Source organism: Arachis hypogaea, chromosome 12 (assembly GCF_003086295.3).
Source record: "Arachis hypogaea cultivar Tifrunner chromosome 12, arahy.Tifrunner.gnm2.J5K5, whole genome shotgun sequence".
NCBI classification, from domain to species: domain Eukaryota; kingdom Viridiplantae; phylum Streptophyta; class Magnoliopsida; order Fabales; family Fabaceae; genus Arachis; species Arachis hypogaea.
This window is the reverse complement of record NC_092047.1, coordinates 119,211,282-119,283,370: the sequence shown is the minus strand read 5'-3', so window position 1 is coordinate 119,283,370 and position 72,089 is coordinate 119,211,282. Positions and strand designations below refer to the sequence as shown.

At 27.5% G+C, this 72,089-nt stretch overlaps 9 protein-coding genes across 15 annotated transcripts in view; 2 read left to right on the top strand and 7 right to left on the bottom strand.

Annotated features, from left to right (window-relative positions):
- The window catches only part of LOC112728869 (metacaspase-1-like), a 3,682-nt gene extending 3,267 nt beyond the window's left edge, over positions 1–415 (top strand). For both annotated transcript variants that reach the window (XR_011869057.1, XM_025779189.3), the window contains exon 5: positions 101–415. Coding sequence is in view for 1 of the 2 variants with exons in the window: in XM_025779189.3 (XP_025634974.1) it covers positions 101–160 (60 nt within the window). In the remaining variant the exon portion in view is untranslated. The remainder of the gene's footprint in view (positions 1–100) is intronic.
- A 6,667-nt stretch (positions 416–7,082) lies between these two features.
- On the bottom strand, positions 7,083–10,269 carry LOC112728868 (trihelix transcription factor PTL-like). The gene is made up of 2 exons (XM_025779188.3): positions 9,757–10,269; positions 7,083–7,984 (listed from the first exon to the last, which is right to left on the bottom strand). Exons 1-2 carry the CDS (start codon positions 10,179–10,181, stop codon positions 7,120–7,122), a joined length of 1,290 nt encoding a protein of 429 aa, XP_025634973.1. The 5' UTR covers positions 10,182–10,269; the 3' UTR covers positions 7,083–7,119.
- Positions 10,270–21,027: 10,758 nt separating this feature from the next.
- Positions 21,028–21,613, top strand: LOC112728867 (ethylene-responsive transcription factor ERF024-like). The gene has a single exon (XM_025779186.3). The coding sequence runs from the start codon at positions 21,044–21,046 to the stop codon at positions 21,608–21,610; it is 567 nt and encodes a 188-aa protein (XP_025634971.1). The 5' UTR covers positions 21,028–21,043; the 3' UTR covers positions 21,611–21,613.
- A 3,373-nt stretch (positions 21,614–24,986) lies between these two features.
- Positions 24,987–26,142, bottom strand: LOC112728866 (dehydration-responsive element-binding protein 1B-like). The gene has a single exon (XM_025779185.3). It carries the CDS (start codon positions 26,122–26,124, stop codon positions 25,555–25,557), a length of 570 nt encoding a protein of 189 aa, XP_025634970.1. The 5' UTR covers positions 26,125–26,142; the 3' UTR covers positions 24,987–25,554.
- A 6,079-nt stretch (positions 26,143–32,221) lies between these two features.
- LOC112728865 (uncharacterized) lies at positions 32,222–36,419 on the bottom strand. The gene is made up of 3 exons (XM_025779184.3): positions 35,454–36,419; positions 33,911–34,121; positions 32,222–32,907 (listed from the first exon to the last, which is right to left on the bottom strand). The coding sequence occupies exons 1-3, from the start codon at positions 36,267–36,269 to the stop codon at positions 32,381–32,383; spliced, it is 1,554 nt and encodes a 517-aa protein (XP_025634969.1). The 5' UTR covers positions 36,270–36,419; the 3' UTR covers positions 32,222–32,380.
- Positions 36,420–49,925: 13,506 nt separating this feature from the next.
- On the bottom strand, positions 49,926–55,931 carry LOC112728863 (1,4-alpha-glucan-branching enzyme 1, chloroplastic/amyloplastic). Of its 6 annotated transcripts, none has more exons than XM_025779181.3 (21): positions 55,793–55,931; positions 55,053–55,332; positions 54,866–54,964; positions 54,732–54,774; positions 54,461–54,567; positions 54,292–54,372; positions 54,067–54,183; positions 53,815–53,898; positions 53,395–53,516; positions 52,810–52,929; positions 52,551–52,680; positions 52,343–52,453; positions 52,119–52,247; positions 51,941–52,044; positions 51,705–51,849; positions 51,461–51,608; positions 51,258–51,358; positions 51,094–51,171; positions 50,820–50,975; positions 50,657–50,731; positions 49,926–50,230 (listed from the first exon to the last, which is right to left on the bottom strand). In XM_025779181.3, exons 5-21 carry the CDS (start codon positions 54,551–54,553, stop codon positions 50,144–50,146), a joined length of 1,881 nt encoding a protein of 626 aa, XP_025634966.1. In that variant the 5' UTR covers positions 54,554–54,567; positions 54,732–54,774; positions 54,866–54,964; positions 55,053–55,332; positions 55,793–55,931; the 3' UTR covers positions 49,926–50,143. The 6 variants fall into 6 exon arrangements, with proteins under 6 accessions (XP_025634966.1, XP_072066085.1, XP_025634967.1 ...); XM_072209984.1 differs by having other exon boundaries at positions 54,278–54,372; positions 55,793–55,925; XM_025779182.3 differs by having other exon boundaries at positions 54,278–54,372; positions 54,461–54,520; positions 55,793–55,925.
- A 4,553-nt stretch (positions 55,932–60,484) lies between these two features.
- Positions 60,485–62,823, bottom strand: LOC112729490 (uncharacterized). The gene is made up of 2 exons (XM_025779667.3): positions 61,297–62,823; positions 60,485–61,084 (listed from the first exon to the last, which is right to left on the bottom strand). Exons 1-2 carry the CDS (start codon positions 62,075–62,077, stop codon positions 60,570–60,572), a joined length of 1,296 nt encoding a protein of 431 aa, XP_025635452.1. The 5' UTR covers positions 62,078–62,823; the 3' UTR covers positions 60,485–60,569.
- A 342-nt stretch (positions 62,824–63,165) lies between these two features.
- On the bottom strand, positions 63,166–66,437 carry LOC112728862 (tyrosine-protein phosphatase RLPH2-like). The gene is made up of 4 exons (XM_025779178.3): positions 65,464–66,437; positions 64,273–64,340; positions 63,976–64,155; positions 63,166–63,434 (listed from the first exon to the last, which is right to left on the bottom strand). Exons 1-4 carry the CDS (start codon positions 66,023–66,025, stop codon positions 63,267–63,269), a joined length of 978 nt encoding a protein of 325 aa, XP_025634963.1. The 5' UTR covers positions 66,026–66,437; the 3' UTR covers positions 63,166–63,266.
- A 579-nt stretch (positions 66,438–67,016) lies between these two features.
- On the bottom strand, positions 67,017–71,887 carry LOC112728861 (serine/threonine-protein kinase KIPK2-like). The gene is made up of 3 exons (XM_025779177.2): positions 71,603–71,887; positions 68,477–70,412; positions 67,017–68,049 (listed from the first exon to the last, which is right to left on the bottom strand). The coding sequence occupies exons 2-3, from the start codon at positions 70,207–70,209 to the stop codon at positions 67,197–67,199; spliced, it is 2,586 nt and encodes an 861-aa protein (XP_025634962.1). The 5' UTR covers positions 70,210–70,412; positions 71,603–71,887; the 3' UTR covers positions 67,017–67,196.
- Between the last annotated feature and the right edge of the window lie 202 nt (positions 71,888–72,089).

Sequence of the window (72,089 nt, the reverse complement as noted above, 5' to 3'; positions counted from 1 at the left end):
ACCAAAGGTTGTAGTTGAAGTAACATATTAAAGTTTTATATTATTTGTGTATTACATTATTCTTTCTTGTAAGTTTAATTTGGAATTTGATTATTGGTAGGTGCCGCAATTATCCTCTTCGGAGATGTTTGACATCTATGCAAAGCAATTTGTGATATGATATCGATATATGGAAATTAAAGATGGAAAATGCTACTCAAAATTTATTCATTTCATAAAATATATATTTAAAAATGTACACTTCTTCGATCATAATGTTAATTTGTTTCTTTATATGAACTACTTCACCTCCTTCCTTTTGTAATGCTCTTATCTTCTTATGGGATATCATATTATAATGACTAGGAGTTGTGTATATATATAATTTTCAAATATGTAGTATTGTTCATTGTATGTAATATTTTGTTTCTTCACTTTTTTTTTAATCAATTGTTCGTTTATTGGAAACTCATTTGTTATATGTAGATTACTAGTAGCTTATTAGAAGAAAATATATCATACAAACCAACAAAAAAAAAATTGAAGAGAATTGATAATTTTTTTTGTTTTGGTTCTCCACGGTATTCCTAACCCGACAGATCAAAGACTAATCCGTTGCGAATCGGAGCTCTATTTAAAGGTTTGCTACTGGCCGATGGATTGTTGCATGTACAAAGCGAGATTCGAACACCCACACTTGCTTAATTTTGTTCCAAAATAAATACTTTTATTGGGCTTTGACTAAACCTACCTAAACTGCAATAAGTCCTTATCATTTTTCAGAAAACCCAATCCCTTTTGTCCTAAAAGGTTTTAACACTCTTTTAAGAATAATGGGCTCTTGACAAAAAATAAAAGTATAATGGGCTTATCCTGGCCAAAAATGTGTAATGGGCCTACCCATTTTCTTCCTTTTTAACAAAATTAAAACATTAGTCTTCACTTTTCAACAAAAACAATTTCAACTCTTTTGTTACGGCCAATAACTGATTTACTCATTTACCACATATTAAAAAAATTGATAAAAAAAAATACCCCAAAAAAATTGGTAAAAAATACATGTTATTAACTTATTATATAGCATATTCAATAGTGCTTCAAAAAAAAAATATGCAAATTATAATATCGTTTTTCTTTTAACAATTTTTTTATAATTTTTTTAATATACACTATAAAAAATATGAAGTGATACAAACTGCCAAATTTAAAAGGAAAAAAAAAAGGAGTGAAATGATGAAAGTATCTGAGTCACATGTATGTGATGCCTCGGTTAACAAGTCTACAGCATGTTAATAAATTAGACTGTCATACCACACAATGAAACGTCCCTCTCAAATGTTTATATCTTCCACTGCCATTCAGAACCTGATTGCAGGCATTTTTCATTTTTTTCTATTTTTATTTTTGGGTTGTCAATTATTTTGTGAATTGTGATTAACAATGGTCCCCTTTTAGGGCCACATGCACATCATACATACTTATAAAGTATATGAATTATACACATATAATATATACTCTCTCTATATATTAAGATTTGTTATAGGTTGTTCCGGAATAATTTACATAGATAAATTTACATAAATATCTTAAATTAAATTTAGTTATATGCATGTTTTGTTTGATTCTTTATGTTAATCAATTTAAATAAATTTAATTTATACTTTTTTTTAATGTAAATCGAATAAGTTGATTTAATTTACTATGTATTTACTATATCAATAAAAATTAAATTAACTTAATTCAATTTATCATGTAAATATATGCTGTAAAAAACATAATAAATCCAATTAACTTGATTCGATTTACATAAAAAATCAAACGAGACATGTATATAATTAAATTTAGTTTAAAATATCTGTGTTTTTTTTTCTTCATTTAATTTATCTATATAAATTATCCTTGTTCTAGATGAAAAAGGAGAAAAATTCCTTTTTAATAAGATTAAAATTACATATCATTTTAGAGTCGTTGATTTTCATTTATTTATATTGATCATCACCTTAAGAGACATTATATTTTTTACATTGCTAAATCTTAGCCAAGTTGGCTCACTTCTAATTTAAAAAAAGATGTTGAACTCCTTCATTAATTTTATAAATGTTTGAAAAGATGAGTGATATAGGAGGTAGTTTATATACATAGATTGAGAAAATCTTATATATCTAGTTTTTTATTTATATATTTTTTAGTGTTAAAATTGAAGTATATATATTTACATATTTTGTATAATAATTTAAATTTGTTGTTGTAATTTGTAAAAGCTATGAAACAAACAAGCAAGTAAGTAAGGGAAGGGGCCCTTTGTATGAAAAATTGATAATGACTGCTAAATGAATATGTCTTCCAAACACAACAATGGGTTCACTTTATTCTTTATTTTATATTTTTATTATTTATTATTAATTTATTATTTGCAGGAAGCTTCTTTACTCTTTCTCAGGTACGGACATTATTGTCTGTCCACAAGCCTAAAGCATCAAGAGACATAAATAATGTGTGTGTGTATATATATGTATGTATTGCATGGTGTGGTACTTGTCTACTTAAATTGATCACCATATAATATATAAGCCTTATATATATAATGCAAGAAAAATATATTAGATGGAAGAAGAAAAAACAATCCCTCCTTTATTTTTCTTATAATAATGTCGGTATATTTTTTATTCTTAATTATGATCGAGTTGTCTCATCTAAAAATTATTAGTAGTAAATATATTAAATAGTTATATTTTAAGAAAATTATCAAGTATTTTAAGAAAATTGATTTTTCGGTAGTTTTAATTGATCATCTTAATCATATATATTTTATAATAAAGATTAACGACTATAATATCACCTTTTTTTAAAAAAATTAAATTAGTAGGAGGAGATCTATAAATAATTATTGTATTTTTAATACTTCTGTTTAAATAAGAGTATTTTTTGGATTTTATTTGAATTTTTGCATAAATTTTTCTTTTATTTTTTGCTTTATACTAAAATTCTTTTTTTTTTTGTTCAACAAACAGCAGGATCGAACTCTAAATTCTTCTATCATAAAAATTTTGATACCATATTATAATATGATTTTTTTCAAAAATTTAAACTGATAAAAATATATATAAATAATTATATCTATAACAATCACTAAACCATTAATATTCTTAAATCATCTAAAAACCTTCCTATATTCTATATAACTAATATTGTTTTCTTATTCAAGAATATTTTTACTAAGCTTAAAAGTAAGACGTATAATTTTATTTATTATAAAAGAATATAATCCAGATAATATATATAAATGGAATTTCAGATCTTTATTCATTGTACATAAATATTATGATAGCATGTTATTTCACTATGTAATAGAGACATATCTACTCTTTAGATTTTAAACTCACATGAAAATTAAGTGTTATAATATAGCAGAGTATTTTTCTCTTCTTTTTGAACAAATCTGAATTCGTCATTATTGATCTGAAAGTTCTTCCATGAATGGTCACATATATATAAAGTTCTCCAAGATCTCAAAGAAGATCTAGAAAATAAAAAAATAACCAAAATTATCTACTCTTTATTTATTATTAATTATTTTTAAATAAAAAAGTTGTTTTGTATACATATATAAATATATAAACATCTTTAATATGAGAATTTTTTAGATTTTCTTAAATTTAATATGAACATGATGTTCAAATTAAAGAAAAGCTTATTGAATGGTGAAAATTCAGGTGCAGTCGACTTCACGTAAAGTTGATAGTTGAGAGCCGTTAGTATTTAATAAGGTGGAAACTCATATGCAGTCGACTTCATATGAGTTTCCACCTTATTAAATACTTACAACTCATCATCACCCACTATTTTTTTTTCCTTCATACTATACATACATATATACATTGAACCTTATTATGTTGATCATGTTTTCATATAGTAAAGCTTGCATCAAGAAACACATATATAGAGTAAAAGGAAAGCATGGTTTTGAAATTTGGAAGTGGCATGTTAGTCTAAATTAAATGGTAGTCAAAGTAAGTAGCTAGAAATACATAAAGGACCACATACATAAATAACTGTCCAGTGTATCCCTGGAGAATTCCAATGCTGCATTGTATCCCTATTTTGGGTACATGCTATGCTATGCAATATATATGTTGCTGTTTCATGTTCATGGATCCTTGTGCACAACACTGCTAACATAGTATTCTCATTTATTTAGACACCTATCATCTATTCTACTACTCAATCACTACAATAGAATTCAATTTTAACCACAAATTTTTAGTAACTATAACATAGTAACTACTATTTGTTGTTATTACTTTACGTTATAATAGTATTTATATGTTTTTTGTGACTATTTAAAAAGTTTTTACCAATACTAAGACTTTTTAACGATAAAATATATGATGATTAATTTTTAATTATCGATAAATGTATTAATAGTTATTTTTATTATTACTAAAAATAAAATAAATAATAACTACTAAAAGTGATTTTTTTTTTTTAAAATTGTGTATCTATGTTTAGTAGCCTCAGTCAAGGAATGAAGATGATTTAAAAATTGAAATAAAATGATTGTGTAATTTTTAGCTAGTTAGTTTCTATCATACCAATTTCAAGTTAATTATTAAGTAATGGAAATAAATGTTTTTTTTGTAGTTCTCAATTTAAATTCAAAAATTGGTTAAGAACAAAAAATTTTAATAAGTTTTCTTTGAAGTAGTTGAACTTTTAATGATAATATTATTTGAATATTGATATTTAAAAATGAAAAACCTTCTTGGTTATTCCTCATCTTTAATCAACAAAAGATCGATGATATATTAAATATGATATATAAAATTAAGTTAGGTTAGTCTAGTGGTTAACATTAATTCGTTTAAACAAATGTCAGAAGTTCGAATTCTGTCTTCTGTATAGAGCAACTTTCAGCGATAAATCCTTAAATAGACTTCAATTCACAACAGATTAATTTTTAACATGTCAGACCGAGGGATATATATACAGTGAAAAACCAAAAATCTAGCTATATATCTAACATGAGTTATATATATATAGTAGTGTAGGGCTATGAATTTGATAAACCTCAGCTGGCTATATAGATTCGTCCCAATAATAATATAGCAAACTTTAATTTGCCATTTTAACTATTATGTATGATTATTTGGTGGAGCACACTCATTTCATTATGTATACTTCATTATTCAGCTTCATATGTATGTTGGTGGTTATACTTATATATACAACTCCAATTAAGGGTATAGTAGTGTTACACTCATTATTATTCTCACCATTCATATTTCCAGGTATCTATAGAAAAATTTAAGCTTACTATATATATAGCTCTAATCAAAAGTAGTGTTAGACACATTAAAACTAAAAGGACAGAAATTAGAGAAAAAGTTGGATCCATAATAATATACTTCTCCACTAATTATGTATTATTATATGAAATCATCAACTAACTCATGGTGTCTTCACAAAAAAATGTCTCAAATTTATGTATAAATTAAATAACATCATTTGTTTTTTTTTTAAGGGTAAAGTATTAATTATTTTAGTCTCTAATATTTGAACGCTCTATTTTTATCTTAAACATTTTGTTTCGTCCTATTTTAATTTTTATTTAAAATTAAAAAAAACTTTTATTATTATTATTTTATTTTTTCTTCTTATTCTGTAATTTTACTATCAAATTACTACAATCACCAACATGGCCACTATAATTATGATATTTGCAGTTATTTAAAAGAAAATTACAAGGGAGAAAATATATTTTTGGAAATAAAATCCAAACTACAGTAATAGAATAGTAAATTATTCAAAATAGAAATGAGTCCAAAAAAATATTACTCTTAAGTAAGATGAAGAAATGTAACACAATTCATCATACAGTAACATCAGCAATCCCTATACATATATAACCCCCAGCAGTTAGATAACTTGTGCTTACATAATGTGAGACCATCTCAGATGAAAAAGCCTGCCAAATTTTATTCTTAGCTTCTACTACTTCTCATGAGTCAATCACCATTCATTATTTCACTCATATATTGGTTTTATTGGCTTTACTTTATTCAGTTCCAAAGGTCAAAGCAATATTTATTTCCATTTTACCAAATAAATTCCTGCCTAATCTTTACCAATGACTATATAAAAAAATTTCAAATATGTCAATAAGTTTAGTCATTAATTTTAACCATGTATAAATTTTAGGTTTAATTATATTTGGAGGTACTATAATTTTACCGATTTTTCACAAACGATTTTGTGACGATAAAGACTAAATTAAAAAAAAAAAACAATGTCTAGAGACTCAATTAGGTTTAATTATATTTGCAGGTCCTATAATTTTACTGATTTTTCACAAACGATTTTGTGACGATAAGGACTAGATTAAAAAAAATTAATATCTAAAGACTCAAATGAAAAAAAAAAAAGTATAGAGCCTAATTAAAAATTGTATAAAATTACAAGACCTATAGAATAATTAAACCTAAACTTTATGATTGAATCAACGATTAAAATTATCAAAATATCTAAAATATCAAAATACGTAGATATATCTCACTTGGATCATATAATATATACAAGGAACATATATGTTATTGATCATTGTTCTCAAAATTAAACAAGAATAAACTTTTCTTGGATTTTCCTTTTGCTTCTCATTTTTTTCACTTGAATAGTTGCCACCCATTGCTGACCTACCATTTCTCCTTCCACTATGCAAATCAGTCCTTTCATGCCCAAAAGAACCCATGCTTCTGCATTGTCACTTCAATTTCTCCCAACTTGTAACTAACCTCTCTTCTTTCTGAACAACAACCACTTTTTGTAAACCTATTTATTGGTCACTCAATTTGTTTGTAAACCCTCCAATAACAAATTTATATTTATATATTTATGTAGATGAATATTCAATAATTTTAGAATATATATGATTTCGACTCCAATAAAAATGCTAAAAATATATTTTATATAAAAATTTGTTTAAAAATAGGATTTATTTGTTTAGTCGCATTTTAAATAAAAATAATATTTTTATAATATATCAAAATCAAATCCTACGACTCATCATTATTCAATAATAAAAATAAAACATCTTTATACAAAGACAATTATAAAATCTTCATTTATTTAAATATCAACCTGTATTTACAACTGAAAATGAGTAGCTGTAGATGTTTCTGGTGCATGTATTAAATGTGCTTCCGAAAGATACATGTATTTTTCTCTAATATCTTCGTTGTTATCCTCGTTATGATTTTTGATAATTTCTTCGTCTCCCATCATCATCATCATCATCATCACACCATCGTCTTGATGATGATGAGGAGCTTCTTGATCATGTTCTTGTTCTTCAGCCTTGATGATTTCCCTTCTCCTTGTTAACTTGTTAAAAGAATCCATTAATGCAGCATCCCTTGCTTCAATCCATGCTCTTTCTTTGGCCCAAAACATGTGCTCCTTCTCCAACCTAGTTGCCTCTTCTCTTCTCCATTCTTCTTCTCTCACCACTCTTTCCTTCTCTTTCTCTTCCATTGTCTTCACTAACTTCTCAAGCCATTCCTCTTGCTTCTTCACAAGCTTGCTCATTTGTGAGTCAATGAACTCCTTCATCTTCATCTTCATCTTCCACCTCCTCCTCTTCTTCTTCCTCGATTCATCATCATCATCGGTCTCTGATGATGATGATGTGTCAAACTCACTAGTGGAGTTTGTGATGAGGCTAACACTATTATTATTATTGTTATTGTGATGGTGATGAGAATAATGATGATTATGAAACTTGTCTTGATTTGTTTGTAAATTAATAAGGTTGTTGTTGGTAACAAAGTTGTTGGAATTGTTGTTGTTGTCTCCAAACAAGGCTTCAAGTTGGCGAAAGAACCTATAATGCTTCCCATCTTGTCTTGCTGCTTTTCCTTCCTTTGTCTTCTTATAATATTTGTACAGATTCTCAAACTTCTCCCTGCATTTCTTTCCACTCCTTTGGTATCCATGTTCTTCTAACATTATCCTAATTATTCACAATTAACTACCATCATCAACACAAATTAACTTCACTATTTAACATCATTTCATCGGTTAGAATTCATGATAATTAATGACTTAAGAATAAATTTGATATCTATGACATCCTACCACACAGAACTTTACGCTTAAGTCGTAAAACAAAAATAGTGTGATAAGGTGTTATAATATCTGATGTTGTTGTATTATATCAAAATTAGAAATGTTTTTGAGATAATAAAAATGAGTTCAAATCAGTTTAAAATTGTTTTATTTTATATTTATTAATTATTTTTAAAATAAATATTTAATATCAAATATAATAAATATATAATTTTAAATGTTATATCTATAAAATTATAGACGTTATATTAAATAAAATAATCTAAATTGGTGTTTTTCTAGTATTACTGTATTAAATTAATTAAATATGAAATTAATTTAAAAGATAGTTAAATAATATATTGATATATAATATTTTAAATATATTCTAATAGCTTATTGAGTTACAACTTGAATCATAATTAAGGGTATTACTATATTGACCTATAACATCTTCTAAAATAAGATATATAACATGAAACACAACATTTTTATTAACAAAAGTCTGTCCTAATAAGTAATTATTTTTGGAATTTAAATTAGAATTTAATTTTAATACACTATTAGTATAAAGTAGTTTTATACGTACATCTAATTACATAACGCTATATTAGTAAAAATAATTATCTTTTACATTAATAGCGTGAATGATCATTCAAAAAACAGATGTGATTGCACGACTATGTAAAACACTTTATACCTATTAGTGTATCAAAATTAAACTCTTCAAACTATATACTATGCCTAATATTATATATTATAAAATAATTAATGGGTACCATTTGTAATCATCAATTGGACAACACTATTTAGTACTTACATAATTAATGGTATTGGAACCCTAGTTTATGTGAACATTTTTGGTAATTAATAATTCTATTGAATGTGCATGCATAGTGACGTCTTGGTGTTCTTGTATTACTCCAATTGCCATAGAAAAGTGAATGTCTCGGAAGGAAGAGCCTCAATTAGTTTATGTCATTTTATACTATAAATGTGTAGAAGACATACATGCAAGGTTCAAACTTCAAATCAAAGGGGGCAAAAAATAATAAAGGGAACAATTAATTAAACTTAAACCTAAAAAGAGGGTCCAAATTTTGAAATTTCCAAAATGGAGAACGAGAACCGTACTAATAGATTTGATATGCAAAGGTTCCCCTTTAATTATACAGTAATTAGTACAGGATTATCAATCATAGAAAATTTTAATAATAAATATATATATTCCACCTTCCAAGAAACAACAAAATTAATAATGCATAATGATGCTTAATTTTTTCCATTAAAAAAAGGCATAAAAAATCAATTAAACTAATTAATGAGGATGATCACAGTTAATTCACACTCAATTTTATTCACATTCTTTCCTTACACACAAAAACAAAAAAAAAACATATATAAACACAAAATTAGCATATTAAAACTTGAAGCTAGAATAATAATAATAAGATTCTAGCTAATATATGTCTTAAGTGCACATGATAAGCTTAGTATTAATGAAAAATTTTAAAAAAATTTTATTTAATAAATATAAAATAAATGTATTAAAAATTTAAATTTTTTGTATTTCAAATATAAATTTTTTTAATTTGTAATATTAAGGGCACAAGATATATAAATAATAATTAGTAATAATTAATTAGTAGGATTAGTAATTAAAATTGAGAATAGTACCTGGAGACTTGTTCCCACAAGGGACCTTTGTGATTAGCATCTTTGAATTTAGGGTGAAGCTTAGATCTGATCTCAAGAAGAGTGAGAGTCTCTTGTCTTGGCCATCTTCCGTTGTTTGAGGATGCATCCCCACCCATGCACCCTCCCACACCTGATCCTCTCGTTGTTGATGCCAACTCGCTATTCATAACCACCCCACGTGGCGCTCCCATCATCTCAAACATCGTCATCGTTGTCTCCGGCAACGGTGGCAGGTTGCGGTGGTGGTGCTGCTGGTGGTGGCTGGTGGCTCCGCCTAGTGTTATTGGTGGTTGCGGTGGTTGGGATTGGTGCATAGGAGCGTTGTTCATTAACAGATCGGTTAAACAACCGTAGTGGTGGTTCTGCTGATGATGAAGTTGGTGATGATGATCTTCCATTTCCATTATTAGAATCTCTGTGTAGGGTAGAAGGAAGAAGACCAAAGATAGAGTGAGAGAGAGAGAGTGAGAGTGAGAGTGAGAGAGGAACTTCTTCTCTATTTCAACCTTTTTGGCTTTTTATAAATTAAATATGCGGCCCAGTCCACCTCACATAAAGTTGATAGTTGAGAGTCGTTAAATAATTTGACTAAATTTTTATATAACGACTCTTTATTATCAACTTTTATGTGAAATCGACTGCACTTGAGTTTTCACTTAAATATGTATAATAATAATAAGAAGAAGAAATAAAAAGTTAGTTAAAATTTTAAATTTCTACAAAAAGAAAAGTATAGGAAATTAATTTTTAATTAATTAATATTAACTAATTTTAGTGTTTAAATTTATAATTTAAAATTTAAAGTTAAAGAGTTATTATTTAAAAAAATTATATTTTAAAATAAATAAAATAATTTTAAAAAAATTAGCTGATATATTAACTAAAAAATTGGTTATCTATTATTATTATTATTCGATCTAATATTCTAATTAAGAGATGTATTAAAATTTACACATAAAAATTCAAAAGAAAAAAAGTTTTATTATATGCAGAGATGTATTAAAAATATAATAATTTATATATTTTTACCTATCAGTTTTTAGAATAACTAGTTTTATGATAATAACTAAACTAAAAAAAAAATTAGTCTTAGTATTATCCTAATTTTCTAAATAAAACAGATTTGTATATTGTTACATATAAAACGATCTACATGCTTCTGTTTAACTATTTAAAAATTAGTCTTAGTATTATCCTAATTTTATAAATTTGTTTTAGTAGCTGGCTAGTAGCCACTATTGAATCTACTAGAAAAATTAAAAAAATCAGCTAATTAAATTAGATAATTTAAAAAAAATTTATATAAAAGTTATGTTGGTTGATTATTAGTTGATTTTCATTGTTCTCCAAATTAAATTTATGCACTTTTATTGCTAAAAAATTCTTGATTAAATATAGTTTTTACCATAATAAAAGTAAAGAAAAAAGAAAATGGGTGCATATCTAAAAATATTTTATAGGTTCAGAAATTTAGGGTTTATTTGAAATTTAAATCATAATTTGGACAAAAGATTTTATATATAAGAAGTATTACATGAGAGGAGTACTTTATAATAGTAAAAGTTAAAAAATAGGTTGCATAACTTTACATAAATAATGATGAAGATAACTAATAATCTAATTGTAACATTATTAATTAGTATATATATAAACCCATAAACAAATATTATTCATTCGTATATCTTGAAATCACTTATCTTAAAATTAAAACTTTAAGTCAATAAGAATTACTTTCTTTTAATATACGAATAATTATACTGAATTACTTTCTTTTAGGATAATAAAAATTGAATTCTAACTTTTTTTTATCATTTATTATTATAATATCATGTTATAAAATTATTTATTTAAAAATTTAAGTAATAAATAAAAACACATAAATTATTATATTTCTAATAATATGATTTTATATTTAATAATCTTACTTATTATTCAATTTACATTTACTTTCACATAATTATTAATCTTTCTTTTTTACTTAGTTCTTGTATAGCACCAATGATTTGAGAATAGTGGAGAGAAAAAAAAAACGCTATATATTAATGTAGTTGGTATATATTAAGAGTGTATTATCTATCAAGTTATTATTTTGGCTTTTTGAAGAACATCAAAATAACGTTGCTTCGTTGTGTGTCATTGTTCAGGTACAGTAAAGACTGAAAGAGTAAGTAAGGCCCTAAAATGCATAATAATAATAATAATAATAATAATAATAATAATAATAATAATAATAATAATAATAATAATAATAATAATAAAGATAAAATATAATTTTATTTTTAACGTATTTTAAAAATACTCTTAACATTTAATTTTATTTAATTTTATCTTTAATCAATTCATTTTATTTTATTTTTAATATTTTTAATTTGTGTCCAAATTATTTTTAAAATTTTTTAATTTTATTCCCAATATTTTACTTAAAATTAAGTTTAGAAAATTTTGATACAAATAAAAAATATTAAAAATAAAATTAAATATAATTAAACGTTATTAGAAATACTAAATAAAAAATATATATATATTAAATACAAAAAATATATATTATCCTAATAATTAATTTACTAGTATATTACTGTGAAATATATTAATAAAATTATTAGGGTTAATGGAAGCATGTGTTAATATGAATGGAAGACAGCAAGTTTGCAATGCTGACGCGTGTATAGTGAGTGCCATTGGATGCTGCACCTTTTAACTTTTCATAATGTTCCAAATTTAATTTCTACCCAAGTTTTTTAGAATATTGAAACTATATAACTGGAAATACTATGACGAGAAATCTTTTTGTTATGCCTTTTCTCTCTCTCACACACAATTAATTCTTAAAAATATTAAGTGTAATTATTTAATTAGAATTTCTCCTAACTATAAAAAACACAGAAAACTATTACAAAACGTGTGCAATTTATAAAATATAGATACTTCCCTAAATTATTATATTCGTGTGTCAGATATATTTTAAATTTTAGGTATGATATATATTTAATATGCATGTTTGTTATATTTAATTGTATCTTAATAAAAAATAATTTTTTTTAAATATGTTTAGAAATATTTAAATATTATCACGTGTCAATGTATCAATTTTTATTTTGAACATATATTCTCAAAAAAATTTAAAAATAATATATATTATTATTTATTAAAATAAAAAATATTTTAAATATTTTATATAATTAAAATAAAATATTATTAAAAATTAATTTAAATTTTAATATTAATAAAATATTAAAATATTATTATAATTTATTTAAAAAAATTATATATATATATATCTCCATATCTTATAAAATTTTAAAATTTGTATATCAATATATCTTATATCATCTCATATCATATATTCATATCAGTATTCGTATATCATAGAGTACAACAGATGAATAATACAAAACCTACTTGCTACTCGAGTCATTCATGATACTTTTCTTTATCTCCTGTTTTTTTTTTTTTTTTGTAAAATAAGCTTAATTAACAACATATTTAATGTGAGAAAAATCAAGGGTTGTTAGGAAAATTAACATTAGTTTATAATATGACACCTTCAGCGTATCAAAAGGCTATGATATGATACTGTGTAGGATGATGGAAGGCAGAACTTTCACTGTATCACATTTCAAGTTTTTTTTTTTTAGAGTTATATATATAATGATTTATATATTTTCTCTTATCCATTTAAATCTTTTGGATAAATAATTTAGTTACATGCTAAGTAATTTAGATATTTATTTAGACCTCCAAGATAAAGATAATGAAATGATTATTTCTTTAGAAGGATCTGATGAGAATTGATAGGGTTTAAAATTGTATAAATGATATTTTGACCAAATCATGATGAGTTTACATTTAATTTTTTTTTAAGTTATGATTTGAGTAAAAGTGAAAAAAAGATAATTATACTATTAAAACATCTCATTTATTTAAAATTTTTAAAAGGAATAAAATGTATAAATAAACGGTTAGAGATATAATTATTTAATTTATGTTCTTCTTTTATTGGTTTAAATTAAAAAAAAATATAGTTTCATGACATACTTATTTATTCTCCTTATTATCCCATTCATGTGTCTATAATTTGTGATTATTAGTGTTTCTAGGTTTAAGTCCTTAGATTTGAAATAATTATTGAAACACCAAAAATAAAAAATTGAGTTCATGAAAATAATCCTATATTATACTCCAGAATTTATCTATACTTGATGATAATAATAGTATTAAGATTTTTTACTAATTTAGATAGTTAGCTGAAAATTTCAGCTAAGAATATTTTGGCAAGTTGATTATTTCAAATAATAAATTATTATCAGTTAAGCGAATATAATTAATGTAAGCTACTGCATACAAGTAGACAACAATAATTTTTCTGTTTTTTCGTCACTTTTTCTCAATCTGTTGAGCCTTTAATTATTATGGTAGCGTATTAACTTGCCTCTTCTTTATAATTATTTAATTGATAAATGATGTTTGAAATAAATATTCTTTCTTTTCATTACTTTTATGTTTTAAATATTATTTAATTGGTTAGATATATAATTATTTACGTCTTTACTTATTAATATCTACGGCAGCAAATTATGAGTCGTAAGGATTATTTAGCGGCGGTTAGATCACTAGTAATTGTTGGATATTGTCAGTTTTCAACATCTTAAAAAAGAAGAGTGAATATTTCACTCGACTCCTCACAATTATTTTAAAAGGATAACGAAGCCCTAAAAAAAAATACCAAATCCCATCTCTGATCTTTTTTTTTTTTGGGATTGATTAACTCTTGTACCCAAAAAAATAACATTAACTTTTTTTTCACACAGAGATTAATCAGTTCCATAAAAATAAAGCTTAGGAATTGGGTTGAGTATTTTTTTTGTCAAGAACTTCATTGTCTTTTGAAGTAATTGTCAGGAGCTATTTTGAGTTTTTTTTCTAAAAAAATGTGCGCCATTAAATAAGCGCCATAGAACCATTTAATGACGTTTTATAACCGCTACAAAATTCTTATAAATTAAAACTACCACTATTTGAAGACCGATTGTTGTGAATTCAATCTTTTGAGTTAAATAAAATTGATATAAAAAAAGGACTCTTACATAAAAAAAAATTAATATAAATATTTATATATTTTTATTTATTAATTTAGTATTTAAAATAAATAATTTTATTAGATAATGTATTATTAATGGATTAATTTTTTTTGTTTATTGAATGTGTGTATACATATAAAGATATAATTAGTTGAAATGACAAGTATTTATAGTTTAATTAAAAAAAAATTGGATTTAAGCTTTTTAAATAATAATAATAATAATAATAATAATAATAATAATAATAATAATAATAATAAATAAATAAATAAATAATAAATAAAAAGAAGAAGAGTTAAAATCTCTGGGAATTTAAAGAAGGAAATAATGGAAGAGCAGACAGGGGCACGTAATGGTGCAAAGAATCTCAAGTACTATCTACTCTCAGTTTGGCAGAATTGATGCGTTACTTTTCAAGAGTGTGTATATATATACATAATATAGCAGAAGTTGCAGTAGAACGTTAAATCCATGCATAAATAATTGAAACTTACACCAATAATCACGAGGAGTAGTAAGTAACTCACATGCGTGCATATATATAATTCACGTTTTAAGAAAATGATATATTCACTTTAGAATTTAGTTATAGTCTTAATAGTCAAATTCAAAATGACTAAAAAAGGAGTCCAAATTTCTTTATTAATATAACCATTTAGAGATAGAGAGCAAGGGTGTTGACATACAAATTTCTAACAATAATATACAATCCAATGGACAGTGTTGAAAATAAATATATTATTAGGTTACAATAGGGATACTTTTGGTATGATTTAGTGACGCTTTTAAACTGACGATAAATTTCACTTAAACCGTCGCCGAAAAAATTGTATTCCATATTCATATATAGAGATAGTGCTTCATTGAAATCAATGTTGAAGCCTTTGTCACATGATGCCTTCGGGACCCAAGATCCATGAAAATGAAATCCCTTAGTTTGTTCAAATTATAACTTCAATTTGGCCATCACGAATTCACATATAAGTTTCTCTTGGTATGTGAGATTAGTGGGAAGAATAGAAAATGGGTTTAGTGGCTCATTTGGATATTTAATTTGAATAAATTTTTTTGTTAAAGAAACTTTACTTGTAGTCATATGATATATATTGGACAATATTATCCTTGCACCATTAGATGAGAAATTATATTTTTAATGTTAGTATATTTTTTGGTATAATTTTACCACAATCTTAACTATATATACGTAAATATCACTTGCTTAAGTTGTCATTATCTTTGTTTGATTTAACATCATTTGATTTTTTTCCTACATATGATTAGGTTTGTGTTTTTTTTTAAATAATAAAAAAAAGTTAGATAAGTTTGCCATTGGCTAAAATGAAGAGATCATCACATGCAGTAAAAAATGGCTCTAAATCTTTTTTTTTTGGGCCCAGTGGGAAGGGGATTATCTTTGAGGTTAACTTGAGTGTTTTTGAGATTGGGCCATGGTCCAATAACCTCACGAAAGAAACGACAACATGGAACCTATAATTAATATATGGGCCCTAACAAAAAAAGACATGGCCCATTCATGACCAAAATCATACAGCCAATTGAAATGGTAAATTTTCTCTTATTATTTAAAAAGGATTTCACCTGACCAAAAAAAAAAAAAGGATTTCATACCTTACCAAAAAAAAAAAGATTTCATAAACCCCCATGCATACTACCTAAACATAATTAGATACTAACTTTTTCTTTTGGCAAGTATTTCAATAAAAATATCAAAAATATCTTTTTAATAAAATATTTATTTACAAAAATAACGTTTTTAGTAAAAAAAATATTTTTATAACATATTAAAATTAAACTCTATAGTTCATTATTTTTTTTAAGGATAAATGTTATTTTATTAATATAAAATAAAGGTGTTTCCATAAAGAAGTACAAAAGAATTGGATAATCCCATTTATCATCAACTGTGACTGAAATATTAAGAAGTTAAAAAAGAGTAAAGTAAGAGTAAAGAGAATTAGCAGCATCTATCATGTATGGTTCACGATTTCACGCACTAAACTGTTGGCTTCTTTCACTATCTCTGGTGCCGAACTTATTACCTTCTCAAAAACATACTGATTCCTCACTTTTCAAGTGCTCCAACACTGCGCCGCTATGAAGAGGGTCTTTTGTCTACCGTCGAATTGAGCCGCTGCCCAAGATAAGACTCGTTGCCACCAATTGAAAAAGATATCTTCTTCTCTCATCCATAGGTCAGGGATTATTAAGTTTAGACTCCAGATTATTGAAGACAAAGGACATTTAAACAAAGCATGAGAAATTGATTCAGTCTTTAACATGCATCTTGGACAAGTGGTAGGGGTGAATGCAAACTGACTGTAAACTTGTTGTAACATCGAAAATTTTTCATAAAGACTCTTCCATAAAAAAATCTTAATTTTATGAGTTAATTTCAATTTTCAAATACTATTCTATACTCTGTTCACTATTCAATAATAAAAAGAAAAACATCTTTATGAATAAAATAATTGTATGTAAAAGTGATTTATACGAGAATTAGTAGAACAGAGATAATAATGAGCGAAGAAAAAAGGGCCAATAATAATTAAAATGATTAATAAAACACCCCATCATCTCACCTCAAATTTTATAAGCCCATAATAGAAACAAGGTAATTAACCCAATAAATATTCAATATAAGAATTTAGTTCAGAGTTTTTAATGTTCTGTAATCCACTGAATCAGTGTCTTGTCTATTCAAGGCTTTTCACAAAAATTCAGTGCATCAACCCACAGAAATAAAAGGCCTTTTCAGTGTTTATGCAGAAACGCGTAATAATAATGTACTTGTTTTTTTTATGAACTTCTTTAGCAAATTGAATAAACTGTTTTAATAAAGTTGCAATTTTGTGAGTGTACATTTTGAAATTTGTATGTAGGAAAACAAAAAAAGGCTTGTCGACTGATAAATTAAAACATCTAATAATAAATTAATAATAATAATAGTTAGTGTAGTATATATTTGCACTAATTATAACAGCAATGTGTGGAATAAAAATCCCGTAGGTGGGTAGATATTTTCAAATTAAAATCATATAAGTAGGTCCAGATAAAAAAAAAAGAAGAAAATAATCATATAGCTGATTTAATATTGAAAATTTGAAATTCAAATATGAGGCTAAGTGGGTAGTAGTTAACAAGATTATGACCCGATCGGGTTTGAAATTAATTAAAAATTTAAGATCTGATTTGATATTTCCAAATAAAGTATTTTGTTTGACTACTATTTCTTTTTAATAAAAATAATAGGTTGAACATAATGATTAATTAATAAACTACAGGAGGACAAAAAAAATATTTCATTCAAAGGAATTAATAATAGCACATAGCTACATATATGTATAAAGAAGTGTAATAATGAAATAACTCAAAAAGTTTAATTTTGATATATTAATAATATAAAATATTTTATATTTTTGTCTATATTTATTTTTTTAAATAATTATTTATAAAATCAATATAAAAGTAGATTATTATTTTTAATGATATAATATTATATAATTAAATAAATATATAAAATTATTTTATACTGATAATATCTTAAAATTAAATTATAACATAAAAGTGAAAGAAGCAAAGAATTGAATAAACAATTAATAGTAATACCACAATAAATTATTGGTTACCTAACATTATTCTAAGTTAATTACTGCTTCAAAAGTTTGGCTAATTAGAAATAAAATCTTCTAATTTCTTCAATTCTTTCCCTTAATTTCAACATCAGATCAGTGTGGCTATGAATTTAGCAAAATTGGTTGGGCTGGTGGGGTGTCTCATTAATAAGCCCTATAAAAATTGCTATATCTTCTATACTTATTATTATATGAGAAACTTTTGTATCTTCTTACAACACATTTAATAATGAGTGCATGTTATGGTTCCTACAGTTATAATAATCATATGGTAATTATATAATACGGTAATATTAGGTAGACCAAAATAATAGTTTAAATTTATTTTATTTAATATTTATTTATTATAAAATATATTAAATAAAACTAAAAGTAATAAATTTTAGTAATTTTTAATTAATATTTTTTTTACTACATATTTCTGTAATTTTCACTACACTTAAAAGTTATATATGGTAAAAAAGAAGAGCTACTTAATTAACTACACATCATATCTATTGAAAATTTACCTGCCAACAATCTCGCACTCTCTTTCCAAAATTAGAAAGCCTAATAATTAAAGTCATTATTCCTTAATTATTCTATTCCACATTCCCAAATATCCAAATGATTATAATATCATATATATTGAAAGTGAATTAAACGTTCACTATGGTTAAATTAAAGTAATTATTTTGAATATATACAACTGTTTAATTCGTTGCAAGTTGGTACTTTCGTTCCCCCATATATGATTAGTCAAGAAGTCATGATACAAACCATTTCAATTGTTTTTTAAGTGCATGCACATCAGTCTCAGCCAAATGAATTACAATATATATATATATATATATATATATATATATAATAAGGTAATGTCACAGTAAAGAATATAATTTTCGTAAAAGATAAAAATTATTTTTTTAGTAAAAAAATTTTCACAAAAAAAATTATATTATGTACCATGTATATATATATATTTTTTATAAATTTAGTAAAATCTTTTCTCTTTACTCAATTTTATTTTTTACTAAAGAAATTTTGATATAATAATATGACCTAAATCCAAAACAGAGACTGTAATGAATTGATTTATTAGAGTTGAAAAGAGAATATTCTTACAAAACTTAGATAATGTAAATAATTGAATAAATAAAGAAGCTTATATTGTTAGGCTGGGTTCCATTTTTTTATTGGTGTTAGATATACAATTATTTATATTAATTTTTTTTATTAATTTAATCTTTTAGAAAAAGTAATTTTATTTTATGATATCAAAGCTAAGTGTCTATAAGATTTAGAGTTCAAGCAAACACAAAATAAGAATCTGGCATATTTGAGAAAGAGTATTATAAATGTAAATATAATATTTATATTATCTTCTCCTATCAACTTAAATTTTAAACAAAAAATAATTTCATGATAATTAAAAATATTAAAAAATTTGATGTTTTAAGATTCTAAAGTTAGTTTAATCACGGAATAAGGTATAAATAGTTAAAAAATCACTAAATAAAATTGTAATGCAACTCTGAAAATGAAACATATTGTATATTTACTATTTTAAATAAGAGTTTAACTAAAGAGTTAATTTTAATTTTTTTCAGCCAACATCAACTCATTTTTATTATTTTATATTTTAAATTTTAAATTCTAAATTCTAAACATAAACTCTAAGATTCTAAGCCTTCTAAAAAATAATTTTACAACAAAATTATTAATTTAACTAATTAACCCCTATATTTATTCCTTAAATAGTTAAATTATTTGGTATTTTTCACTCTATAGACACATATATATGACACTAGCTAATGGAATAATGGGTAGCACCCCCAAAAAAAAAAGGTGGCTTGTAAGGATTTTGTTTGCATATTTCCAAACTGTAATATGAACAAAAAGCCTTTGACGATGAACTATATCAAGGAACTTATTACTTTTTTTTTTCCATGGTATCTCCTAACTCGACAAATTAAGAACTAATCGATTACGAATGGGAGTTCCATTTAAGGGTCTGCCACTGAACAATGAATTGCTGCATGCACAAGGCGGAATTCGAACCCCCGACACTTACTTAAGCGGACGAGTGAGCTGTCCACTCGACCAACCTAAGTTGGTTTCAAGGAACTTATTACTAAGATAACACTACTGCTGCTTTCCACTTCTACCTCCATATAACAATCAAATCTATATATATAGTGATGTGAATTGACAAAGTGTAATAATATCACTACTAGCTACTACTATTCACAAATTTGACTTTGTTTAAATGGAAACGATTTACCTTCTTTTCTAAAAGAAGAATATTCATTTAATTTTTTTTTAAAAACCAAATTAAAACACGCCCTCCAACCCAGATATCTTCATGCAAGTAGCTGGAAACCCTTAATACGCCGCAAGATTCATTCATCAACAACTGGTTTGCACTAATCTAATTCATATCCCTTAATCTTCTTCTCCAACCTCCAATTTTCCCTTCAATTCTCAACCCACCATAAATTAAATGGATCCCTTCACCAATTTCCAACCCTCATCAAATAACAACAAACACGAATCGTCATGCATTCTACTTCTGGTTCTACTTCTACTGGCCGTCACCCCGTGTATCGCGGGGTGAGGCGTAGAAGTAGTGGCAAATGGGTGTCGGAAATTCGGGAGCCGAAGAAGCCTAATAGAATTTGGTTAGGGACATATCCTACTCCAGAAATGGCTGCAGTTGCATATGATGTCGCCGTCCTTGCCCTAAAAGGCAAAGACGCCGAGTTAAACTTCCCTAACTTGGCTTCTTCGCTCCCGGTTCCGGCTACCTTATCCCCACGTGACATTCAAATGGCTGCGGCTAGTGCTGCCGCGGCGGCCGGAGCAGCAAAAGATGCCCTAAATGCTGAAGGATCAAGTTCAAGCCAAGGGAATATTAATAAAAGCAATGAAAATAATAATAATAATGTTCCTTCATCATCAATGGCACATGATTTTGTGGATGAGGATTTGATCTTTGACATGCCTAATGTTCTTGTGAACATGGCAGAAGGAATGCTTCTTAGTCCTCCTCCTTTTGACATTGGTGGTGGTGAAGATGAACCAGAAAACATGGATGATGAGCCAAGCCTGTGGAATTTCCCTTAAGTGATAAACCCTTGGTGTTTTTTAATTATTATATTATTAATTATTATTGCATGATGAATAATGATAACAATAATGAAAACTAAAATAAATAAATAAGACCAAGAAAAAGGTGTCATGTAATATAAAATTATGGGCGAACCCTCACATCAAGAGTTTGCTTGGCCAATAAGAAATTAATGTATTGTTTATTTAGAGAGTACTGTTCCATTGTATGCATGTATTATATTACTACTTTATTTCTAGCATTGAGGTTTAATTACTTTGCATTTGTTTGCACCTTAATTTTTATTTTGTAATGTTCTCTCAATTTATTAAATGTCATATATGTATTTAGTGTGTGTAAACTTTATGTTATCGTTTATTATTAATGCTATCTTCTTCTTTATTTATTTTTCTTCTCTTCTTTAAATTTTTTTCTTAATATTATCTTAAATAATGTTGTTTAGTATATAATATATATGTATATATATATCACTTGAAAAATCATATCAAATAATGTTGTTTAATTTAGTATAATTCTCTTCTGTTTTGTACTTGATATTCTATCCTAGAGAGACACACACCACATGCAAATAAATATATCAAAGTTAAATCAGTGAATTTAAAAATCTAATTTAAAGAAAGAAAAATTTTCAATATACTTATCAAAATCTTATCTCTCTAGCTATAATGTAATATTAAGAATAATATAATATTATATAACTATAAATATATAATAATTTGTACATATATATATTAGAATTTGTACACATAAATTTAATATCATTTATACTCATATTTTTTTAAAAAATTTACACATATAAATTAATAAAATTTATTTATTAAAAATAATTTAATATTTATGCGAGTGAAATGATAGCAAAAAATACTAAAAATTACTTCTCCTAGTAACATAATTCAATGGGTAGTTTACCTTCTTCTTTCATGACACTGAAGAAGTTGTTCACTCACATGATTGAGAGAGATCAGAGGATAAGATAACCATCTTAATTAGTTTGGTAGGTAAAGAAGAAAGAGTGGGAGATAGAGTTTAGTCTTAGAGAATCTATTATTACTTTGTTGAATCAATGTTCTTCATGTCCTAATCTATTATTACTTTATGTCCCAAACTATTTGTCTCCCTAATTTACAAGAATGAGTTTACCATAAATATCACAACATGCATGTATATATGTGCTCCAACAATTACCCTTCCTTGACCAGTCAATCTCACAACAACTTGGAAATTTTACATGTGGCATTTCCAACAGTTAAAAAATAAAAAAATTAACTTTTATTTAATATCAACTAAGTTTTTAAAAATATTTTTATTTTAAATATTAAATTCTCTAACAAATAAAAATTAAAAAAATAATTTTACAATAAAAAATTAACTAATATTAATTAAAAATTAATTTTTTATACTTATTTTAATTGAAAATATAAATCACTTAGAGGAGAAATATTGTGTTTATGGAATACTAAGATAAGCATAATTATTATTTTTGGTTAGTTTTTATAATTTTATTAAATATATAAATACATAATGACTGATTTGATTAATATTTGATTTTTTACGTACAAATAGTAATTTTTTATAATCGCATCAACCAAAAGGATAGTAACAATGGGCTGAGTCAATATTAGTGATAATTAGGGTTAAAAAGCAATGGTTTAAGCACCAAGAAAAAGCTTAATTATTAGCACCCTTTCCATTTATTCACTGTTGTTATGATTATGATTGTGCCTTTTAATTCTGTTCATGACCACAAATGACACATGCACCTTATCTAATCTTAGCATAATAGTGTTTTAGATTATCCATTGCGGTTTCTTCAAACACAACAAAGATTTTGTACAACCCATACTAACATATATACGACTGTCTCATAACATAAACCACTAATTAATTAATGCTAAACATATTTAGATGCAATGAATTTTGTATTAAAACTTAATCACAATTTTATTGGCTGAAGAACAAGCTCTCCTAATTTGGGGAAGTAAAACCCTAGTAGAGTCCGAGAGTTTATTTGTTTTTAATGAGTATTTTGTTATAATAATTAAGTTTAACCCTAAATTATTAGGGCCAGTGTGTCTAGTTTTTTTTTTAATTATTTTTTGGTATATTTAATCATTACATTAAGTTAGATTATTATTGTACTTTTTTTTGTCATGCACACACTTAGACACATTATAAGGAAAGAGCAACACAGCAAAAAAAAAAAAATAAATAAATAAATAAATAAAAATAAAAAGAACAAAAAAAAAGATTTAAAAATGAAATCTTTTTATTTTGCCACTACTCGCCAAGCCTCAACCACTATTATTATTATTGTAACTTTTTTTTTGGGTATTAAGATGGGATATAAGCCCACAAGAAAGATTTAAAAATAAATTAAACGGGGTAAAGAGATTTTTTTTTATCATCAGCTTAAATGTTCTTTTGCCATAAGCAATCGGCACATCTATTATCTTTTTTATAAGTATGTACAAAAAAAATCTCAGTTTTTTTACCTTAAGTTATAAATACTTCTAATAAGAGCATTTGGTTGATTTGCCAAGTTTTTGTTGCTACTGTTAATAATACTACTAATTTCTTTCTCTTTTTTGATATTTTAATATTTTTTTTATTATATCTTTTCACTTAACTGTCTAAAGATCTAAAAAATTCTTTTTTTTTTCTACAGTATTTCTTAATCTGATAGATCAAGAATTAATTTGTTGTATGTCCGAACTCTATTACTATATGCATAAGACAGAATTCGAAACCTCGACATTTATTTAAACAGACAAGTGAACTACCTACATTTGATTTAATAATTTCTTTTCTATTTGTTTTGGTTTGACAAGGGGGCCTAAGCCCAAAAAAAAAAGATAGGCCAACTCCTTTATCCCAAAATGTGAAAATGGATTTTGTCTTTTGTCTGATAGACTTGATTCATCAATCTTATCTCATTTTGTTCTAAATCTAATTAATCAAGCTTGAGGAATATAATGTTGATTAATGTTTTTAGTTGGGCCGAGTATTGTTGGGCCCATAATCAATCCTTATATGGTCCAACATCTTCCCAGCCTTCCCCCTACAAGCATTTGCCGCAATTTTCAAACCACTTATTCTGACAAAAAAAGATACTTATAGTAAAAGGGAAGAAAAAAAAAATCGTAATGTCTTGGGGGAAAAATCCAGTTGCAGTTTTTTCCATCATGTCTTATTTAAAATTAAAAAAAAATTCAACCACTTGAATTCATAAAAAAAAAAAAATTATTGGTAGACAAGTTAATACTTCTTGAGAGAATGACCAGAAGTCAAACTTCAAAAATCAAAACCCCAAGAGTAATAGTGGACATTAAGATGTAATGTCTTTTGCATACACCTTAATTTTTCTAAGCATTATTTATATTAAAATGGGTCAAACTTTATATAATTTGACAAAATATGTCATTACAAGTTAAACGAATTGAAATAAAAAAAAATTTCTGACCTTCACATAAATTATGAACACATAATATATAAATGAAAAAGTAAAAAAAGAAAAAAAAGAAAAAAACAATAATTTAGTTCAAGTAACAAATAAAGTTTTATGTTCAATTATAATGCAACCATGTATGATTTCATTACTCTTCGCTATGATTTTATAAGAGATATATAGAGTATGGTGGGTACTTAACGTGTAATTATTGATTATAAACTAATCGAAAATATTTGATAATAAAAAATTAGACAAAAACAGTCAAAATTTATCTTAATAAATATTAAATAAAATAAGTTCTGACTATTTTTTTTTCTATGTAACATTTTAGGGTTTATGATTAGGTAAAAATTCAGGTGCAGTCGACTTCACGTAAAGTTGATAGTTGAGAGTCGTTAAATAAAAATTTAATTAAATCAGTCATTTAATGGCTCTTACCTATCAACTTCATGTGAAGTCAACTGCTGCACCTGAGTTTTCACGTTATGGTTATTAATCACCCCATAGAGTTAAATCTATAGTAGTTTCTACACCAACCCAATTGAAGCCTCTTTCCAAAGCCGGTGGAGTTATAATCAAGGCTTCAGCCAAGCTATTCATCAACCCTGGCATGTTAAACACTTCCTCTTCATCCCAATAGAAGCTTCTAGAATCTTCTCCAAAACTACTATCCGAAGACAACTCCTCCTCATGAGAAGAACCATCATTACTTCCACGGATACTCATGATCTCTTCTGTGCCTTCAATAAAGTGATTGTTCGCGACCTGCGTCGCAGTTATCTGGATGCTTTTGAGAGAAGTGGTTTCAGCATTGAGTCGAGGCAGCGAGGCAGCCGACTGAGGAAAGTTTAGGGAAGCATTGTCGCCCCGGAAGGCCAAGGCAGCGACATCATGGGCTATAGCCGCCATTTGAGGGTGAGAAAAAGTTCCAAGCCAAACCCTAGTTTTGTTGTTTGGTTGTCTAAGCTCACAAACCCATTTTCCATTCCTTTGCCTCACACCTTTGTAAATAGGGTGCCTTGTCTCTTGGAATTTCTTCCTCCCTGCCTTTCTTTTTTGCATGTTTAATTTTCTATTTTGTGTTGTGTTTGAATGTATGAGGATTAAGGAACAATATATAATGTGCCTTTTAAAACGTTATAGGGTGTAACAAAATTTAATGTGACACACATTCACATAATATAGCACGAGGGAAAATAGGATAAAAATGAGTGGTGTTGTTGATTTTGGATACTAATTAAAATAAATAAATAAATAAATTGGAGCTCATGCAGCATGCAATTTTATATTTTGTATTTATTGATTCTCTTTTATATGATTTGGGTGACAACAACTATACATATAGTAGATGAGAATAGAGAGTGACATGCTTGACTTGTGTGTTGTGTGACACAATAAGAGAGATTTATTTTCATCACGTGTTCTAGAAACATTTCATTAGTCTTGTTTAATTTACTCTAGCTAGTTCACTCTTTGTTGCATATATTAAAATTAGTTATCATATATTTATGTATTGTTTAATTTATTTATCTTTTAATATATATTTTATTTTAGTAACTAATTTTAATATATACTTAACATGATTGATTGAAAAATATTACCTAGCATTTGAAAGAGAAATTAAAATTAAAAGACTGAGATTGAAATAAGTCTTAATACTGTGTTTGGTATAAAGTAAAAGACAGAGATTGAAATAAAAATTAAATTTTAATTTAATTTATATAAAGGATAAAATCGAAATTAATTAATTGAAATGAGAATATTTTAAGAATAAAATATTATTAAAATTTTAGTTTTTATCTCTAAAAATTTCAGTTTTTTGTGTCTCTATTTTTTAGAAATACTGAAATACTAAAATTTTGAGAACAATGACAAAAGTTTTAATACCAATCTTTGGATCAACAAATATAATATTAAATCACAATCTCTCAATCTCAGTCTTAATACTTCAAACAAACGTTATCTGATTTGTTAGCTAAAAAACTTTAATGTCAATTAAATATTTACTTTAAAAATTTCTAATATTAATAAAAACATTAATTAGTGTCTTTGAAGCGATTTAAGATATTTGTGGTAGTATGACTGATTAAGACGGTGTGCGAAACGTGCTTAAATGTTTGAAGCCATATATTTTAAGCTCCACGTGGAAGAGCGTGAAGCCTGCTCCACATATTAAAGTCACGTGGTGGAAAAGGGAATAATGAAGGCATTCGTGTTTTTATACACGTAGTTAATAAATAAATAAATATACGAGGGAAAAATGGGTTCATATGCTATTTTAGTCACCAAGATAATGTTAATTAATTGTTGATCCTATTTTAGTATTTTTGTTGTTGTTTAAAAGTGATTTAAGTATTGATCATTATTAATTTTTATATATATGTTAATGAACAACACTATGAAAAATTGCACGTGTAGTGCGAGATAAAATTAATTAATTCAATAATGGAGGACGAAGAAATTAAAGTGAAAAAAGAAGTCAAGAAGTTGAAGATATATATTTCTTAATTAATGTGGAGTCAAATTAAAATTAAAAAACTTAATTAAAAAGTGAAGCATAGTGTATGGTTTAGACATGATGATAGGAACTAAGAACAAGAAGGCCCACTAAAGGTCGGTTAGTGAAATTAAATAATTATTATATTTTAGGAATATATATATATATATATATATATATATATATATATATATATATATATATATATATATATATATAGTTATTTACATTATGGTCAAGTTTGTATAATATTTTATTCTTTTAGTAATATTATGATTACAAAGTGAATAATCTTTTGATAATTTATCCATTTTTTATACTAAGATAGATTAAATATTAAGCAATGCAAACTTAGCATAATATAATAAAATACATAGAAAAAAATTATCACTTTTTTTTGCTATAAAATATATATTTCAGTTATATCTTGTTAAATATTTTCACCTTTCGCTTTCTGTTATAGTTTACAACTTGTCACCTTCTTTAATTCATCTTCTTCTCCCAAAATCAAACATTCAACATCACCATACCAATACCTAAAAAAACAGCATATTAATGATAATAATATGTATCCTTTCAGTATCAAACAAATAAAATACTTTATCTATTTATAAAAAACTTAATTAAAAAATAATCAGAATTTATTTTATTTAATATTATTACAATAATTAATAAATATTAAATAAAATAAACTCTGACATTTTTTTATTTCTTTAACATTATCGTATATAAAATTATTTGATGACACACTCATGTATGATGTAATGTATATATCTAACAGTAAATATATAATCCATTTTTTAATGTTAAAAAAAGCCTAAATTCCATCACCTAACATGGTAGTTAACCGTATGCTATTTTCATCAATTATATATTAAGTCATAATCATATTATATATAATATTATTTGATAATATTAGAAAAATAAAAACAATCTAAATTTATCTTATTTAATATTTATTAATAATAATAATAACAATTAATAAATATTAACTAAAATAAATTTTAATTATTTTTTACTTTTTTTTTGTTATTAAATATTTTCAAATATCATTCATAATATATTAGTGATAAAATGCGTCATATACAAATTTGAAATTAAAAAGTTAATCATGTTTATTAATACTATAGGTGAATTTTGTCTTTAATTGAATTGTGAGCTATAAAGTACGGAGACTTCGCTGAATTATTGTGTCCGCGTGTCGAACACATTTTGGACACGACACTCACCGACACTCGTCCGACACACGTGTCTGCTGTGTCCAACCGTGTCTTAATAAAAAATAAAAAATTCTTCTTCGGATACACCTGGACACACCTAAATATCATCACGTGTCCGCGTGTCTAGTCTTATTCTTAACATATATTCTTAAAATAAATTTAGATATAGTATATATTATTATTTATCAAAATAAAAAATATTTTAAATACTTGATATAATTAAAATAAGACAATAAAAATAATTAAAAATTTTAATTTATATTTTAATATCAATAAAATATCAAAATATCATTACAATTTATCTAAAAAATACTTTATATTTTATATATATGCGTGTCCCCATGTCATGTAAAATTTTAAAATTCGCGTGCCGGCGTGTCCCGTGTCGTGCCGTGTCCCGTGTCCGTGTCAGTGTCCGTGCATCATAGATTGTGAGTGACACGTAACTACGTAAATAATAGAAGTGTTTATGGGTTGGATCAGATCAAATTTAAGTAGATCCAAACACGACCTAAAAAAATAAGAGTTTACTTTGATCCGACTTGAAAAGAAATCGAGGTCACCCAACGAAACATTAGTATATACAAATTTATAAATTTTATATATTAAAATAATAAAATCTTACTTTTAAAAAATAAATTTAATAAATTTTTTATTATATTTATATCAAAATAAATTATTTTAAAACAAAAATAATACTGTATAATATAAAAAATATTAATTAAATTATAAAAATATACTATAACATTATTAATTAACTCAAATATATATATTGTTAAAAACAATTTCCAGCCGGATAAAAAGGCTCGAAATAAAATTTGAACCCAATCCAAAAACAACATCAGATAAAAAAAATTAAATCCAACAAAATATACCTTAAATCCGAATCAAATTTCGGACGAGACGAGTCTTAAACACCTCTATTAAATAATGAATTAGTGATATTCCTCAATCCTCATCATGCATTATGAACTCTTCTTCTTCCTTTAATTTGTTTTTCTAGGTCGTGTTCCTCATGGATTCTTCAAATGTTCTTATCATCAATCACAATTGTTATTCACTATGCTTTTTCTTTTCAACTTATAAGGGCTTGTGCTTCACGTTCCTACTATCTTTTTCTCCTCCTTCTTCTTTAATTTTAATTTAATTTTTTTCTTTTTGAATAAATTGCCACTTTCTCTAAAAAAAAGTGAAGAGAAAATAATGGGTTTCCATGTCCCGGGCATGAACTAGCTTTGTTTTGTCAATATCATGCCATTCTAATTATTGTGCTTAAACATATATATGTTTCCCAATTTCAATATGTACTCCATGTTTGTAACATGATGAGGAAAAAAGGGTTCACAACCTAACTTAAATGGAGACGAGTGTGAATGCTAAAGTTTCACATTATTAAATAAGAATTGACAAAGTGATGTTTACATAATATATTAATATAAAGTGTTTATAAATACTACCACTATTTTAGGGACATAATGATTACTATATGTTTTATTTAAATTATATTTTTACGAAGATTATATATTTATTATTATTATTATATGTTATAATAATAATTATATATTTTTTGTGGTTATTAAAAAAGTTTTTACTAATATATATATAATTGTCGTTAAAATTTTTTATTGACAAAATATAAGACGGTTAATATTTAATTATCGATAAATATAGTAACAGTTATTTCTATTACTATTAAAAATAAAATAAATACTGTTAAAAGTAATTTTTTTAATAGTGAAACTAAGTTTGTGATTAAGATGTAACGAACAATTTGTTATTGATAAATGTTAGGACGTCAATATTAATCGATATTTGGCTAACACTTTATTTTTATACTATTAAAATTTAGAGTTAAAAGTTAGTATTTAAGATTTAGAATGTTAGTTAAGAATTATCCAAAAATAATAAATTTTATATGGTCATATAACATTACTCTTTGTTATTATATATAATTTTAGAGAAAGTATAAGGAGTCAATAGAGTATTTATACAATATATATAATGGGGTATAAAGATGATTATTTTGGATAATATGAGTGTATTATATTTAAAAAATTTATAATATTTAATCTTAGATATTTATTTTTTAATTCACATTGGACTAAATAAATAGCCCAATATATATATTATACAAATATTTCATTGACTCCTTAGCGAAATTCTTAGTTTTATAAAGTTTTATTAATGAGGGTGTACACGTACATATGTTATCCTTTATTTGGCCTCTTTATCTTTTATCAAGCCCTTTCTTGTATTACCGTTGCTTTCGTATAAGCTTAATTATGAAAAATGATTTAATTAAAATTTTCATAACAAAAATACAAATGATTAGGAAAACAAAAATACAGAATTTAAACGGAGTAATGCAGCTCCTTTACAATCACCTTTTAGAATGAGTCTAATATCACTTGGAGGCTAGTTCACATAATGGTAAGTTTTTTTTTTTTTTGTTAAATAGATTATACAATCTCTAATATTACAAACTCAATTAAGAGGTTGCGAGTTCGAGAATCTTATCTTTAAAAAAAAAAAACTCACCTACATCATATTATAATATGTTTGACTAAATTATTATATAACGGTTTTTAATTTTTAACTTCACACGAAAACAACAATACCGAGTATTCACCATTTCGGACCGTAACCTGTTAGCATAATGGGCTCTGTTCAAGATGCTCAAAGCCCACTAGGCAGGCAACCACACCTTAATGGGCTTACAATAGAATGTCCTTGGCAGGTCATCTGTGATGGGCCTACATAAAAATCCATAATTAACTCATTAAGTAAAACAGACCCATTAACCAAAAAAAAAACAGACAAAAAAACGAGGGGCTCATTAAATAAAATAACTAGCAAGTCGCTTTTCTAAATGAACTAATTAGCAGCATCCTCCTTTTTACTTTTTGAATAAATTCCTTATCCATAAGGGTACCAAACGATATTGATTGATCACTACTGATAGTTGAAAAGCATAACCAGCTACAGAGAAGCTAAGTAGCCATGAATAAAATACACAATGAATCAATTTTGGAAAAGAAAAAGAAAAAAAGAGGAGAAACACATTACAAAGCAAGAATGAAAAAAGATTGATTAGTCATTGTCAAATTGTTCCTTCCTTGCTTCATCTTCTCAAAATTACATTATTCTGTCTACACTACACTGGCCTAGACTCTCTCATATTCCTCCTTTTCATGATGAATAATTCAAGCAGTGAAATGTAATTATCATGTTAAATTGCTTTCTTGATGAGACCCTTTTCTAAATCCTATGCTAACGTAGAATATTTGTGCACTCAACTGTCTTTTTATAGTGAAAGTTGAGTACGCATGTTTTGCAATTTTATTTTGGTTTATAAGAAGTATAAGCAAACACACACTATCTTGAACAATGAATAACCAAACTGGAATCTAAAATTTTCAAATAAATTTTGAACATAACATGATTAGTGAAAAACTGAAAATAGAAATGACAGTGTATAAGAAACAAAGGTAAATAATTTACAACATCCTCAGCCAAGTACTACATAAGTCATGTACACATTTCTTATGTTTCCCCTTAAACTCACATAATCTATTTAGGGCTCTGTTTTTATCTAATTAGCCTATCCTAATAAGTTGCATGTGAGACTGTCCTCTGAAAATTCCTCCATTAAAAGGGCAAAGATAGCAAGCTCAAGTTCTCCAGCCAAGTCTCTTACCTGTTGTGAATTTTTCTTCCACCCACTTTCCTCTCTTGAGAAGTCCTCATCTATCATCATATCAATGGTGTTGGACTCCACTTCCTTCCATAGTTCCAACCTCTTACAAACCCTTTCTATCACCATCTCCTTATCTCTTGGGCAATCAAATTCCGCAATCTCTTCCTCCATAATGAGATCATAAACTAGTCTCTTGAGATCCTCCGGAACTCGCCATCTGCTTGATTGGTTGACGATTGCATAAACTATTTCTCTCAGTTCCTTTTCTTCATGTGACATTTCGCTATCACCGTCTCCGCAACTATCCTCGTTGATATATGTTCCATACTGGTTGTTTTCTTGATCTAACATTCTTTGCTCAAGTTCCAATGGATCTAACTCTGCCAATTTCTCAAATCTACTTAGCCGGTATAATAGTTGTTGCTTTGTTCCTGTGAAATTTAAACACAAAATATGATCAATTCTAAATGTCAAATTAGTTCTAAAAATTATTTATCATATAATGAATAACTTCTTTCAAAAGTTTAAGCCGGTCTGAAGCACTCAATCAAAAAGGATTCAGTAACATGTGATGATCTAAACTCGACCATAAAAGGCATGACATATTTATACCTAACACACAAATGCAAATACAACAATGTTTAAAAACTTGAATAATTGATATGCTATTTTAGACCCTATGGAAAACAGCAACAAATTAGAAGCGTGATGATGCATTGAATTAAAGGTTTATTAGAATGTAGAAGCTATTGTTTGAAGTAGTTGGGAGTTGAAGATGTAGTAATAAAGTTAAAATGCAACGTATCTACGTTTGGCAATGGCTCACTCACCACATGGAGATGGACCACTTTCAACGAAGTTGGAAAAGATAAGGAATAATAAAAATTCTCAACAACTAATCTTTAAGAGTTAAAAAGTACCACCAAGAAGACTTGATAAAACAATGAAAACAGTTACACATATTGCTGCAAATAATAGTGAATATATATTTCCCCAAGAAAGTAAAATGTGGGACATGATCAAATTTGCAATGTATTGGTTGTGTCTAGTAATAAACAGAGTAGTAGTAGGCCAAGTCCACATTGAATGCGAAAACAACGATCTTTCAAAATGGAACCCTACAAAGATAGAGAGATATGATTGATGGTTGGGATATCATCTTATTCAATTAGAGACCCCCTCTTGTGCCATTTTGCAACAGACAATCAACTTTGAAGAACCGTGTACGATGTTAAATGTTTATGGAAAACGACCATACAACAACAAGGGGAAAATTTTTTTTTTTTAAATAGTAAAAAATTACTATAATAATAAATATGAGATTAATATGCATGTACATATACTACAGCAAATGAAATTTCTTAGTCTATTGTATGTTTTCATAAATAAAATAAAATAGTTAAAAAATAAAAAAAGGGAAGGAAAATAGCATACTCTGTACATTGGCGTAGCTACAATCCAAATCAAAACCTTCCTCATCATCATCATTGCTTTCGTGAACATCATCATCATCCTCAAATGGTGGGTCTAAAACTGATACAGGACTACATTGTTCTTTTTCTTCTTCTTCTTCTTCTTCTTCTTGCTTCCCTGATTGGAATTTGTTGATGCTATCATCTCCATTATTATTATTATGTTCTTTGTCCTAATATGAAAAATACACAACAAACAATATTAGTTAGAATATTCTCCTAATTGGGTTGTTATAACATAATTCCTTAATATATAATAATTGAGTTTGTTATTGACTTCTATTTTGTTTTAATATTTGGTTACTTACTTGCCATATAGGACCCTACGCGTAATTAGAACAAAAATACAAACTAGAAACTATTATCTAAAGTCGAATGTCGGGGTCTATAATAATAACAACAATAAAACAAACAAAAGAAAAAACAAATAAAAATCTTTTGTCTTGTTTTGCAGAAAATTTATACTTACCAGAATAACCAATTAGAAGTGTAAAACAAAACAAATTAAATAAAAAATAAAAAGGAAAAAAGATTTGCATGGCAGACACATGATCGAAAAATACAATTATGGAAATCCATGAAACTGTTCACTAATATGCAACTGAATTGACATATTTGACCCCAGCTTAGATTTGATCTTTCAAACAATTTTGCCTGAAAATCATAGGGGCATTACAGTCATTGTAAGCAGAGTCTCCGGCAAAATCTGCAAACCCAGATCCCATTTGCCGACAACAAAAATATAAACCACTGAGCAAATGTCAACTCACGAGCTGAACTCGGTTCCCCAACTCAGTACTTAATAGTACCGAGTCAGACCAGCGAGTTCTGACTTTTTTTTTTCAAGCAAAATCACCGGATCTCTGTTATTTTCTTTAATCTAACTAATTCAATAATTCACATAATTAATGGCTTTCATTAAGAAATTAAGTAGTAAGTAATAATATTAGTGACATAGCTTTTTTTTTAAATGGCTTTCATTAAGAAATTGAATTTTCGCTTGGTAATTAATTTTGTTCCTTCATTCATGATATGTATATTATATTATTTCCTAACTAATAATGTAGTTTGAATTAAATTGGCCTATCCTTTTAAAGCAAAATTAATAAAGGTATAAATTAGATATTTTAAATTAAATGAAATATATAAGAGACTTATCACTAAATAAAGTATAGATTTAATTGCAAATTAAACTAATCATTACTATTTTAATTTAGAATTTATCTATCTTTTAAAAGTATACGTTAAAATTACAAATTAATTTTTTTATTAAAAATAAAAAAAATAAATTTTTAATATATCTATTTTGTATTTTTAAAAAAAGTAAATTTTATACTAATAATAATTTTATTATGTGTTAAAATTACAAATTTGAATTTTTTTATTAAAAAATAAATTAAATAACCAAAATACAAAATCCTAACAAAATTTAATTCATAAAATTGTTTGATAAAAGCTTTTAAGAGTTAAATGATATTTTGGCAGAATGTATGAAAACGACGAACCTCTGTTCTGTGGCGATTTGGAGACGATGCCGGCGAGGAGAACTCCGGCGTACGGCGGCCGGAGGAGGAGGTGGCGGAAGGACTCCGTTGCAGAACAAAACGGAAAGGGCTTTCACAGAATAAGTCATTATCATCATCATCATCATGAACACTACTCGAAGAACACACTCCTTCTTCACTGCAGGAACACCTGAACCCCACACCACTAGTGTCCACCATAACATTCTCCTTCTTCTTGTTCTCTTCTTCTTCCTTTGTTGTTGTTCTTCTTCCCAAATCTAGCTCGAATTTCAAGATATCCTTCACCTTCTTCTTCCTCTTCGCATTGTTATCATTACTCTGAATTTGCCTCTTGTTCCTTCTTCCCCTGTGCGTGAATCTCCTAAAGAAGGAACCGAAGAAGCCAAATCCATTGGCGTTTCTGGAATTGGAGTGCTTCTGAATCCGAAGCGCAGCTTCTAGAAGAATGGAAGCTGTTCTTGCAGGAACATGAAGGAACATTGCGTTGGGCGAAGAAGCACGTGCACTGCACGGACTCTTAGTACTACTCCGTTGCGAGAATCTGAATAGCGGGGATTTGGTGATATCAGGTGTGGTTGTTGGTGGTGCTGTGGAAGAGTAATTGAAGCAGAGAGCGTTCTTGCAGAGGTGATGAATTGGGAATAAAGTTGAGGTTTTTAGGGTTCCTGTTTTTTGCTTAGAAAAATGAATTGTGAGCTGGTTTTGCTTGTCTGAGATGTAATTGTTGAGGAGGAATGGCTCTTGATCTTCGCTTAGAAGCTCGTGTAAGAAGTGCTTGTTCTTCTTCTGAGCCATTGATGTTGAAAAACCAGAGAGAATGAAAGCTCTTATTTTGGGTACAAATAACAAGAGAGAGAGAGAGAGAGAGAGAAGCAAACACAAGAGTTCCGTGATTCAAATCTAAGGTTGAGAAATACAGAATAGAGATGACTAAATTAACGAGCCAACTAACTACTACTATATAATAACCTCCTCATATAATAATTAAAGAAAAAGTATAAGTAAATAATGAAAATACTAAACAATATGAACGATGAATGTATCGGATATTTATTTCATTAGGTGTGTGAATAGTTATTTTAATATTAAAATTTAGATGGATAATTTGAAAGTATAATATATTTTTATTTGATTGGTGATTGTTTATGTTGTTTAAAAAAGTCATTGATTACTTAGCATAATTCATAATTGAAAAAGTATATGGAATCAACTAATAATCAGCGAAAGAATGGAACAACATAATTAATTATAATTAGTTTTATTAATTTATAATTTAATTTGTTTTTTAAATTATTGTTGACCACGTTCAAAACATGAGGGAAGATACGCTAGTGATAGGAGAAAATTACGGAACAGATCCTTTGATCATTAATTAGTTGGTTCCATATAATTAATTATGTTTTATTAATGCGTAACACATGAAACATAGAAATTATATCCAAAACCATCCAATTTACAAGAAAAAGAAACATCCATGTGCCTATCAGTAGTTAAAGTCACCGATACCTCTGATTTACCAATTCACTGATTCTTGACTTATATAGAGTTGGTTCCCTAGCATTGTTGTTCATAATTAAATAGTGGAAACTCAACTGAAGTCAAAGTTAATTCCAACTGAATTTTTACTCAATTAAATATAAAATAAAATAGTTAATAAATTATAACTCTGAATAGCATAGTCTTTTCATACTCATTTAACAGTTGTAAAATTAAATTTCACTATTAAATTTATATATATATATATAAATAATTTTAAATATAAATAAATTAAACATAATTATCATGGATCATTAATGAATTGCTTCTAATCTCACAGATATATTTTGTCCGCATGTATGACTGTGTGATTCAATAAAGTATGTATCTTAAAATTTGATATACTTCCAATCTATTCATTTCTTTTGGTAATAACTTAGATGTTAGAGACAATAGTAAAATAAAAAGGTCATTTTTATATAATGGTGTAAATAGAATAATATATATTGAATTACACTTTGACTAGCTTAATTGCCCCATAAAAATGGTGAAAATTAATAAAAATTACGTACCACGGTAATTAATTAAGGGTAGGCATGTGTCCTTGTCAGAGATTGTGACACAAAGTATAAGAAAGGCTTTGACTAATTATATAGTGTTGCTGGTTTTTATTTTTGTTATAGCTATATAGTGTTAATTAACTTAATAAAAGATAACTGAATATTAGATATAAAAAAAATCAACTATTAAATATTTAATGGAATGAATATTATAAACGTTAACAATATTTTTAGTTAAGTAATATTTTTTTGTGTATTAAAAAATTATACATAACTAAAACTATTTTATAACATTTTTTATTTTTTTTCTTTTTCGTATAAAACCTAGAACTTTATCAATCAATTATTACCGTTCCAAAATTGAAAAAAATTTATTTATATTAGTGATGGTTAGATGGTTAATTTTTTTATGTATTGAAATTCAATGTTATTATTTTTTTAATATGTTAATAATTTGTGTCAAATTTAATAATAAAATAACATTAAATCTGTTTTAAATTTTTATAGAATAAAATAAGAGTTTAAAATATTAAAAATTAAAATAATATTTTTTTATTTAAAATATATGTATGTTTAAAAATAAATTAAATATATAATTTATATATATACAAATATATAATTAGTGAATTTTAAAATACTGGTAACTTTTTAATTATCATTTGTTACTAAATGTGGTTGATGTAGTGGGGAACAAGACACAGGTAATGAAGGCAGTGATGAATTATGAGTTGTGAGTGAAAAAACCTGGTTTCTGGTCCAGAATCCTGAATCCTGAATTCTGAATGCTGTCATATATATATGTCTCAGCACCCAAGCTTTAATTTGATTTTTCACTTTCCACGTAACTCTCTATATTTCTATATTAATTAATTTGCAATAATAATAATAATATATAAGTTATTTGAGTTGTGGTGAAAATCAAAGACACTAGCTAGATGTTATTTGAATCGATGTTGATAGTGAAGATATAGTCTCTTTAAGGAGGCACTAAACGACAACATTCAAAAACACTACTCAGTGTCACAGTTCACAGTTGGAAACAGCGGAGAACCGGATCTTCACCATTTCCAAACCCTACTAGTTGACTTTGATTAATTCTGTATCACAAAATCATAATCTTAATGTTAAATTTTTAAGAAAAGATGTATCCTAAAAATTTAGATATAGTTATTTTTATGTGAAATTGATAGTTAAAAATTGTTAAAAAATAATTTAGTCAAATTTATCAATTATTTTTAGGTGAAAATTTAGGTGCAGTCGACTTCACGTGAAGTTGATAGTTAAGAGCCGTTAGATGAAAATTTAGTTAAATCAGTCAAATTATCTAATGACTCTCAGTTATCAATTTCACGTGAAGTCGACTGCACCTGAATTTTCATCTTATTTTTAACTATTAACTTCACATTACGTTAACTATATTTGAGTTTCTACCAAAGATATATCATAACATATATTAGATCTTCTACGATTAAAAAAATTTAGAATTCAATTCTTGTTAAATAGAAAAAAATAGTATATGATAAATAAAAGAAGAAAAAAATTTATACAAAAACTAAAATAGTATTATGGTAGTTAATTTATTATTATTATTATTATTATTATTATTATTATTATTATTATTATTATTTGCTTCCAAGTAAAAATTAATTATATCGTGCTTTAATGAATAATTCAAACAAAAAATACTCACGAGTTATAATGCATTTTCTCATGTATGTTTAGTGGAGATGTGCCTATCAATAGTCTTTATGTTTTATTACTCTTAGTGTAAATTATTTATTTATTTATTTAGTTCATATTGTGCTGTAAAAACAAAGTATTTTGGTCTGGGGAGAAGTGATAATGAGAGCAATATGGACCATGACCCACTTGATTTAACAGTTTCAATTTGTTTTTTACTACTCGATCTCATACACTATGTAAACTGTGAACTGTCAAGATCTATGAGTTTAAAGTTTTTTAAACTTTGAACTCTTTCAACTTTAAAACTTTATCAATTTATATTTTTATTTATTTAGTTATCTCTTACTTTCTTTGTGTCTAGAGTAATGAAGAAATAGTGGTCAATAATCGTGTTTAAGATTTATCAATTGAATAATTAAAAATGTTATTATACTAAAATTAGTTATTAAAATTAGTCATTAATATATTTATGTATAAATACAACATGTAATGTATAGTTTAGTTTATTTATATATAATATGTATTTAAATTTTAACATTTATTTTATATTGGTGAATAACTTTAATAATTGATTTTAGTATATATATAATATAACTGTTGAATAATTAATGTTATTTATATATTGAATCTTTTGTTTTTTTTTTTTTATCAAAGAGCATATATAAACGGAGAAAGCCAGATGAAGATTTGCATATACTTGAATAAACATACATTTAGAAAAGAACAATGTTATATAAAAAAATTTATTTTTTTAATATTTTAAATTTTAAATACTAAATTATAAATTATAAATCTTAATAATATAAAAATAAGATATTATCTCAAAATATTAACTAATATTAAAAAAATGTGACCCTTTAACATTTTTTTCAGAAGATATATACATAAAATTGGACTAGAATTTGACTTAAGATTTTTTATAAAGTATTATTGATGATCAACAAGAAAAATTACAAAAAATAATCTACTTTATTTAAAATTTTTAAATTTTAAGGATAATGATGTCGTATTTTTTTAACCATATTTATAAAAAAATTGCACCAATATTTAATGTCTAAAGTATTTTTTGATAAGTGATACTATACATATGTGCATCTTTGGTAACAAAAAAAAATCACCACACAATATGTACATGCATTTTTCTTCCTCTTCGTATTACTTCCTATTAATATAACACAAATTTTTACTAAAAAAATACATAAAATTATTGATAGAGCACAAAACTTTTTTGATATAATACATAAACTTTTTGTATATATCACAAATTTTTGCTGTACAATTCATAAAATTTTTTATTGTTTTTTTTGTCCTATTCTATATTAACTTTTTGTTTTTTATCTGATAATTTTGTGTTGAATTCTCATAATATTTAATACCTTAAATATATTTTGTTAGTCGAGTGAATCTATTTTAGACACGTGATTTTTTAAAAGTTTTTGTGTTGATTATTGCAAAATTTTTGTATTATACACTAAAATTTTGTGTTTAGTAATTTTGGTGCACATCTTAAAAGTTACTTCTAAAAAAAATATATTAACATTTAATATTTTTATCATATTATAAAATATTTTAAAAATATTTTTGTGTATTCAAAAATTGGGATTAATTCATACTATTTAAAAAACTCAAAAACTAAATTACATACAAAGAGCAGTAGAAGAAGAGACAATAGATTAAATTGCCATGCATGCACTAACCCTAAAAATGTTAAATCTTTAATTTATAAACAAATAAATTTACTGTATGTGGGTCGGTGGGTGTCACTTCAAGCTTGCATTAAAATGTAGACAAAGTCAATTTATCTAGCTTATCTAGCAATTATTCATTAACATATTTTACACGAAGAATGTTAGGGATCAACAACTTTTATAATTTATAGCTATTAAATAATTATTAATAATATTTTTAATAATATGAAATTTCATCCAATATAATATGAGATTATTCACTTTTTTTTTTTGTTGGTTACTGGTCAAAATTTAATACAGTTACTGATTCCTAAATTTGTCTATTTCAGATTTCATATGTAACTTTGTTGCTGCGGTCTCTTCGTGAATTTTATTTTAAATTCTTGCTATAATTTTTTTTTAAATATAATTTTAATATTTCGATAATATAATAAAATGTTTTATATAATTATATATAAAAAATAATTTGTTTTATATAATTATATATAAAAAATAATTTGTTTATGTTTATATGAAAAAATGGGAATGGTTGGTCGAATAGGGAAACAAATGGCACCTCCCCCGTGACACTCACATTCAAATTAAAGGCAAAAATAGTACAAATTAAATATATGTGGCCCTTGATTGAATTTCTTTTACAAATGATTCCAAAACATATATCACATCAATTAAGATATAATTTACTGCAAGGTAGTACACTCACTTATATTATTATTATTATTATTATTATTATTATTATTATTATTATTATTATTATTATTATTATTATTATTATTAGGATAAAAAATTTTTTCCTAAAAGTTTGTCAAATTTTTTAAGAACACTTCTCTTATTTTGTTTTAATTTTATTTAATTTGTCCTAAAAATATTTTATTTATATCAAATGTGTCTTCAAGAATTGAAGTTTAAAACCAATAATTTAGCAACAACACTTGACAATTAAAATCAATGATGAAATTTTATGTTTAATTTATGTGTGATAAAAATTATTCTTACAAAATTTTTGCTAAATTAATCATAAATTTCTTAAAAAATTACATGTCAGAAATACATTTAATATAAATAATTTTTTAAGAAAAAAGTAAAATAAAATATAACTTAAAAATATTTTTAAAATTTTTGACAAATTTTAGAAATAAAAAATAATATATTTTTATTTATTATTATTATTATTATTATTATTATTATTATTATTATTGATATATTGAGAGAGACTAGTATTATATATATTAACATTTGATTTATATAAATAGAAAAGAAACCATTTTATCTCTTATACCGTACCGTTTTCATTGTCTCTCTATATTGAAGTATAAAATTAAAGAAGAACCAAAATCATATCTATGAAATTAATAATCATCTACCTTCTATAATTAGAGTTAAAATCCAAATATGAGCGATTGAGAAGTCCAACACTGTTTTAATTTCTTCTGTGAAAGCTGCTTTTTAACTTTTATCAAATAAATTATACACGAGCTAAGCATGCACTTTTTAATTAACTGCTTAAAGAGTTTATATTATATATGGTAATAATGCAGGTAAAAGAACGTATGGATTGTATTAATTATTATATATAGCAAGAAATTAATAACAAATTTTTGCACGCTCGTGTTATTATATATATATATATATATATATATATATATATATATATATATATATATATATATATATATATATATATATATATATATATATATTAATTCTAAACACTTCAAGATCTTGTCATGCCGTATATATGGAGTACATATTATGATACCATAATATTAGAGACACAATAATTAAAGCTATTTTATTTAATATGATATTTATAATTATATATTTATTATATTTAAAATTATTTAATTATTCTAATAATAATTAAAAAATATTAAATAATATTATTGTTATAATATATATTACTCTTACACTCCAATTCCATTCCATGTAGTGTTATATTTTGTATCCACTTTTAAACCCAAGCCAAAGTGATTGATATATATTACTTTACAAAATAGATATAATCATTGGGAAGAAGACTTTAATTCTTTTCTTTTTCTTTTTTCCTTTATATTATTCTCATATCTTTTTATTCGTATTTCTCGCACATTCTATGGAGTAAAAAGTGAGGAACCACTTTTATGCATGCTCATCTTTGTGGAAAGTGGAAGAATATGATCAATTATTTAAGATTGAATTTAAAATAGGGTGATGATGATATTTTGAAGAATTCTATATATCTATATATATCGTTTACACACCATAGAGTTTGGTTTTCAAATATATATTTAAAGAAAAAAAAACTAAGCAAAAAGTTTTTGTTTAGAGTTCATGATTCAAAACTAATAAAGGAAAGTTAATTAGTATATAAATATATGAATAAGTATAAAAATTTATTTTTAATTAAGTAATATAAATTTAATTTTGATGCACTGAAAGTGAAAGTATAACGTATAATTACCATCAATATGAAAGGCAATTATTTAGATTTGGATTCTCTAAATTTTGAATTTCACTTTAAATGATAAAGTGTGATCTCTCACAATTTATTTTATAAGTAGGACTAAGAAAAAATATGAGAGAAAAACTATTCAAGGGTAAGAGATCGTACTTTACCCTCTAAAGTAAAAATTCAAAATTTAGAGGATCCAAATTCCAATTATTTTTACTGATGTGCCGTTACATAATAATTAGATACACGTGTAAAACTACTTTATACTGATAGTGCATTAAAATTAAATTAGTTAAATATTTATTATAAAATTAATTTTTAAAATTTAAGATAAAAAATAATTTTAAAATTAATTTTTAAATTTTTTTTACTTTTTTAATGTTTTCAATAAATAACATATATATTCAAAGTTTTACTTTTACCTATTTAAATATTAAAAAATAAAGGTCAAAACTCATGTAACTTCACGTAAATTAAGTTGATATCTAAGAACTGTTAGATAAAAATTTAGTCAAATCAGTTAAATTAACGGTTCTCAGATATCAATTTCATGTGAAGTCGACTGTACCTAAGTTCCACAAAAAATAAAGTAAGATTCCCATCCATCATTCATAAAACTTACCACAAGCTAATAAGCCAACATTTAACTAAATATGTTATATTATCACTTATCAGCCATAATGATTCGGCATGGTGAGAATGATATCTTGAACATTAAATTTTTTTTATTAAAAAAGTATGATATCTTAAACATATAATAAATACATATTTCCATTTCAAACGTGACGTCATTTCTATCAATTAAATAGTACATGCATCCATGCAAAACCTTCCGGCGATGATTGTTGACTTATAATAATAATAACAATAATAATAATAATAATAATAATAATAAGGTATAATGAAAAAATGTGACAAGTAAAATTAAAACAAAAGAGGAACATATATAGGTAAGGTAATTTTATTATAAAAATGTTTATATATTAAAATTAACTATTATGTATGTATTTTTATTCAAATATATATGTAGTTTAATTTATATTTAATATTTTATATTCTAAAATTATTTTATATTAATAATTAATTTTAATAATTAATTTTAGTGTAAATATAATATAATTTATTATATTAATAACCCGTTACCCACTTCATTCATTAAAGTTTCATTTGATATATGTAATGTATAATTGTGATAATTGATGATTGAATAAAAACAAACACGAAAATCTTTACAAAAATATTGTCTACACTAATTTAATTATTTGATTCATAAAAAAGGAAAATGAAAAAGACCGCAAATCCAATTTGTTTGTGGAATGAAGCTCCCATCTATTCAGAATTCATTGCACCAAGATTTTCATAAACGACAAAGCAGATATATGTTTTTTTCTGTAATGAATGCACCGTCATTTTTCGGTGCTACTACTCCTTATAGTCATTTATTAATGAGACGGAATTCTTGGATTTTTTATTTAAATATTTAAATTTAATATTTATAAAAATATATAATCTATAACGTATTTACATATTTACGTTAACTTTATATCTTAAGTATAGAAATATCAAATTTTATAAAAAATAATTTAGATATTTTATATCTAAAATACAAATAATATTAAAATACGTGCATAAATCAAGTGCAGTGTATATTTAGAATAAAATCTTAAAGAATTTTATGTTACTGTATTCGAAATATAACTATAATAAGTATGGTGAAAATATATTCAAAAATATTTTTAGTTTCTATTTTTTTTTAATTTTCAGAGATAATTTATTTTTTGATATTGATACTACAACTTCTAAAAGGTTAAAATTTAAGAATTAAATTCTAAACTTTTTAGATATAAAATTTTGATATTATATATCATAATATCACTCCTCTAAAAAATTTAAACTAATAATAATAAAAGAAAGCAATATAAATAATTATATTTTTAATTATATAAATATATTTTAAAATTATTTTTATAATTATTTTTATTGTGAAATTTTATTAAACAAAAAATTGTTTTTATGATTTTTTTTAAGATATTAAAAAGCAATTAGGAATATTTTCTTACTTTTTACCAAATATTTGCAATTTTTTGGGGTGTTAAAAGAAAGCAACATAAATGATCATTTTTCTATTTATAGTGTGAAGAATAATCTATATATAAAATTAAGAATGAGAAAGTAAATAATATAAAATAATTTGCATATGGTTTAACTTTTTAAATAAAAATTAATAAAATATGCCAAAGTAAAAAATATAAAAGCCCTTAAATGAATACGTAGAACATACTAATGATTTAAGAACAATTAATCATCGTTATTTTCCTCATTTTTATAAATTTACACATTTTATGAGTACGGTAATACTATTTTTTTCAAAAGTTTTAAATTCTTAAAAATATATAAATAATGATATTTTTAATATATTTTATTATATAAACACTTTTTTTAAATTTACGTAAATTTTTTTATTTTAAGATAGCAAGAATCAAAATTTAAATTTTTTATATTATAAAAAATGTAATATCATATTAATATTATTTTTTAAAATTTAAATTAATAAAAAATATATATATAAATAATTATATTTTTAACAATAAAAAATTATTTTATTTTATTTTTGCCAATAATAAAAGAAGGCACCATTTAGAGAGAGAAGTAATTTTCCCACGTGTGTTTTAAGGAGTGGTACTACGTCCACGTGGCAGACATTGTCTTATGCCCCAAAAAACATGCGACGTGGCACTTTCTGATCACTGCATAGGATTCCTTATTCTATGTCCTTAGAATGCAATGCATGCAGTCAGCCACAAACACAAATATCAAATATTCATCAAATAAAATTTTTTTACATTTTTGCTATTAACACAAAAGATTAATCAGATCTTAGCTTGAATATTCCCTAAGAAGACAAAAAAAAAAAACAGAAAATACAAAGAGGAAAAAAAAAAGAGAGAAGACACACACAAAAAAATCTTTTATCCCTAATTTTTCAAATGGATTTACATTTGATTTTTCATAATTTTTATATTATATTATATTATATATATATGTGCGTGGAATTTATGATAGCTATTATTATAAATGTTACGGTAATTATATAATTTTAGTAAGGTGAAAACTCAGGTCCAGTCAATTTCATGTGAAGTTGGTATCTGAGAAGAACCGTTAGATAATGTGATTGATTTGACTAAATTTTTATCTAACAGCCGTCAACTATCAACTTTACATGAAGTCGACTGCATCTGAATTTTCACCAATAATACTTAAAAGATATTACGAAATGAAAATTTACAATTTTTAAGGTTTTTATAACTTTTAATTAAAAAATATTTTTAAATATTAAAAAAGATATTTTTTTTACGCACCAAATGACACCACGCGTCGTCGCATAGAAAAAAGCATATAGGTTTTGTAATTATTATTGTATGTATGTATTGTTGTGTTGATGTTACATTATAAAAATAAAAAATAAAAAATATGGTCAAACATGTTATTCATGATTCAACCATACTTGGCTTGGAGGCATACAAATCAAATGGATACAATATACGAATACGACAGATCGTATATAATAATATATTGAAATAGGTCACTCTTATAGGAGACATGAAAATCTTTCTACTTTTTTATATCATAAGCTTTTACAGAAGCAAAGATGCACATAAAAAACATTACATATTTTAATACCAAGAAACGATATGTATGTATTCATCAATAATCTCTTTCTTCTATTCAAAACTATTTTCATTGCTTCTCTCTATATGCAGCCGTAAAAATGTTGTTTATATATTTTTTTTCTTTTTTTTTTGTCGATTCTCTATTACATGATTGTGTTCAAGTTCGTGCAATCCTTTCTTTCTGTTTTTCGATTGAATTTATTATTTTTTTATAGAAATATAATTAGGATAAACAATTATAGAGAGCATTTAAGAAATAAAATGACTAAATTTTTATAATAGTCTTTAAATTTATGGTTTTGATAATTTTAATTTTCTATATTAAAAAATTATTATATTAGTTCATAAGATTCAATTCTAGATATTATATTGGTCTCTGTATTCTTTTTGACGTTGAGTAAGCAAACAAAATATGACACATGACTAAATGATATCGTTTCGTTTAATTTTAACATTTAAACAAAAAAATGAGATCATTTTGGAGAGTGAGAGGAAATATAAAACAGTTTGTATAGCATATAAACTCTTCTTTATATTCTCGTTTTTGTCTTATTTAAGCGTCAAAATAAAATGATAACAAAATGCTGTCATTTAGCTCTGTGTTTAGATTATGTGATAAGTTATAGCTAACTCAGCACTTCATTTACTGATTTAATATTAAAAAAGATTCTGAGACTAATATATATGGTGTTCGAAACTAAATTTTAAGGATTAATATAGTAAAATTTTAAATTTGAGAAACTAAAATAATAACCATCATAAATTTAAAAGACTATTTCGGAGAGTTAGTAAAATAAAATACAACAAAAATATATTATTATTATTATTATGATTATTATTATTATTATTATTATTATAATAGCACCATGTTTACTTGTTTAACAGCAACCACCAAGTTGATAAGTTCTAATAACAAAGAAGGAAATTAATAATTATATACAATTCGACAACTAAATAAGAAAATATAGCATCATGTTTGATATTTGTTATATACTTCTATATCTATATCCATCTACACAATCTGATTTTTTTTTTTGACAATGTATGAGTTTCTATAATTAAAAAATCTAAAATTCAATTTTTGTTATTAAAAAAAATTAAGTAAAAGGCAACAAAAAAATATATTAATTCATGCTTTGAGATTCAAAATGGAGTTCCATTTGAAAATATATAATTATTTATATACTTGTGTATATATATTAACTTAAATTTTTAGAATAAGTAATTTTAATAATTTTATAACTTCATGATTTTGAAAAATGAATAATATGTGTATTTTACCTTCTCTTATATATGATTATGTATTTTAGTGATAGATTAATATGTATACTAAATAATACACGTACATTCTTGAAAGAAAGAAGCTTCGTTGAAAACATAAAATGTGTGCATTGAATGGGATCATATATATTAGCTATATAGGTTGAGAAAATGAACCAATTAATATTAATAATAATGACAAGATAGTCATGGTACCTCAGCATGTTCCACCATACTGAAATTGCACCTGCATGCATTATTTTTATTATTATTATTATGGCAACACCGTTTATATGTATGGTACGGTAGGCCTAATAATTAATATAATTAACAACTATATTAAATATACACTAAAATTATTTATCAAAATCAAATTTATATTAAAAATAAATTAAATTATATATATTTATTTATAATATATAACAATTAATTTTAATAATTGATTTTTTGTATGTAAATAATATTTTTATAAACTAATAATTAGTATAATAAACGTGTTATTGGCTTCATGAAGCGATTACGGATTACCTCGTGATTTTTCTATGAAATATGAATATATAAATAGTTGTATACTAGAATCCGATGTTTATAAACGAATCTATTTATATATATAGAAGTAGATGCGTCGTGGAGGGTTATTTTTGGATCCTAATTAAACGACAAGATCCTTCATTATTCACAAGTGGCAAGTAAGAAGTAACACTCATCAATTTGATATTATTGGAAAATTTCTATAATTAATATTTAATGTCTTTACACATACCATTTTTTTTAATAATAGACACTATTTGATATTAATATTTTTCTAATAGTTAATGACGTATTTTTTTTTTTTATTTTATTTTATTTTTGGTGTCAATGAAGGTTAATTTGTCTAGTTTGTTGGAAACCTTGTGATTAAAAAATTATCAATTTTTGTCCACGACTCAATTATATATTGTGAAGTTCAGTAACTAATCCGTTAATGGTTTGTTGGCATATCAATTGGTGGCAAATTATTTTTTCATGTTTTGATTATTAAAATCTTTTGAAAATTTCAGTGACAAAATATACGGGTAAAATATTATTTTGGTCCTCAACGGTTGGGTTAAATTTTAATTTGATCCATAAAGTTTTAAACGTGTTATTATTAAATTTGACACTAATAGTTTACGGAATAAGAGTGACCTGTATGTTAATAACATTTTTAATTAAGTCGTATCTTCTATTATGTATTAAAAAAACATAACCAAAACCTTATTATAACACTTCTTTTCCTCAATTTCTTTTTTATACAAAATTTCAAATCCTAAAAGTTAATCATCAACGTTTCAAAATCAAAGAAAAAACTTTTATATTAATAATTGTTAGTAGATCAATTTTACTTATATACTAAACTCGAATGCTATTAACTCTTTAATATGTGAATTGTTTGTGTCAAATTTAATGGTGGGACAATATTTAATTTGCTTAAAAAAAATTAGAAATAAAATAGGACGTTTGAAAATTTTTTGGACTGAAATAAAATGTTTTTGATACATTAGAGACTAAATTAAGATTCAACCTAAACATTGAGGATCAAAATAATACTTTAGCCAAAAATATATTTTATCCGAGTATTAATCATACCCTAAGCCAATAATACAAAGAATCAGGGCATGAAAGATGGTAAAATGGTATAATTTTCTAGCTAAGCAAACTAATTGCCTCAGTAACAATATAAAAATGCTTCCATTGCTACAAAACTTTTCTAATGCAATACAATTTACAAAGGTCATCAAATCCTAACAAAAATAAAAAAATAAAAGGTGTTCATATATAAATATGACTAGAAAGTTGAAAGACATGGACAAAATTGGGAAATTTGTACATAGATTAATGTTCCTCTTTAGCTCAATTCTCTTTGTGCTATTTGATCTGGTTATCCATCTGCAAAAGCATACACCACTCCTGTTCTAGAAGGTGTATACACTAGATAGGAACAAGGTCGGTCGTCGTACCATCCTTCCTGTAAAATTATCAGATAACACAGATCGTTTATCGTTGATTAAGGAGAAAAAGACAAATAAGTCTTTGATTTTTTAATTCGAAGACAAATAGATCCCTAACTAATTGAAAATATAAAAACTTTACTCACTTTATAAAACGCGCGACATCTAAATTCCTTCGTCCAATATATACAAGGACAAATAGATCTCCTGGAAAGACTTAGATGTCTTGCGTTTTAGAAAGTAAGAGATGTTTTTGTATTTTTGATTAGTCAATAACTTATTTGTCTGAGTTAAAAGATCAAGGACCTATTTGCGTATTACTCTTGATTAAGTCATTAGTTATGAAACACTAACACGGACACGGAACAGAAATGATACAATATGAAAATATGGTGATAAAACAATGATTACAAATTCTATAAGAGTGTTGAGAAACCACATACAGAAGCAAAATATTCAGCAGTGTGATTGAGCCTATTGAATCCACCAAACAAGGGATCATCTGAATCCAACACAATCTGGAAAAGTTACAAGCATATCTATCAATCATAAGCTATCGAAATCGATAACATGGTCGAATCTTGAAGACTATAAATCCAATCATACCTTGTATTTCCCTGCCTTTGAGCATCCAACTCTATAATCTGAATAGCTGTTGGTCCAATGAAAATTGAAGACAAAGACAAGGTTACCCTTTTCGAATACTATGATCTTGTCGCCTTCATTTTTTCGCGATATATATTGGTGCTTCGATGTCATGAACTGCATCAATAGTTCACTACTAAGCAGAATTACATAAACCAAAAGTGTAGTGTTTGTTCTAGCTATGATTTTGAAAAGTATGTTCATCATGATCTTGAAGAAGATTGCGACGACTCGCCTCAAATCTTTCTTCAAGATGCTGCATGGCCTTGTCAAATTCTTGCATCCCCCGGTATCTTAGATATTCTGCATCCCCCTGGTTAAACAAAGCAAAAGAAGAAGAATTTGTAACTTAAAAGATTCTAGAAATTCACTGCATAACTTGCGGTTGAAGTAACTTACCAAGTCAAATCTTCGCCTGCATTTATCAAAACTGTTGTTGTTCCCAGGAATCACGGTTCCATCAGGACGATGTTGAGCTTCCCTTGGAAAATCAATCCACTCTGATAAAGAAACAGAACAATGAATGAATGAACAGAACAACCATAACATGTTCTTGAAATTAAGTATGATAAATACAAAATTAGGATATGCTTATTAATTACCAGGGTGGCCAAATTCATTCCCCATAAAGTTCAAGTATCCTTCACCACCAAGGCTCATTGTAATAAGCCTAATCATTTTGTGTAACGCAATGCCGCGATCTATAACCGGCGTAGATGGTCCCTCCAAAGCCATAAAGTCATACATATCCTTAATCACAAGATGAACAAATACATAATTTCAAATTAAAATTAGAAGTTTAACAATTTCAAATGAACTTTAAGCACATAAATAACACAACCTAACCTTGTCCATCAACCAAAAAGCGATCGTCTTGTCTCCAACCAAGGCTTGGTCATGACTCTCTGCATAAGCTACACATTTTTCGGACCACCTTCTGTTTGTGAGTGTGTGAATGATATCACCCATTTTCCACTCTTCATCTTTCTTCCTACATGATAAAGGACATGGTTGAGCTTGAAGGTGTAAGCCATAAAGGAACTTGATATGCTGTGTTTGCACTTATGAGAAAGGATATTCACTTGAGAAGCTCAATCCATTTGTCAGCAATCGCCATGTGTAGCCGATAATCGAATCCAACTCCTCCATCTTGAGTAGGAATGCAGAGTGCTGGCATTCCACTTACCTGTAAAAGGGAAATTCTAACAACTATTCAAATCTTATAAGTCATAACTGAAGACTTTAGAAAGGATGACATACATCTTCGCCAAGCGTAACGGCCTCAGGGAAGAGTCCATGGATAATATCATTAACCAGCATCAAGTAAACTACAGCATCAACATCAGTTGAATATCCGAAATACTCACTGTAATCTCCTGTAAAAGACGCCTGCAGCGAGCGAAAAAGCATTGAACAATTGTGCAAATAGTTCATTCGGAACCATCAAATTTTAGAAGTTGGATAACTTGTTCATAGCCTTGAACCTGCAATCCATGATGAGTGTACATCATTGATGTGACACCGTCGAATCGAAACCCATCAAACTTGTATTCTTCTAGCCACCATCTTGCATTTGAAAGTAGAAACCTTAGCACCTTCACAAGCGAAAGAAAATAAATAAATAAAATAAAATAAATATACCTCCCCATCAATAAGAACTATGTTTATGAATTCTGCAAAGATGGGACTTACTTCCCAGCTTCCATAGTTAAAAAGGCGAGAATCCCATATCGGATGATGACCTCGTGACCCGGGATGAAAGTAATGACTGTCAGTTCCATCAAACTTGTTCAGTCCATCCAATGTGTTGTTTGATGCATGGCTAAATTCACCAGAGATTGAAAAATCAGGTCTAAGTTGGAGTTAACTATGAATTAGTAGCTTGAAGGCAATGATCAACAAAAAAGGAAATAAAAAAGAAGAATAGTAATAAAATCATTAGATTCATTACCTATGTACAATATCCATTAGAACAAGCAGGCCTAGTTCATGTGCTCTGTCTATCAAAGACTTGAGTTCTTCAGGAGTTCCAAAACGGCTGCTAGGTGCAAAGAAATTTGTAACATGATAGCTGCATCATGCAAAAAAGAAAACATTTTTAGAATTCGAACGCCAATTTTGGCAAAAAAAAAATACCAATGCAATAAGAAAAACAAAGTATTGTAAATGTAATGAAATCACTTCTCTTAAATTGATAGGAGGAGGCAAATGAATGGTTATATCTCTAACATGGCATCCACACGCAAGAGTCTTTTTTGGGTTTGTGCAAAATTTGCATAGGCTTTCTTTTTCTTTCATTTGCCTTATGCTGAAAATTTCTTTTTGGGAGTTAACAAGAATCGTGTTAGAGTATAACTAATCCTAATTATACTCTAACAAATCGAATTCTAGACTTTTTGGTCATAGAAGCTCTAATACTATGTAATGAAACCAGATGAATGGTTATAGCTGTTATTAAAATTGGATAGAGGAGGCATTGTAAATTGTAATGCTCTTGAACAAGGAATTCATCAAATGGCAGGTAGAGAAAGGTTACCCGAAACTAGAATAATAAGAATGTTCTTGGATAGCCATAATCTGGACAGCATTATAACCCAGCCTTTTAATCCGAGGTAGTACATCGTCTCTAAAATTGGCATATGTGTTGATTTTAGGTTCCTGAACAGCAGGGTTGATAAAAATTTCAAGAAAAAATTAATAACAAACTTCACATTGACAACACTTAACACTTGTAAGTTGTAACACCTTTTAACAATGAAGAATCTAATCTCATCATATTAAGGGTATCTCTATTCTTATTCTCTTTTCCTTCTTTCCTACATAAACCTTAAAGTTTCAGCATCATGTTAGAGTTGTACTGTCATAAAAGCTTCTGATGAATCGAATAGTCCGATTTTAGAGAATTCAAAATAATACAATTTAGTCCCCTTAAAGTTTTAAGGTAGAAAGTGCTCACCGGACTACTCATTCCAACGTGTGACTCGTAAATCCTAAGTGATTTTGGTTTCTTTGGCTGTGGATGCTTGAAGACATATCTTTCCTGTTTAACAAACAAAAGAATAAGAAAAGTATATAACATAAGAGGGACAATAAAAGAAAGAAAACATAATTAGATCAAACAAATACATACATTCGACATTTGTATACAACGAATGTTCAGAGAAAAAGAATATTTCTGATTTTTCATGGAAGAATGGAAGAATCTTACCTCATCTGGTGGATCATAGTATATACCATTATATGGAATTTCACCTTTGGCTTGTACACAATACTTTATCCAAGCAGGAATAGAGTCCTTCATGCCGGATTGAGTATTCATGCGAATCTACACATATACTTTCGAAAGCTATTAGTTTGCGAGGAAAACCAGTCTATAACAGAAAATCACAGCAACCTGTCTCAATTTAGAAAACACTTACAAGCATAAGCATACCTTGACTCGAGATCCATGAGCAATTGGTGGCGAACCATCTGCGTTGTTTGGCAAGAAGATCTCCCACACACCAAATTCATTCTGTTTGGACAAAAACACAAGATCAATCCAGAAGATGATTACATGCTCCAACTAGCACAATCATTTGCATATATTAACCGAAACATACCCGAGTCATTACAGCAGCATTTGGATTCCAATTGTTGAAGTCTCCAATTAATGCTGCTGACTGAGAAAATATCCAATCATTTTTAAGACACATATCAAGCTACATTTCTACATCGAAAACAAGATTTTTGTTGAACTTTAGATGAACATTCAAAACAGATTTTTAATAATACAACCCCTTAAATCGAATTTGAGCATAAGTAAAGAAACCAATTTTAATAATAAGAGTTAAGAATATAATATGAATTATGAAAGCATATATATATATATACCTTAGCTCCTGGTGCCCATTCTCTATAAGTAATTCCTGTGACACTGCAAAAAATAGTAGTAATATTGATAAATAAGTTGGTATTAATAAAAGTAGATAAGTTCATTGCAGCTTTCTGAGCAAGAAGTTAGATACCTCTGCCTAAAGCCAAATTTTTCATGGCCGCGAGAAAATGAATCTAGGCCACCTTCATGCTTGTCAATATCCTCTCGCAATCTTAAGTATCGTCCGAAACTGTAATTTGATAAATTTACATGATCTAGCAGCTCAGATAGTTGTTCCACAAATACTTGAAGGAAATGAAGCTTAAAAGTGAGGTTACCGGAAATCAAGATGGTCGCGGTGAGTGAGCAAAAGTGGATCAATTTCATAGATTTTCTTCCCACAGCCAGGTGGAGGAGGGGTGATCTTAATTTTAACTACTTCATCTCTTTCCATTTTCAGTTTCTTGTCTTTGGATACCAATGTCTTCTCAGAATGAGTTCTAGCACTATATTCTACAAGAGATGCCGAAAAACAGAACCTTTCTCATCTTCAATCTCTCTGAAATTTCTAAGCTACTTTCTTGATTAAATCACCAACACTATGAAGAATTGAAGACCCTAGAATATGAATTCAGCAAAACAACATTTGAAGAAATATGTGATTAGCAATCTTATCTAAGCTAACTATGATTTCTAATTTTCTATTCACAAAAGTGCCACAAAAATATAATACATTCTTGATTCTTCATATGCACATGACATTGAAATCCCCAATCACAAAAGCACATTTTTTTTTATTAAATTAGGAATTTCAAGTTCTTCTGTTAAGGAAGAAGCATATTCTTAATCTCCAGGAATAACTACAGAGAGGGTTAATTTTACAAAATAAAGCACAAATAGCTGAAAGAAAAAAGAAAAAGAAAAAAAGAAACATGTGCCACAATTGGAACAACATACCCAAAATCCGTTTATGAAGTAGAACACTTGTGATTATGAAACCCCACAAAATATGAGATTCAGATTTGGTGGACACATAACAGAAAAAACTAACTAAAGAGATTCAGAATCAAAAGTGTACCTGAGAGATAGATGAAATGGAGATTTTGGATTCTGAAAGTACAAAAAGGAGTGGAAGCTATCAGAAACCTGCCACCTTCACTTCAATGAACTTCTCTCTCTCTCTTCCCCCACAAAATTGTGTTAAATTTGGGCAAATTAAATACTGATTTTTATAAATATTTGGTATATAATTTTGTAGATAACTAAAATGATTATAAAGAATTTTTGGTTATGTACTTAGTTAAAATACACTATATTATATTATATAACTTTTAAAGCAAAGAATTATATTATAATAAATTTTATATAATATACTATAATACATGCTAATAGTATAATAAAAATGAATTCTATCAATTATATGTTATATATAAATAGAAGTATTTGCTTTAATATCTTGATAAAGTATTAAACAAAGAAATCAATTTTTTTTCATATGGTTGGTATAAATGAGTTAATTGTGTTTGAAATAATTAGGTATTAATAAATTGCATGCAACAGCAATTTTCATGATAAATATGATATGATATTAGAGTTCTCTTATTGAATTTGGGTTGGTCAAATTGTCAGTTTATTAGTTTGCTTAAACAAATGTCGGAAATTCAAATTATGCATGCGCAACTAATTGGTCAGCAGCAAATCTTTAACTTCAGTTCAGATCTGCGACGAATTAGCTTTTAATCTATCGGGTTATAAAATACATGGGCAACTAAAAAAATTCTCCCAAAAAAAATTTAGTGTACATATAGTACATTAATTGATATTTTATATATCATATACTTTTATATATTAAGATAATTAAAGTGTATGCTATAAATAATTACAAAGTAAATTACACTAAAGAAGACTAAAAAGTAAAAAGTAATAAAAATTAAAGACTTGATTATCCTATTATTTTTTTTCAAGGACTCGGTATTTTTTTTTTCATAATAATTTCTCAATGATCTAATTGTATTATTGTTCTATAATTTATTGATAAATTAATGTGGTGCTTAGAATCGATTTAACACATGAAAAAAGTAGATGTAATTCCTCCCTAGCTAATTGATTTATAAGTTGTGTTAATTATTTTAGTGTGAAAAATAGTTGTTCATAGTTCATAATATTTAAGTGTAAAATATCGTTTAAGCAGGGCAAAGAAATTAAACCTAAGCATCATTACAGGGGATAAAAAGTTGAAATAGAAAATAAATTAAAAACAACTACATGCATTATCTTAATTAACAATCCAAACAAATAACGTAGAGATGCTTCTTTTTTTTTTTAATTTAATTTTATCTGAATATAAAACAATCCAAACAAATAAAGAAGATTCCAATTACATTATATAAGTCTTTGAAATTAAAAAAAGTATACTACATTGAAATAACCTTTTACGTTGAACTAGACGAAAAGACGTTTTAATTTTGGTCGATGAAGCAACGTTATTCAGTTTTAATATTAATGAATCACAAAATGTCTTACCTCACACATATAACTGTTAAGGTTAAATGACATTGTTTTATTAAATATTTAGTGTCAAAACTAAAATTATGTTATTTCGTCTAGTTCAATAGGGAAGTATTAGATTACTCACGGGATAAGAAATAACTTGATGAAAAGAGAATAAAAAAACTAATATAATATAATTTTTTTAATCTTAAAATCATTTATAATATAATTAAAATTTATAGGTCTTTTTCAGTATATAAGACCAATATCGAAAACTATTTTAAGGCTTAACTCTTTGGATTATGAGTGTAATTTTATTGATTTTAGAATATAAGAATAAGATAAGATGTAATTTTATTTTATAATCAGTAGAGAACAAAGGATGTTAATGGAAGAATTAAAAAAAGAATACGAAAAGAAATGGAAGAAATTAAAATAGAAAGATGAAAAACCATTGAGTTTTTATTTGGTAATCAAGTTAAGGACATTCTACTATACAGATTGAAGTTGTATAGAGAAAAAATTAAATTTTTTTATAGTTATTTTTTTATGAAATTATAGTTATTTTTTATTATTTTATTAATGTTCAAAATGTACATCTTAGTATTTTTAATTTTTCTTTCATCATATAAAAAAAAAGATCTATAAACTTACATCTTTATCCTATAATTTACCATAAAATAATAACCACACCAATTAGTCAATATTTACTACTATTACTCCATAGGGAATAGAGATGATTTAGTATTTATTACCCTTTATCTTAGTGACATTTACATTTAAGTGGGAAAATATTTCTTGAAAAATGATTGGAGTTTTAATCAATATATTATTTTATAATTTTAAATATTTTTTTATTTTTTATATTTTAAAAATTAAGTATACATTTTAATTTATTCATTTAAAATTAAAAAATTAAAAATCCTCATTATTATTCATAATTTTTTTGGTGACTGCATTATTATTTGTTGTATAACTTATATTCCTTTCCTCTCGTAATATGTTCTTAAAAGCAATATATAAATAGTTTAATAAAAGTCATTGAAATTATTATATTACGATTTAAAAAACATAGTTATAAATTTATAATACATTGGCAATAGGGCTAGCAATGGGTAAGGTAGGGTAGACCCTACCCTAACCCTACATGCGGATTGAAAATTTTATTAAAATTCTATCATACCCTACCTGCAGTTGAGAATCTCTCAATTCTAACTCTATCCGTACCCTAAAATTTTAAACCCTACCCTACCCGCAGAAATATCAAATTTTTTCAAAGTAAATATAAAATTCAATCATTTCAAATTTTATACATATTAATAACATAAAAAATAAAAAACTAATGCTCTAAATTACTAAATTAACAAATTAGTTTAGTGATTGTTCACTTATTGTAAGCTATTATATAAAAAAAGTTGTGGGTTGAACTCTCACTTCCTTCACTATATACTTAATACCCTACCCTACCTGCACGCATACTCAGACCGTACCCTATCCTATCCGCAGCGGGTCGAGTAGCCTACCCTACCAGAACGGATTGGACCCTAATTAGCAGCCTCCTATATGGATTTACTTCTCCCATAATGAATATTGACATTAATCATGCAAATAACTATAAAAGTTCACAGCAGAATCCTATCAAAATCAGCCAAATAGATGAAAATCAACGTTAATAAAAGGACAGGTATAGGTCATCAATGTCTCAAAACAAATATGCAATAAAAAAAACGTTATTGCAATGGATTTTATGACAACAGAATACACCCCAATAGTTGTTAACAAAATGTTATTGATAACTAAATTCATTGTTTAGGGCTAAGATGGTTTCAAAAGATCTGCTGCAGCAAAAGAACATGTCCTGCAAACAAAAGAACAAACAAAAGGGATAAGATGAAGTCCAATGCAATGAAGTAAATATTTAGCTCATTCACCGGATAAATGGATTTAGAAGGAATCACTAATGGATAGATAAATTATAAGACTATGCTTATTACACTGGTAAACCACTTTTTTTGCTTCAGTATTTCAGAACCACAAAAGAAAAAGAGTAAATTAAACACGTAAAATATCAAATCATAACAGTATTTAAGTAACGAAGAATGATTATGTGATCTACTAAGCACTATGGGAAATTCCTACTAAACTTTTATTACCATAATGAGTTCTTAATATAATCCTAAATCCCTGCAATTTTATAACCCAAGATACAAAAACTTTTATGCAATTTTATAATCCTAAAACTCATTTCTTTCTTAGTTGCTTTTTAGAAGTTTGTTTACATACTGTTCTTGGTCTTGTTGATGCTAAGTGCATTAGATAGCTTACTGTGACAATTGATTATACTTATTCTGCAGATATGTTAGCAGGGTCCTACTATATATTATGAGTCATCTGTTTTCCCAAAATTATGATAAAGTATTTAATTTTGATTGACTCTTAATAGAAATTATCTAACCACTCAATTCATCTCCATTAAGTTTTGTCTGAGATAATGTTATTTAAATTATAATTATATTTTAAATTTTTATGTATTCCCATCTAACAGATTATAATTATAAGGTTATTTTAAATTTTAAATTTTAAATTTACAAAATTTTATTTGTTGTATGAGACATATATGAGAATAGATACTTTTAGAATCAAAATTTCAAATTGCAAATCCTTGTTCATATGAAGGTTCTCCATGGTAAGAGCATGAAATTATTAAAGTTAATTATGACTAATATTATTAAATACTAGGGTTTCAGCAAGGCCTTTTTATATTTGGTATTAATATAATTTATTTAATTTTTTTTTTTTGAAAGAAGAGTTCAACTACAAGTGGAGCGTAAAGACTATAATTTATTTAATTTAAAATATTAAAATTATTATATATCATATAATACAACATGCATGTAATATAATTAAAATTTAAATAATTAATTAGGTAAATTTGTCAACTAAAAATCGTAGAAGACTATCTTATTGTAAACTTACATGTTAGCTAAATTCTTAAAATTAAGGAGACGGATGACAGATTTTATAGAACTAATTAATTTATTAAAAAATATAAAAATATTATTTGTATACTAAAATTAATTATCAAAATTAACCACTATTATATATTATGTATAAATAAAATAAATATATGTTTTATTGAATTTATTTTTAATATTTATTTTGTATTTTAATATATATTTAATATTAGTAACTAATTTTGGTGATAAAATTTGATATATATATATATATATATATATATATATATATATATATATATATATATATATATGTGTCATAATTAAAAAATAATAATAATATAATCATAAAATAAATTTTATCATTTACGAATTCAAAACAAAATTACATTTGTGCATATGCATATTTCTTCATGGTGGGGGACAAACAAAGACTTGTTGAATGTCAGCATCATAATCCATGGCTTCCAAGTTCTCTTTAATGGTGTAGACATGACTGCTCAGAACACGAACAGATAAGAATCTTTGCTCCTGATTCCAGGATTCAACATGATTAGCAGTAGTGATGTCGAACTCATCCTTTAAGGTAAGAGTAAAGATCGAAACGCAAAGGACGATGTTTTTGACTTTCTTGGTTCCATCTTGAAGTGCAAAGCCAAAGAGCATGGCACACGTTTTGCCTTCGCCAAGATCAACAAAGAAAATTTCTTTTACACTCGTAAAATAGGGTTTGATTTTCTTAAATAAAAGGTAAGTGCTGATTCTTTGATAGACACAGACTCCATTTCGATTTACCAACATAGCAAATATCTTCGTTATCGCGAGTATTCGTGATGGATAATTTTCAGCAGTGAAACATGCATCTCTTTTCGACTTTGAGAGTGAGTATGAAAGCATCACACTATAGTTCGTGTAGTCTTCAAGACCTGTAAATGCACAGCGAGGAGTGCTAAGAAGTCAGCAGATTTTGTGATTTGTAATCATTAATTAATGGAAACTCAGGTGCAGTCGACTTCACGTGAAGTTGATACCTGAGAACGGTTACATTATTTGTATCAACTTCACGTGCAATCGACTTCACCTGAATTTTCACTTCATTAATTAATCATTATTAGTATTTTTAATGGTATGAAATTACCTATAACAGTGGACACTAATAGACAGGGCAGCAATGGCCGTCCATCTTCATCGTTTAAACATAAATGGAAAGAAGTGAAGCAGTCAAATTCTTCCATTGTCCATTGCCGAGTTTGTATGTCGAAACAACACAAAACACGTTCGGAATTATTATAATCTTGAACCCATGAAGGAAGAAATAGCCTTTTGTCGTAATAGAGCCATTGTGACCTTTGAATCTGGCAACCATGGTAAACACGCAAGGAATCTTGAGTCTCCAGGAGAGTATTAAGCGGCAAGCGTTCCCACTCGCCGCCACAACTCCGGAGAACCCAAAAACACCATTCTTCGTCGTTGAATGTAAGAAAGTAAGCTTCACCGGAAACGCAAGCAATATGGGAATTATAAAAGTCAATGTATGCCGGCACCTTTGAAATTGACTCGCACGGATTTAACTCTGTCTTTTTATTCCCGCCGTCGTCGGCGGCGGCGGCGGCAGCGACATGGCATTGAAATTCGTAGATTTGGTAGCAAGGTTGGTTGTTGTCGTCGGAGCCACCAACTAAAAAAATCTTAGAATCCAAAGAGAATAATTGCATGTCCCAAGCTGGAAGATCCATTGTGAAATCGAAGGACGAAGGTGGTGGTAGTGGAGGAGGCGGCGGCCTGCTCCATTCCCAATACTCCTCCGAGTAGTAGTGATCTTCCACGACCTCGACCTCTTCGTCTATGGGTACCAATTTGCTCAGGTCAATGCCATGAATCTTTCCACTCAGCATCAAGCAAAGATAACTTTCCACCATTTTTTTTAATCGAACACAACCAAACCCTAAATATGTGTAGAAAGGTGAATGAATTTATGGGTAAGAGACTAAGAGTAAGACTATTAATAGTATTTGAATAGATTATGAGTTACATGTACAACCCTAGAAAAAGATTGTGTTGTGTTTGTCAATTACTTGGGGTCCAAGTTTGCCTAAAGTTCATAGTTACTTGGGTCCAAGTTTGTTTAAATTTAAACTATTTAAAGTGCAAATCTAAAACTACTTGGATCCAAGTTTGTTTGAGGTTCAAAACTATTTAAAGTACAAATTTATTTGAAGTTTAAAGTCATATCAATTAGTTTAATATTTTTCAATGTAAATAAGATAAGTTTTAATAAGCTATGAGAATGTTCATGCATTCTACAAATTTTAACACATGTTTTTACAATTTTTAAATTTTTTTTGCACTTGTTCTTTCTCATTTCTAACTTTTTATAATAATTATTTTTTACACTTTTATTAGACATGATCCATAAATCCAAGAGTAATTCACAAAAAAAAAAAATCATAACTACTTCTCGAATTGAAATCAGATCATTGATACAAATCTAATTGAAATCAAATCATTGATATAAATCTTGTCAAAGTGTTGAGGTTGAAAATCTAAAATCCAGGCAAAACATACAAAATTATAAACAAGTTGTAAACCTTTATTTTCTTCAAGAGAAAATCTTGGAGCCAATATTGTACAATCAACACTCGACACACAGAAAAAAAAAAAAAAAACATTCAACACAAGATCGAAATTTAAACTCAACAAAAGCTCATTTTTAATGAACTTCAAAATGGGTTTGTTTAGCAATTTATTGTAGTGTTAATTTCTTAATATTACTCATGTTGAAAACTATTTTGTTACTTTCTAGCCAAACATAGGAAGAAAAAATAGTGTTAAAAATGTTATTTAAAATAAAATAAAATAGCATTGTCCTCCAAACTTGGTCATCCAAAGAAATCGTATGTAAAGCTTTTACTTTGCAATTTCAAGGCTAAGGGATTCAGATCCAGGGCTTTAATGAACTAAACAGTGCAATCATGCTTTTTTGACAGTCTAAGAAGACAACTAAATGTAAATATGTAAAATCAAGGAGGAATAATTTTGATTAAAGCTTAATATTTTGACTAAGATTGTATTATGATGAAAAAAAAATTATCATAAGTAGGAAACTACTTAAGCCAAAACATCTGTATCGCGAATAATCTTCGTTGAAGGAAGAACAATTGCAGCTACTGGTTTATGTGCATATCCACCACCTTCATCTATGATCAGTCTTGAGCCTTCTACATGGAGTTTTCCATGGTGACCACTAACAACGATGGTTGGACTTGTTCTTAGTTCCTACCAAAAGAATCAAAGGTGCAAATAAGAAGTTACAAAAGCAATTCAAAAAGAAAAGGTTAATTTCAAAGAAAAATGCTATGTATATATCAAGAATCAGCCACCATATATCTTGTGTATAAATAAATGTGTTGTTTAATTTATCTTCAATGTATATTTTGTATTTTAACATGTATTTTATATGAATAGTTGATTTGATGGCTGATTTTTTGTGTATACGTAGCATGATTGAATTTCAACTATATACATATGCATATAAAAAATAGCATCAATTAGGTATGCTCCTTTCAGCTTACTTTAATAGCATCTTGTTAAGTATCAAAGAAAAGTCGATAACTATAAGGAAGAACAACTCTTCTTAAATACGAACATTAAGCATCTCATACTATCCGATACAGGACTTTGGTCACCCCATAATACCAAATCCGTAACATTTCTCAGATTTGAGGTATGCAAATAACTTTTTTCAGAAGTTGAAACAAACAGCCTAAATCCTCAGCAAGTGTATTATTCTTTGATTAAAGAAACAGCATGCTATTACCTCTGGAATCTCCCATACATTCATTCTTCCACTAAGCTGTGGTACCTTAGGCACTCGAGTATCGCGAGATTTCAACATTTGCAACTGCTGTTTCACATCCACTCCTTTCTCTAAACCGGCATGAACAGCAATCAACTTGCAGCATTCAACTCCATCTTCAGTGTTCACGAAGACATCGTCCTAGTCAAGTACGAAACAGAGTAATTTCAACAGCAAGTTATTCCTTCCATCGACGATTATTGAAAAGGAAATAAGGATTTGATGTTCAAAATGCTGACAAACAAAGTTAAGCCGCACCTCTTCATGGACCCAAATCAAATCGGCAAGAAATTTCTTGTGCGAATCAGGAACAGCCTTGATCAAATCTGAACCAAAATCATTGCCCCTCAAGTAGAGATAAAGATAATAACTCTCAAATTTTCAAGAAAGGGCTGTATATACAATCCAAACTGGTACAGAGTATTATTCATTCATAGCACTGAAAAAAAATCCTTATGCTAAGAAAACTTTCAACAAGCAAGGTTTGTCTCAATAATTGGGATTAGTTGCATAAATCAAACAACCCCATGTATAAATCATGATCATAGTAAAGTAAATCCATAGAAATCTACACCTATCTTAATGGTTTCTTTCACCTATGAAATTTTCTTGATTTTCTTCTATCCCAAAAGACTATCACTACCCTCCATAATCTATTCTTCTTATACCATGATTTCTAGAGGTCTTTCTCTAATACATTCATTATTACTATTAATTAACATTGCACCAAACATTTTCCCTCGATTTGTGTTATTCTTGCTCACTTTTCTCTATCTCTTCCTAATTTCCTCATAACCTACATGAAATATACATAATTGAAAAAGCATGTTGTATAAATAACAGTTTAACTTTGAAGCACGGACAGCCTAAAACGTTTTACAGTGATCCAATCATATAAGTTCTTTTGGATGATCATTCATGCGATCAAATATAAAATACCTTATACTATCAATCCTACCATAGTACCATATAAACTATGACTATGACATATATAAACTAACTCGAAAACACAATTGTAACTAGTTTGTTGGATAGTTTGAATTTAATTTCGATGCAAAGTAAGTCTAAAGCAATTTTAGACCTGATAACGTCACATCAGCAAAATTCTACTAATGTGATTGGACGATTATATAAAGGTGAAAACTCAGGTGAAGTCGACTTCATGTGAAGTTGATATCTAAGAACCGTTAGATGATTTGACTGATTTGACTAAATTTTCATCCAACGACCCTCAAGTATCAACTTCATGTGAAGTCGACCTCACCTGAATTTTCACCTTATATAAAACATTTTACAGCGTGCATCTAATTACTTAACGTCAAACAATGGATGGGATTGCATAATTGTGTAAAATGCTATAGGGTAAAACGCTTTACAACATCAAAATTAAACTTAGTTTCAATGAACATGAGTTACTTTAAACTTTGATTGTTTAGAACTAGCAGTTACCTGCAGAACCATGAGGAACACCGTAGGACTCAAAGGTGGGTGCTGCATCATAAATTGAACCCTGATACTCGGTTCCTTTAACGGTATTAACCTTAACAGTGATGTTCCCAGCCCACCTTCTTCCTTGCAAATGCATCTCTTCATACCCTTCTCCCTTAAACCACCCTTCCCGCTCTTCACTCTCCTCATACTCCCTCCAACCGCCGCGAAACCCTTCTCCACCCGCCGCCGGTGGAAGCACTCCCACGAACGCCGCAAACGCGAAATCGTGGTTTCCGGCGAGGAAGATGTGGGTTTGGTTTGGGTATCGAGATGGAAGGGAGATGAGGAAATCGATGACGTCACGGGTGTTGGGGCCTCTGTCGCAGTAATCGCCGAGGAAGATGATTGTGGCGGTTTTGAAGTCGTGTGGGTCCGTGGCGGATTCGAGGTTGGACCATACGTTTTGAAGCTTGGTTATGTAGCCATGGATGTCACCTATGCAGATTACGAGCTTCTTGTTCTTGTTGGTCGTGGAGGTTAAGGTGGTTGAGGTGGTTGTTGTGTCTGAAGATGAAGACATAGTTATCGGTGGCTACTACTTTGCATTGCCGCTCCCAGTTGATGTGTGACATTTAGGAAGAAAAAAAAGAGATTTTTTTATTTTATGTGGGTTGGGCTTCAATGTTTTTTTTTTTCTTAACAAATGAAAGCTTACAGATCAACATATATACACTACCGACAAAAAAAATCAACAGTCTCGCCTTCAAATTTCACCTTATACATATAGTAAGTAGTAACTATTTAGCTAGCGACAAACCTTTAAATAGAGCTTCAATCTACGACAGATTATTTCTTATCCTGCAAGACTGTAGGATTCCTTGGGAAACAAAAAAAAATCGTTAGAATTTTATTTTTTAACAAATGAAAGCTTAAAGATCAACATATATACATTAGCAGAAACAAATCAACATATATATAGTGTCAGGATTCGAATGCTATCTTGTGTATACACTAATGCAATAAATTATTGATTAGTAACAAATTCTTAAATAGAGTTTTTGAATAATAATGGATTATACTTTTAGAGATACTGTAAGAACCAAAAAACAAATATTAATATATATGATAAATTGGTTGTTAGAATTTTTTTTTATTGACACTAAAAAGAGTTTTAATTGTTATCTATATCCACTAATATTTTTAATTTAAATTAGTCTTACATAGCAAGTAGTTGAATCAAATAGTTGGCCATACATGAGTGAATGTATGTAAATTAAAAGCCTTTGATCTTAGCCATGAATACTTTTGATTGTTAAGTTAAATCCCCTATATTAAAATAATAGAACCTTTTTTTCTTTTCTAATCTAAATAATACTAGACTTTTGGGATTACATTATTTTTGTTAATACTATACAGTAATATCTTACTACTTGTTGATACACTTTTCTATAATGTAACTTAATCCAACTTAAGAACAGAATTAGTGGAAACTTTTTGTTGGGTTTTGGGTGGAGAGGGAGGGAGGGAGGGAGGGAAGGAAAAGGGGGGGGGGGGGGTTATGATGCAGTGTATTGTAGTGTATCCTAAACCTTCTACACCTCAAAAAAGGCATTAAATTCAAAACTAATTTACAACATAGGCTTTGATGATTGTTACAATTTGGCACATGGTGCATTAGAGCCATAGACAAGAGAATCCTAACAATAACAAGAATGCCATTCATGCCAAAAAGAGGGTGTTGGTCTCAAAACTCAAAACAATTCAAACTCCACTTGCTCCCCTGTTGTTTTACACTCTAAATACTTCCCACCCTTATTACCATGTGATTGTGATGTAATCTCTGAGAACTCAAACTCACATAAATCTGGTACTTCTGGTGGTGTAGCACAGCGTATTAAGGCCCAATTAAGACCTTCAAAGAAGGGATGCTGTTTAATCTCAGCAGCACCTTTCTCAGTACCCAAACGATTCTCAGGTTCCTTAACTAACAAGCCTCTTATAAGGTCCCTTGCTTGGAAACTAACAAAAGGGGTATCAGGGAACCTTAAACTCTGCAGAACCACATTGGCTAAGGTTTCTTCATTGTTGGAGCCTTTAAAGGGTGTTCTTCCATATAAAAGCTCATAAAGAAAAACACCAAATGTCCACCAATCTACTGCAGCTCCATGCCCTTCCCCTTTGATGATCTCTGGTGCTAAGTATTCATGAGTGCCTACAAATGAATTCGATCTTGCGTCTGTCGGCTCGGCCACGAGCTGTGGTAGTGATCTGATATGGGCAGCAAGTTCAGCTTTCTGTTTCCTTGCCTTTGCAGCAGGAGGTAAGAATCTTGGGCTGAAGCATGGAACTTGACACACCGGTTCGATGCAGAATGGCTCAATGCAGTTGGATTGTACACATGGACCGGAAACCTTGGCAGGATCCATGTCTGAAGATTGTTTTAGAAGCGTTGGGCTAACATCACACCTCAGTGAGAGGTCAAAATCTGTCAGCATAATGTGCCCGTCTTCTCTAACTAGAATGTTTTCAGGTTTCAAATCACGGTAAACAATTCCAAGCATGTGCAAGTATTCCAAAGCAAGAAGGACTTCAGCAACATAAAACCTGCACACATAACAAACCATAATCATCAGTGTATAATAAAAGTTTTGTTTAATTAAACATCATATTATTCATAATCCAATTTCCAATATGCTGTGAACAAGGTAGCTTATGTCTATCCAGAAGGAATGAGTGTATGACCCTAGTACATAACACAAGAATTTACAAGGTAACAAGAATACTCTTTCAAGTTACACAATCTGCAACAGTGCAAATCATGTTTGTACAACACAACATGAGAGTGACGTTCATGAGAATTTAGCAAATCCTATTTGAGTATACTAGGGAAAGTGATGATTGATGAGAAGGATCACAAGCCAACTAGCATATTTAGTCAACTATGCAAGCTAATGTATCTAACCTAAGTTTTAGTAGGTGGAATTTGCATATACTTTTAACCAAACAGAAAATGAAATGCTTAGTATCATACCTTGCTGCTGGCTCTGAAAAACTTCTACCAAGCTGTTTCTGACGTAGAACATGAAGATCTCCACCAGGACAATACTCCATGACCAGACATGCCAGATTATCTGATGTAAACTGTGCATACATTGTTGGAAGAAAAGGATGATCCAGTATCCTTAATATTTCTCTTTCAGTTTGAGCCCGAGGCATCTTCTTCCTTCTTGCCAAAAATTCATTGTCCATAACCTTAATAGCAAACAAGCAATTTGTGCCAATCAGTTCAGCAAGATAAACAGTCCCAATGTCTCCACAGCCAAGTTTCTTCAAAAGATTAAAATGTCTCAATCCCAAGACTCCATGACGCATTTGACCATGTCGAATGGCTTCCCACCTAACATCCTTTGACATGTGAGGCCGATTGCCACAAGTAGAGCCACTGACATTGCTCTCATCACTGGTACTGGTACTACTGCTGTAATCACCTTGACTACTCTTTGAACTTTGTGAAAATTCAAGTTGCTCTTTCAATCTGGTATTCTTTTTCACCTCTGTAATTTCTCTGCCACTATTGCAGCTGGTCGAAACCAAGCCTGACCGCGCTTCACTTGAGTTTACTCCTTCTCCAGGCCTGATAGACCCCATGTCTTGGTTGTCTCCTTTACCTTTGTTTTCTATAGCACACAAACATCTTTCACATACCAGTGGAGCTGGCTTATTATTTGCATCATTGGATCTAGGATCACATAATGCAGAACCTGAACCCTGCTTTAGTTTCTTCTTTACCAAACCCTTGTTCTTGATGACCATTTTGACTGTTCGAGGGGATCGCGACTTTTTGCACACTCTGTTGCCATTTACTGAGGTAGAAGAGGAAGATCCTGAGTGTAGCCTACCTTTCTTTGGTACAGATGCTTTGTTTCCCAGTTTTTTAGGGGATGACTCGTCTTCACACAAGTCTAATTTACTTTCCTTACTGCTATCACCAGAAGGAGAAGATTCAGATATTTGTTTTTCTACTTGAGCAGGTTCCAAAGGCTGTGATTGAACAACTACTTTACATGATGAAGATGCAGAATCACTTTGCATTGATGATGAATCCCTGGTATCATTGTGTTCAGTTGTTCCAGCAGTTTCAGAAGTATGAACATTTTGGCTCAATGATGTGCTTGTAGCATTTGAATGAGACTGGGATGTTGTATCCAATGAAAGTGACTTACTTTCATCTGTCTCTAGAGATATCTCCATTGTACTACTACCTTTACTACCAACATAAGAAGGCCCTGATCGTCTAGCTTCAACTACAACAGAATTGTACAGTGTATGTATCTTTCCAGCCTCAGATATTCTTGGAGAAGCTGATGACTTTGATAATCTTCTCATAGCAGCCATTTCAGATGCCTTAGATATACACATGTCCCTTAATGCTTGCTTTAAAGTCACTGGCTCAGAAGCTCCAACTCGTGGCGACCGAGGAACACCCATTGTCATTGGCTTTTTTAATATACTTTTCATCTTTGGGCTGGTACCATCTTGTATTAGGCTCCAATCCCTTGATGAAGATTTAAGAGTAATTGACTCAAACAGCTTATTAATTTCATCATCTAGATGATCCTTATGCTGTAGTTTCAGCACAGGAAGCTTCTGGTTTTTCTCAGCTGCATTATATCCAGAATTGGATCGATATATCTCTGCAGCTTTCTCTTTATCTATGTCTTCCCCTGCTTCAACTATTTCACAAGTGCCACTGTATGAACCCATTAATTAAAGATAAGTTGGCTCCACTAGCTTAGCTTTGGTGTGAAGAATGTTTATTCTAATTCATTTCACTGTGGCTCCAGACACCATACACTTACCATTCAAGGACAGTGACCTTTTAGAATCAGGACCATTGTTTTGGTCAAATCAAACTTGAACTCCAAATGATACATTCACTTCTTCACCAGCTATGTGACGTTCAATCCCTAAAGCAATCAGAAACATTTGAATAAATCAGAAAACCAGTAAAAGTCAAGAACAAAAGAAGACAGCAATCAAAAGAAAACACAAATTGACATCATCAGAACTGCAAGAGAAACTAATAGGAACAGGAAGATTTGTTGAACCAATTAAATTTATTGTCTTCTCCAGAGTTAAACATCCACTTATATATGATAAAACTCAAAGAAGAGAAAACTACAGTCATAAAGACATAAACGCAGGTATGTGTGGATACTGTACAATACACAATGCAATTTTGACATCCATTTATGCATAGGATCTAGTTTAATTTACCATCTAATTCTATTAGAATGTGACCAGCATATTTACACAGAAAAAAAAAGTACTATGATTTATGAAGTAGGAATCATCATCTTTGCTTTCGGGGCCATTCAATAATATGTCAAATCAATAGATCAGATGAAAAGTAAAGCAAACCAGGAACCAACTTGCAGTTTAACTAACACATTACACAACACTTTTTATGCTACGGAGAAAAAAAAAGGATGGAAAGGCATAACTAAGCGCCATATTCTCATCAAAATTGATTTTTTTATTTTTGAGAAAAAAAATAGAAACAATAACAAGAAGCAAAATGTAAATATTTCAAATTAAGGAAGAAAAAAAAAGCGATCTAACTCTTTTTTAATAATTTGAAAAATAAAATTTTTAAAACGATTCAATAAGTCTATGCCTATTTTTCAAAAAAAAAATCAAAGAAATAGTTACATTTTATTTTTAATTTTTTTTAAAAAAAATAATGTTGCACCAATCTTCATAAACTGGATTGGCATCCAGACGCTCATGATAAAAAAGAAAAAGAAACTATAACATCCAAACTTTCATTATCAAAGTAGAAAAAAAAAATAGAAAGAAAAATAATGATATATAACAAAGTGATTTAAAATTAAAACTCAAACTTTTCTTTTTCTTCTAATATTGGTGAACGAATCCATTGTTGAACTATATCCAAAAATCACATTTTGGAGAAAAGATCAAAGCATGAATAACAACAACAACAAAAATGCAGTGTCTTCGTTGCAGCGTACGGAATCCAAAACTGCATCACAAAGAAGGAGAAGATCCAAAACTACAACTAACGAAGCACACAGCAAATACAAAAACTAAACAACAAAACGGCGTCGTTTAAGGATCTAGCAGGAATAAAACGAACCGTTTTTCAAAAACGCGATGCGGAACGTGGTGGAAGCTGAAGCTGAAAACGGAAGCTCGTTTGAAAACGAAGGTTCTGGAAAGTTGAAAATGACGGAACCAAAGTTGAAGAAGACGAAGAAGAAGGAAGTGAAGATAAGAGAGATGAGAAGAAAACCCTAACGTGGAGGAAGCTCGGAGTTAGAGAGAGAAAGAGAGAGAGAGAGAAGAGAAGAGGAAGAAGAAGATGCAGAAGAGAAGATACATTATTCATTTTTTATTTTTTATTTTTGTCTTTTGAAAAAATAAAAAAAAAATTGTATTATTATTATTTTATTTTTTATTTTTATTATTTTTTTCCCTCTGGCTTCTCTGCTTGGCTTTCAGGCTTTCAGCACTGGCACTGATTATTTTGTACTAATTGGGACCCACCAAATTTTTATTTCAAATTTTTTACTGCAAATTAAAAAAAACATAGAAATTTATATTTACCTTACTTCCACTGTTAT

What these genes read in the sequence shown, in the direction of transcription:
- LOC112728868 (XM_025779188.3), bottom strand. Translation starts at nt 10,181, where the DNA reads ATGGAAATGGAAGATCATCATCACCAACTTCATCATCAGCAGAACCAC. An exon ending in TTGTGGGAACAAGTCTCCAG is followed by an intron (nt 7,985 to 9,756) that starts GTACTATTCTCA and finishes GTGAATAATTAG; the next exon opens with GATAATGTTAGAAGAACATG.
- LOC112728867 (XM_025779186.3), top strand. Translation starts at nt 21,044, where the DNA reads ATGCATTCTACTTCTGGTTCTACTTCTACTGGCCGTCACCCCGTGTAT.
- LOC112728866 (XM_025779185.3), bottom strand. Translation starts at nt 26,124, where the DNA reads ATGCAAAAAAGAAAGGCAGGGAGGAAGAAATTCCAAGAGACAAGGCAC.
- LOC112728865 (XM_025779184.3), bottom strand. Translation starts at nt 36,269, where the DNA reads ATGGCTCAGAAGAAGAACAAGCACTTCTTACACGAGCTTCTAAGCGAA. An exon ending in CAAATCGCCACAGAACAGAG is followed by an intron (nt 34,122 to 35,453) that starts GTTCGTCGTTTT and finishes TTTTCATATTAG; the next exon opens with GACAAAGAACATAATAATAA. An exon ending in TAGCTACGCCAATGTACAGA is followed by an intron (nt 32,908 to 33,910) that starts GTATGCTATTTT and finishes TAAATTTCACAG; the next exon opens with GAACAAAGCAACAACTATTA.
- LOC112728863 (XM_025779179.3), bottom strand. Translation starts at nt 55,168, where the DNA reads ATGGAAAGAGATGAAGTAGTTAAAATTAAGATCACCCCTCCTCCACCT. An exon ending in CGCGACCATCTTGATTTCCG is followed by an intron (nt 54,965 to 55,052) that starts GTAACCTCACTT and finishes ATCAAATTACAG; the next exon opens with TTTCGGACGATACTTAAGAT. An exon ending in GCAGGCGAAGATTTGACTTG is followed by an intron (nt 51,172 to 51,257) that starts GTAAGTTACTTC and finishes TTGTTTAACCAG; the next exon opens with GGGGATGCAGAATATCTAAG.
- LOC112729490 (XM_025779667.3), bottom strand. Translation starts at nt 62,077, where the DNA reads ATGGTGGAAAGTTATCTTTGCTTGATGCTGAGTGGAAAGATTCATGGC. An exon ending in ATTAGTGTCCACTGTTATAG is followed by an intron (nt 61,085 to 61,296) that starts GTAATTTCATAC and finishes GTGCATTTACAG; the next exon opens with GTCTTGAAGACTACACGAAC.
- LOC112728862 (XM_025779178.3), bottom strand. Translation starts at nt 66,025, where the DNA reads ATGTCTTCATCTTCAGACACAACAACCACCTCAACCACCTTAACCTCC. An exon ending in TGTTCCTCATGGTTCTGCAG is followed by an intron (nt 64,341 to 65,463) that starts GTAACTGCTAGT and finishes ATTTTGGTTCAG; the next exon opens with ATTTGATCAAGGCTGTTCCT. An exon ending in ATGTATGGGAGATTCCAGAG is followed by an intron (nt 63,435 to 63,975) that starts GTAATAGCATGC and finishes TTCTTTTGGTAG; the next exon opens with GAACTAAGAACAAGTCCAAC.
- LOC112728861 (XM_025779177.2), bottom strand. Translation starts at nt 70,209, where the DNA reads ATGGGTTCATACAGTGGCACTTGTGAAATAGTTGAAGCAGGGGAAGAC. An exon ending in TTTTCAGAGCCAGCAGCAAG is followed by an intron (nt 68,050 to 68,476) that starts GTATGATACTAA and finishes TTATGTGTGCAG; the next exon opens with GTTTTATGTTGCTGAAGTCC.